Source organism: Oxyura jamaicensis, chromosome 1 (assembly GCF_011077185.1).
Source record: "Oxyura jamaicensis isolate SHBP4307 breed ruddy duck chromosome 1, BPBGC_Ojam_1.0, whole genome shotgun sequence".
Lineage (NCBI taxonomy): Eukaryota > Metazoa > Chordata > Aves > Anseriformes > Anatidae > Oxyura > Oxyura jamaicensis.
The window spans coordinates 35,581,888-35,651,599 of record NC_048893.1 but is presented as its reverse complement, the minus strand read 5'-3'; the positions used below and the strand labels follow the sequence as shown (position 1 = coordinate 35,651,599).

The 69,712-nt window shown below is 42.2% G+C and overlaps 1 protein-coding gene across 1 annotated transcript; it reads left to right on the top strand.

Moving 5' to 3' along the window:
- Window positions 1-18,508: 18,508 nt before the first annotated feature.
- Window positions 18,509-37,307, top strand: WIF1 (WNT inhibitory factor 1). Its single transcript, XM_035311208.1, has 9 exons — window positions 18,509-18,658; window positions 19,127-19,235; window positions 22,355-22,495; window positions 26,655-26,750; window positions 28,057-28,152; window positions 29,530-29,625; window positions 33,478-33,573; window positions 34,139-34,234; window positions 36,473-37,307. The coding sequence occupies exons 1-9, from the start codon at window positions 18,509-18,511 to the stop codon at window positions 36,592-36,594; spliced, it is 1,002 nt and encodes a 333-aa protein (XP_035167099.1). The 3' UTR covers window positions 36,595-37,307.
- The last annotated feature ends 32,405 nt before the right edge of the window (window positions 37,308-69,712 follow it).

Genomic DNA, 69,712 nt, shown 5'->3' with positions numbered 1-69,712 from the left:
GGAAAGGAAAGGAAAGGAAAGGAAAGGAAAGGAAAGGAAAGGAAAGGAAAGGAAAGGAAAGGAAAGGAAAGGAAAGGAAAGGAAAGGAAAGGAAAGGAAAGGAAAGGAAAGGAAAGGAAAGGAAAGGAAAGGAAAGGAAAGGAAAGGAAAGGAAAGGAAAGGAAAGGAGAATGCAAAAATGTGAGTACTCCTCAAAAGAAGAAGGGCATTTGAGACATTGAAGTACTAGACTGCTCCCCATAGAACAGGCATTAACTAGCATCCAGTTGTCTCCTATTTGGCAAAACAAACATTTTCTTCTGTGAGTCTCGTGTCTTGTGCCTCACAGACCTCTTAGTGTTGAATCCCACTTGAGGTTTGCAGACGTTTCTCTAGGGTTCCGAGGTTTTGGGGGCTGGCAATGGTATCTGCCGCAGCCCCTAGCAGTATCTAGACCTCTTTTGGGTCTGTAGCTCTCAGACTTCTCCCAAGTGCCTACAGGATCATGTCTGTGCCCTGACACAGTTCCTAGCCCTGAGATCACCAAGGCACACAGGGAGGGAGCGGCTGGGTGGGCATCTGGCCACCAGCTGAGGCCAACCCCATCCCCGGCACCATGGGGCCAAGTCTCCCCTGCCGCTCACCTTGTGTCCCTGCTTGCACCCGTGGGGATAAATATCCTGTGGGCAGGTCACACCTACCTGGTCCTGGGATAAACAACCATGTAAGGTGTAGGTTGGTAAGCAATCCAACCCAGAGAGTGGCGATGCTTCTCTGTCCTGCGCTGCTGTCTCTGTCTGGGTTCTAGGTCGAAAATGCATGTTGAATGCCACACTTTGAAGACTGGATTATAGCTGCACACTGTGTAAAGTAAAGTGGTAAAATCCCATTGCATTTAGATGTTACGTTTCTAATACTGTGGCCGGTGTATGATAACAGACAGTTAAAGCTGTTTTCACTAGAAAACATTAATCAAAGAAAAGCACTTGTTGCTTTTAATCCCTGGTCCATTAGTCCAAATTAAGTATTAGGAAATATTAGGGAAAACCCAAAATGTAAGTATCTCCAGATGCTGGATCCCTGTTTTTTCAGGTTAAGTCAAGATGAGCCAAGCAGGGGATATGAGAGGCTAGAGGGTTGCAAGTTGGGATCGCTATGTCTTTATGCACTTTATGTTTTTACCTATGAATTTTAATATATGATTACAGATGTTATGTTCTGTTTTTTTTGTTGTTGTTGTTGTTGTTTTTTGTTGTTGTTGTTTTTTAAAAAAAGTTATCTCAGTTAATTGGCAGTTACAAAGAGTATAAAACAAAAAATTAGTGGTAATATATAGCATGCAGTAGCCATCCGTGTAACCACTAAAACTCACTGGTGTTGCTTCATATTCTTATTCTGTATGATTTTTCACAAAAGAGGGAATAATGGCTTTTGGGGTCTTGTCCACTGGGAAAGATTGCCCATATAGACTTCCCAGTGAGAAGAAGAGATGCTACTTTGCTAACTGATGCTCCATATTTCACTCCAGGGAAAAAACTGGAAGGTGCCAAAGGCTGTGGTGATAACATCAGCTCTACAGTGCTTAGAAACTTATTTAAACTCCAAATCCATGAACACTGATTAACTTTCTGTGGGATTTCTGATAGCAAGAAAATTAAGTTCACATGAGTGAGGATTGGTTGGTAGAAACCCATATCCAAAATATATATATATATATATTTTAAAAAAATGTAAATCTGCATAGGAAGATGCTGGGGAAATGCCTTTGTTCTGGGAGTGCTTCTGGTCAGGGAAGCAAAAGAGACAGGAGGTAAGGGGGCATCCCAGCATGTAGTCCTCAGGGGCAATACACGATGCAATGAGATCTGTCCTTGCTGGAAAAGCTGGGCTACCTCTGTGCAAAACGTTACTGATAACCATGAGTAAAGGAAAAAGATACCCACCTCTTAGGGAGAGAGGATATATGCCATCAGTATATTTTCCACCATCATTTCCATATTTTGAAGTGCAGCTTAGGAAAGATGTATAATTACAGCTCCTGGAGGCTAATTCTGATCTCAGCAATGTGACTACCTTACTTGGGATTACCTTACATTGCTGAAATGTAGCCTGATGATGAAGATATAGGAATACCAGCTATGCCAGGAGAATTTTTGTTTCTTTGACCTGAGGAAAGCTAATAAACTACAGATTTAAAGGCAGTATTGTTGCAATAGGGTGCTCCTTTCAAACATTACTGTTTGCTTGATAAACTAAAAGAAAGCAAAGAACGGTGAATTTCAAAACAAATAATTCTTCAAAGGAAACGTTTTTCAAAGAGACTGCCAAACTTTTTGTAAATATCTTATTCATACCCAGTGATTACAGTGATGCTTTCCAGCTTAAGAAGTGCCCAATACTCACAGCTCATTATTTTTCCTAATGAAAGTATGGCTTTCAAAGCAATCGTGTAAACTTGCACTCCTGGGATTTACAGTAGTATCTTCCCTGGATTTCCAGTAGTACCTTTACTGCATTTTCATGTCACCAAACAGAGGAAATATTTTGTTTTCTGACCTCTGTACCAAAATTTCAATGTGGAATGTGAAGATGTTTACATACTGTGAGCATGATTTTTAGACAGGGGGCTTGCCTATCGAGAACACAGCTCCAAACCTTTAATATTTAGATTCTGTTCAGCTGTGGTATTTTGCATCTCAGTGTTGTAGACATGCCACCAGGGATCAAAGTAGTGCTGTAGAGATCCCACTTCACTTAGTAAAGCAGGCATGTGCCAGCCATCTGTTGTATCTGCTGATAGAAAACAGCAGTAAAGTTTCTCAAAGTTTGGCCAAGAAGTAAAGGGGGGATTTATTGCTCAGCAGAGATGAGTTACAAGGCACCTTGTAGTGTAAGCTACATCTGGTTTCCATAGCAATTTACATGGTATATGTGTAAACTACACAATTATTCTTTTTACACAGCAGCGTAAAGCTGTGTTAAATAAACTGTTCTTCAAGATTCCCATTGTTTATCCTTTCTATAAATATTCTAATACATTTTTAACAAAAAAGCTTAAGTAATAAAATATTTTCACTACTTTTACAGTAGTAGTTGTGCTGTACAACACAACTGTTGTAAAGCATTGGAACTAACAGAACACCCCGAAGCTTCAAGACTATATTTTGTGAATATGTACAGATTTGTCTCCCCATATTGCTAACAGTTTTTCTGAAATGTAAAATCCATGGTGTTTGGCTTTCATCTCCTTTATGGAAATGAAAATGTTTTCTGTCAACATCACCTCTCTTTTAGAGACAATCTCTTAAGGATGTTTTTAGTGGTCTGAAGTTAATGCCATTACAACTAATGCCACGGAATTAAAAGAACAAACTAACCATAATGAAAACTAACTGGAAGAATTTCTTCATGTATTTACTTCTATTGGTATCAGGCTTCCCATGGAGTTTTTTGGTATAGCTTGACTTTGGAATGAGCATGAATGTCTTGCTTCTAGCAAAGTGACCTCTGTACATATAAATATACGAAACCACCTTCTTCTTAGTCCATGCACAGATGTGAGGGATATGGTTGATCCAGAGCTTTCAAAGCAGCGTACTAAGTACTTGCATCAAGTTCAATTTAGCTTTAACTATTGTGTACTTTTGCTCACAGCTGCAATGAGTTGCCAAAGTACTCCCGAGTTTTCATTTTAACGTAGTTGAAATCTGCTTTCTCTGTTAAAATAGTAATGGAAACTAGTTCTCTAAGAGGAGCCTTTGGTGTGGAAACTGGATGCAGGTTTGGGTGTAGGGAGACTGGTTTTTTTCACTGTTGTGGTGTGGCCTGGCTGGGAAGAGACGGGTGCAGAGACAAGCTTGTACAACTTTGTGAACTTGTGCTGTGTGAAACAATGCTTTTCCTTTTGCTTTGAATGTGATAATTTCTTTGATTGTCATTGTGAACATACCTTTAGAAACCCAGCTAGGCGTACTGACCAGGTCGTTCCTATATACTTGCTGAGATCTTACTGAATCCTGAAGATGCATTTTCCCTAGATGTCATGTTGAGCTGTGTGTCTACTGTTTGTGCCCTTTTCCTTAGCAGAGATGTCACTTAGCTCTTCAAGTCCCTGTTGGAGCCTTATGCAAAAATTGGCGTTATTCTTGACATGTTCCTCTAACTCTAACAATACGTTTTGTCCCAACAGGTGGGATCTCTGCAGTATAATACTGAGTACCTCCAAACTCTTAGGTTACGCCACCTGGTTCATAAAATTTGGAGAATACCATTCAATGGAGAATATCATTCTCCACCCTGTTCCCCACCCCCAGAAAGCTCTGTTAATGATTTTTCAGTTTGAAACAACCCCTTAAGCTTCATAAAGTAAAGCTCTAGTGTAGGAATTTACCAAAGTTTTCCTCCATGAGCACAAGTGCAAAACATTCATTTAGCTTTTTCACACTTGTCTTTTTCAGTGAGGTTTTATTTGCACTGTCTTCAGCTGTTAGCCCCTTTGACTTGACAGTGGTCTGCTCTGAAGAATTTCAAAACAATTTTATTAGCATTTTGAAAGCTTTCAAGAAAACACATCCCAAAACATTTTTTTTTATTATTTACATTATTGTGGTTTTACATTTAGCTTGCCAAGGCTTGTTTATTTATCTCCCTTTCTCATTCAAATTCCACTTTTTGAAAGATGCTATTTGATTTCTATTAGTCTCTTTTATTCAACCTTTCTGTTCAACCATATTGGAATTTTGTTTAGTTGTTTTTATTTGTTTCTTTTTTAAGGTTCAGGGGACTGAAACTGTTTATTTGTGGCCAAACTCTTCACTACATCAGAATGCAACCCAGACATAGTGGAAAACACAGTCACCCAAAGCGCACAGAAAAGAACAACAGCAAAGACAGTTGCATTGCAATCTTTAGTTTTTTGTAACAAAACAAACAGCGTCCTTTGCAATGAATTATGTGTATAAAGTTCAGTAGATATCTGGGGATGTGGGCATACATTTCAGTAAAAGCAAAAGATAGTTTTATTGGTATTTTCTGTTACGTAAGTGCCTTTTTTGAAAATTGTAAGGTAAATTGAAGAAACACAAAATCAATCACATTTTGGATAAGTTTCTAAATGTGTGGTTAACTTCACATTTTTTCCCTTCTCCTTGGTTTGTGGAAACTGACATTTTGAAATCTCAGTTGTAATTAACTGTGATTGTAATAAAATGTATGTAACAATGTAATGAAAGACTGCCTCTTCCCATATAAAATATTTTTCAGACCCATGCAACAAAAAGCGTCTGGGCTATCTGTGACAATTTGGGCTGAGCCAGTTGTGTCAAGTAACAGAAGCCCAGTTCAGTGAGTACACAGGCATTGAGGTCAGACGCATTTTCCCCTTGGGTAGCACCTTGGCAGCTAGTGTGTGCTAGCTGACAATCCTACAAGGTCTCTGGCTGTGGCACTGGCCCTCCCAGCCTCCAATAGGACCTGGTAGACTGGAGAAGAACCTGATGAAGAGTCACCTCTTTCCCTACACTTATTTCATAGAAGAAAGAGCTAAAATAAGCAAAACCAATCATGTTTTCCAAGTTCTGTGGGGCATGATCCCATCCCTTCAAGTCCCTTTGCTGGGCTCTCTCCAGTGTGTCCATGTCTCTCTTGTACTGAGGAGCCCAGGCCTGGACCCAGCACTACAGATGTGCCTCATCAGGACTGAGTAGAGGAGAAGAACTGTGAGAAGCAGCATTTGTGAGGAGAAGAATTTGTGAATCCTCTTGCTGGTAACAGTCTTCCTAGTGCAGCCCAGGAGGCTGTTGGCCTTCTTTGCCATCCACACAATGTTGCTGGCTCATGGTCATCTTGATGTCCATCAGGACCTCCAGGACCTTTTATAGCAAACTCTTTTGCAGCTGGTTAGCCCCTAGTGTGTACTGCTACATGGGGTTATTCCTCCCCAGGTGCAGGACTTTGCACTTCCCCTTGTTAATTTTTTGAAATTCCTGCCAGCCCATTTCTCCAGCTTGTTGAGGTCCCTCTGAATGGAGCACAACCTTCTGGCGCGTCAGCCACTCCTCTCAGTTTTGTGTCATCTGCAGACTTGCTGAGGGTGCTCTCTTTCACAGCATACCGGTCATTAATGAAGATGTTAAACAGTCTGGGATCCGGTATGAACCCTTGAGGTGCACCACTACTGACTGGTCCCCGGCTGGACTTCACACTGTTGATCACAACCCCCTAAGCCAAGCAATGCAGCAGCCCACCAACAGAAATCCTACTTTTTCACTTCTTCTTGAGGGTATTGTGGGAGGCTGTGTTGAAAGCCTTCCTAAAGTCAAGACAAACAAAACGCACTGATCTCCTCTCATGCACCAAGCCAGGCATTAACACAGACTGGGCCAGGTGCTAACACAAAACTGAGACGGCCTTGTACAGCAAAGCAGCAAATGAAAATCTGCCTCAAAAGTATTAAAAATGAAGTAAAGACAGTGATACTGTTGTATGGAGGAGACTTTATGCATCTATGATATCCAAAATCCACCGTAGTATGTGCTTATTTGAAGTTGATTCACAGGAGACCACTTAGCTACACAGAAATGCTGAGAAGGAGTTATCCTGACAAGTCTGCCTGACTTGGAGAAGAGACACCTGGGGGATAGAAATGCCTTAGTAAAGGCTTACAAAGATTTGAGGTGGATTTGTTTCAACCAAACAAGAAAAACCCTGATTATTTTTTCCATCTTTGTATGAAAGTGTGCTTTGTTTTATAACCGACTGATGGAACCCAGCCTGTTTGGTCATACAAGGAGAAGTGGGCAATTAGCTTCTAGCTGCTCCAGCACTTTCTGCCATCACTGCCAAATACTTCAATCAATAACTTAGAGACCAAACATTGCTTTCAGAACTGCTCCCACAAATCCTCTGAAGTTACCCCTTAGCCTGGATAAAGAGCTAGCTCAACCTAGCCGATGCTAAAGGAAATAAATATGCCTGACATCAAACCTGGCAATCTCCCAGCCTCAGGTTTTGGCCCAGCACCAGGGAAAATAAATTCCCCAAACAGCAGCCCACTAATGAGAAGACCTGTCACCAGGTCTGAACACTCAGGCAGAGAGACCAGTAGCAAGAGCAGCAGAGCCAGCCCTTGAAGCAATGGCTGGCCAGAGGAGGAGAAGGCAGGCTCTTGGACCATTCTGGCTATCAGAACAGAGAACCACTTCACAGCTTTCAGTCCTGCAATTATGAACCTGTTTTCATGAGGAAGGCACGGGGAGATCACCATCTTTTGATGAGCAGGAGAAGATAGGTTCTACCTGCAGTGAGCCTACTTGCTCATTGCAATCCACCTACTTGCTCTCAGCTTGCGAATGTGTGAATATTGATATAGTCAATGGGAATCTGAGACTAAAAACCACATAAGCAAATAATCAAGTCCACTGAACAGCTTCAGTAAGGAGTACAAGTACCACCTTCAGTCTGTTCCTTTTAAACTTCAGTAAACACTGCTCTCATTTTTCCAGGTTTGAGTCTTAGCCAGTCCTCTTTCTTGCAGAGGTTCTGGGAAATAAATTGAACTGTTGAAACAGAGTCCACTTGAGTGACCAGGCTGAACCAAATTTATTTTTCCTTGTGAAGGCACACGTATGTTGAATAGCTGCAAGCAGCTACGTGCCTGCAGGATTCAAGGCAGGGACATTCAGGGAGAACAGACAGGTTGCACACAGAGCACATCAGGATCTGTCAGAGAGAAAGGAGAGGCGAAATACAGCTATCTGGAGCTGTAATCACAAGCAACAGATGATAGGCATAGTCATAGCAAGAGCTGGGAAATAATGTACTAGAAGGGCATGTTGCTCATTACCTTGGTTGATATATATATATATATAATATATATATATGGTGCTGTTTTAATTTTTCCCCCTTCCTTTTCATTTTGCACAGGAACATCTATTCAGATTGAGTAGGCTTGATCAGATTTCTGCGTTGGCAAGGGAGCACAGCTGAAAGCTTAGTACCTCACACATTGCTCCCTCCCAGTCAGAGCTGTGATGTGCTGGTGGTAGGTACAGGGTGCAGAAGCCTGCACAGTCCCTCCCAGACGGGAAGCATCACATCAGGAACCACCAGGGTTTCGCTATTTCATTTGATGTAGCAACAGCATTATTTTGAAGGATGAATTCTGCGTTATCCTGCCCACAGACGGAGTTCACATTTGAATCATGTCAGTGTGAATACGCTGCTTACTTAGTGGACCCTTCAAAATTGTGCTGCCAAACTTCTGCAGTCAGGTAAACTTCATCATTTATGTAGTTGGTGCCATGCTGCCAGTGTTACTGTGGTTTGTTCAGACAGCAATTAACTGAAACCTTACAGTATAACTGCAATGTTTAAATCATTTCTAAGCATTTAACTTGTTTATATAAGAGCTTTATTCATCCAAAAGTGAGGGTTTTTTTTCATCCTGTAAAATATAATTCATTAGTACAAGTTCAATCACTTAAGTTAATGGGGAAATATTTAAAAGGATGAGAAATCCTAAAGTTTGCTGGCAGGGTGCATGGTAACCTGAAGGCATAGAGCTTAAAGCATCTGCAAGTTCTCATGAAATCTGCTTCTCTACCTCTTTCCATCCCTAACATTTCTCAAACAGAAATTTCTGTCTCTGGTTTTATACACCTTCCTTGTCCCTGTGCACAAAGGCTGGGATAACTGCAGAAAGGTCTTTGCCCCCTTCTTGGATTAGAGCAGGGGATGGGGCATAGCCGGGTTCTTCCCCAGGCCAGAGGGCTCGTGAAGAGTGGGAAGCAGAGAGCAAATTTTATGAGTGAGAGAAACAAAGGGACAGCCATTGTCCTTCTGTGAAAATGACATTGTGAGTTTCTTCCCTCTCTGATTCTTTTATAACCGCTCTAATCAAAACAGAAGATCCCCAGACTAATCCTCTCTGGTCTGAGGAGAGAGTTGTGTGAGTCTCCTGCACGGGTTGTGTCTGGTTATTCCTTCCCAGGAGAGGGGACAATGGAGGAAGCAGCCAGTCCAGAGAAGTTCCCTAAGCATGTTGAGACAGGGAAAGGAGGGCTGTAGCTTTTCTCACAGTCTGAGCAGAATTTATTGAACTGATAGTGGATTATGAGAGTGCGCTACTGTTTCACACATTAATATCACAGGTAATCCAGAAGGTCTAGTAAAGGTGTGCTTAAATTAATTCCTATTGTAAAATATAAGTTATATTTCTGGCAAGCACAAGATGAGCTGTTGAGCACTCCCAATACATAGGAAGTATTTGAACACATTACTCTGTAAAAGCAAAAAAAAAAAAAGCCTCAGATTAAAATTTGTACAACCCACCCATTGAACACTCGTTAACTAAACACATCTTTCAGTATAACGTGGAAAATACACCTTTCCACTGAGGTGTGTTGTTCACCTGTTGTCCTTTAGAGTACATTAATAGCCTGTAGTTAAACCATCATATATCTGAAAACAAATTTCTACTACTTTAAAAAGTCTGTATTTGAAAATGAGGGTGGCTATTTGCATATGACCAACATGGTTTGGGTTTGAGGGTTTTCTACCATATGCATTTCCCCGAAAAACATTTCCAACAAGTCTTGTGTTCAGCAAGTTGCAGCACCCCAGTTTCTGCCACCTCCAGTTTGAATGCATCTCAGCTTGTTATATACAGCCGAAAGGTTACAGCAGAAGCTATTAAATTAAGGCAGTTGGCCTCTGTGTGCAAGCATATTTTCCCTAGACCTCTTCATGTCTTGTACTGCACAGTGTGCAACCGTGTGGTTTGCTGTGTGTCTGCATATTAATGCATCCGGTTGACTTAATGGGCCTGATTTTCAAAGGCTACTCAGCATTTATAACAGCCGCTTGCTCTGAGGAAACCCGCAGGACTTCAGCACCAGCTCTTCGGCTTTGTAAGATGCTCGGTATTAGAAGAAGCTGAACAATGTTATGTGTCATTATTGAGAAGTAGTATGGGATCTTATACTTAATGAGGTTTTCATCTCCTGTAAAAACAAGGAGACAGCGTTAAGTCTGTGCAAACAGCATTGTTCACTGGTATTTCCTGAATTTTGACTGTTTAACTGGATACTATGAGAATTCTCTAAACTTTCTTTTATTAACACAAGCAGTTTAGGGAAGGAAAAAAAGAAAAAAAAAAAGAAAAAAAAAAAAGAAAGAAAAAAAAAGAAAAGACAAAAAAAGAAAGGAAAAAAAAAAAAAAAAAAAAATGAAAGAAAAGAGGTTTGTTTCTCAGAGCCTTACAAGTTTGCAAATAGCTTGCATGTTCCATAAACTCAATCCCGCTGCCGAGACAGCTGCACATCCTTCCCTCCTCACTGGGAGAGGGGTGCAGAGAGGAGCTCCATCTTTCCCTGGGTGTCCCGGAGCAGGGCTGGGGAGCTGTTCCTGGGGCATCTTGCTCCAAGCTGTGCTTGCCTGGTCTTCCTCTGGTAGGTCTGAGGAGATCCACATGAGGGAGCCCATATGCTGTGTGCACCACCGAAACTGAGAAGGCTGCAGGAGGAGTGTCAGGCTCTTGATCCAGTCAGTTTTGCTTGAGCAGCTCGGGAGCAAAAGCAGCAGAGCACAGGCCTCACCTTTGCACCGAGACAGGCCGTGCATACCCTGTATGATCACAAAAGCCTCCTGGTGCAGCAGACCTGTCCGCTCTCTTCTGTAACTCTCTGGGCAACATTTTCCAAAGCTGTGATGAGAGCCACTTGAAAGCAGATGTGCAGCCTGGCCTCAGTTAATCTGCACAGCACACCTTAGTGGCATGCCACAGGCAGAAAGGCATGTGAAGTACCTGGCATGTTTCTCACGTTACTGAGAGGTATGCCATGTAAAGAGTACAGCTCCCCGACTGCATTTGAGGAATGTCTTCATAATCCAGTGCTGCTCCAAAGAAACCTGGATCTTAAACCTCAAGCTTAAAAGCATGACAAACATGAGTCAACTTGCATTATTCCCAGTGCTTAACTTCATGAGCAATAGCAAGATCACATTTCTGGGGGTGGAATCACGTGTGTGGATTGTTCAATTTTTCATCTTGTCTGCCTGGTGGCTCTGGCAGTACCATCAGGAATGTGCGTGTCCTATTTGGGGGGCATGGTCTGGTGCACTGGTTTGGTGAAACCACCTTCCATCCAATGGTTCTCAGCTAAGTTTCTTCCCCACTCCAGGATAATGAAATCTGAGGGTGTGATGAAAATCCTTGACACCTGCTAATGACAAGGGAACACTGTGCCTCACTCCCAGGGTGGTTCCACAGCAGCTTCAGCCAGGCCAGCAAGCTGGGCTGGATCGTCACCTGCAAATGTTGCTCTATATCCACCGAGTGTGTAGGAAGTTGAAGATGAATTGGCTTTAAAGAAGATGCTTCATTTCACTGCTGGAAAATTCCACGGACCACTGTACCTTAACTCAAAAGAGTCCATCAGGCTGGTACTATAACCCAGGAATGAAGCTGTACAGACACTGCCTGTGCAAACAGTCTGAAAGACAGAAAAGTTGTGTGCAGAAACTGCTCAGGTCCTCATTTCCTACGTGGAAATATTACAGTAATATATGCCCACAGGCTGAGGTCTTATCTCAATAGACAAAATGGTGCGATTTCAGGTACACAGCAAACACACAAGGTTTTCTTTAACCTTACAAAATATCTCTGGATTTTCACAATAAGAGGCATTTATAATCCACATGGCAGATATTAAAAGAGAGCAGTGTTAGGGAAGTCTAAGAAGCGCTAACAACTTGTCAGAAAAGAGCTGATTTTTTTTTTTTTTCAAAACCTTTTCACCATAATTTTTAAACGCTTGTTTGCTTAGGATTCAATGCACAAGACCATTATCTCTGGAGCAGTAAATAAACAGCCTCACCTTCAAGGTGCCACAAGCTTTCTTTCACTTAGATTCCCACAAGTGGAAGCATCACCCTTTGGGACCACAGAAGGACTCCAGTCTGACAGAAGCTGCTGTGAGACTTCATAATTTTTGAGAGAGCTCATTGCTTACATTTCGGGGGAGATATTTATGATAGAGGACTGCCAGTTAAAGCCAAGAGCAAAACACATGGACTCAATAAAGGTCCAATTACGTGACCTTTGCTGTTTGCCACGCTTTTAACTTGTGTAAGTTATTGATTACACTTTCATGAGATCATAATCAGAAGGTTGTTCTTTGGTAATGGTGTGCTAGAGGAGCTTTATCCTCCACTTCAAAGCTGTCCTGGGAGGCTTAAGAACAAACGGGTGGAAGTTTGAAGCACAGCCAAAATGAATCTGTGCACATTATCCGTGTTTACCACCATGCAGGAGGAGGCTTAGCCTATTCTTCGGCTGTGAACTTTCTCTCATCACATCAGATGAGCCACCATCTCTAAGGTTTACATTTGTGCTTTTAAAAAAGATTTTGTTTAATTAAATTTGCTGCTTGCTTAGGTCTCCATCATAACTCGTATAAAAACTTGTTAGTGCAATCATTTCCCTAACTGCAGAGGTTTTATTGAAATTTTTTTACATTCTCTGAAAAGAATGTGACTAATTTATTAAATACTAATAAATCTATCCAAAGCTGGAAACTGCAAACAGTTTGTAATTAGGTAAAAATGCATGCCCAGGACCATCCAGCCCAGGTTTACATTTATTTTTCAAGCAGCAAGGGGAAGAAAATTACCTCACAGTTTAATCTCAGTGTATATAGAGCTGCATAGATGCATTACAGGTGAAGGTAGCGGAACTGTACAGCATTGTTTTGTTAGGAACTGATGTGATAAGACTTTATTATTTATGTTTTTCCTCTGAGGAGTGGTGGTAACTTCCCCCTTTTTTATTAGCCTTAGGAAATTGGCATTTTGAATATCTCTGATCATGAAATCTCCACAGGAGACAGCACTGATCTTTCGTTGAATGACAAAAGAATGAATTAGCCCTTGTAGTGCCAGAAAAAGAAATAACTTTTCAGCAGAAAGGCTTTTACCAATTCGCTGGATACAACAACAGTGTGTTTCATCAGATATTTCAAGATAATGTAGACTTGTATATCTTTTATTTTTTTAATCTGAACTCTAAATACTAGTTCTTTTGGTGTACCACTTGCTTCTCTCCCCTTCCCCAAAGCAGAGAGATCTAGTTTTCATGTGAAGGACATAGGAGAAAACAATTTGAAGGGCACTTGTGCACCACCTACACATTCCAGCCTGGTTCATGCTGAAAAATATAATTCTTCAATAGAGACTTCCATGATGTAATCAGCTGTGTATATTTATCAAAACCTTAATGATTTTGTCTTCTTTTAGCTTAATTTTTTAGAAAGTAAGTCTGGTGAAGCTGGAATAAACTAAGAGAACCTTTTGTTGTTGAATAAAGCAAGATAGAGAAGGAGTAAGAAACTCCAAATCTTTCCCCAGCAAGTTGCTGTCAATTTGTTGTGACTTTTTTTTAAAGAAATCCTTCATGCTGCATGACTCTATAGCCGTGCTCTTGTACTTACCTGGAGATCGCTGTGGATCTGTTTGTTGGTGTGCTGCCTTCCAAGGTGCCAGCCTTGGTGAGCATCCCCTCTGCGTCCTGAGCCTCTGCCCTCCTTGCCGTTCCTGCACCAAGGGATTGGCTCAGATCTCCCCCAAAGCTGTATTTTCGTTAGCAGACTGGCAATGGGCAGGAGCATGCAATAGGTGTTTCTTTGGTACTGTTTCAGGCAGCCTGCTTTTGCATCACATGAGGATGAGTTTCAAAGTTAACTCTGCTCAGGTATTTTTTTTTATTTTCTTTTCACTGGTGTACCATTAGAACCCTGCTCTTTCTGCCAAATCAGTTTCCAGTCTTGGGTGGGTTTCAAATGACCTCTTGAAATACTAGAGTTCTTCCAGAGCTTAAGGTCTAACGAGAGAAAATATCTGTTCAAAATGACAAAGTGTTTGCCTAGTTTTCCCTGTCATCCAAAGAACAGACAACTACCAGAAATTTAATTGCTAAAGGTAATCTAAATCCATTAATTTGTGTTCTCACCAAGCTTCCTGACAGCAGTTTCTTCATATTACTTAACTTTAAAGAAATTCTTGTCTCATTTCTTGGAGGAAAGGACAATACATGCTGCAAAAATTTTTGTCCTTCTCTGCTGCACAAAGCATTCTTGGAACCTTGTGACATCATCTGCTCCTTTTGATAGCAATCAGGAAATATTTCTTTGATTGCTTTCTAAATCATTCCTTTGAAGGATCTGATCTGCTATCCACAATGACGTGACACAGGAGACATTAAGGACCAGTTAATTATCTTCCATTGACACAATCAGAGAGTTTTTGTACTATTCTTATAAAATACAAAACCATTACAACCACAAGTTGTCATTGTTGAAAGTTACATGGAGGGATTGTTAAAAAGTCATCTTTGTCGTCATGCATAGGTTTTCCTCAGTCCTCCACAGTTTTATAATATGAAGACGGAAGGCTTACGATAGACTCTGCAGAGCCATATGCATTTCAGCACATCAATGTGTAACTAACACTGTAACACACTGCATTTTTCCTTGAGATATTTTGTTCAGTTCTAATTTGAGTCCTTTTTTGGAAACACACACACAAGAAACAACAACTCTATTTTGCCTTTTGTGTGCATCTCTCATTTTGTTAATCCTACTGCTTCAGTTCATTCCCATACCCAAACAGCTTTCCAGTCCTTAACCTGTAAGGGAAAACTGGCAGTTGACTGGGATTAAGGTTGTCCTGTCTTCTGTGTAGATTGGTTTTCATGGAGAACAGTCCTGTGAGGGCTGCACATCACTTTCTCAGCAATGTTAAGTGTGCCTCCCATTCTGGGGCTACCTCGTGAGGCTGCTGGCAGGTATCTTTGAGATCATTCTGAGGTGCAAAACATGGTTTCCACATTCTGGGAGGGGACCAATTAGCAGGTAAGGCCAAGCTGCCTTCTCTGTCAGAAAAACAAAACCTTGTAGGGAGACAGTTTATTATCTACTGTCTAAGGAGGGATCATTATGTTGTTCATTACAGCAGTGTCTAGACTGCACTGCAATAACAAAATGTGCTGCAGACATATGCTCTGGCCAAACTCCTTCAATAGCCTGGTACATGCGGTACAGCTAGAGCCTTCCCCCTTTGTTGAAATTCTTCTCATTTTGCTTCATGTTTCATCTTGGAACATAGAAAACCTACTTCTCTGACCTAATGCAGTTAATAGCTTGGAGAAGCAATGGTCCATGCTGTAAACACCTAACAAGCACATACATTGCCTCACTTTGTGATTTTATTTATGGCATATGCAGCTGTGAGCATCTGCTGTATAATCCATGCTAGAATCTTCTCATGTGTGCATAGCCAGAAATATTCACGGATCTGGGATAAAAAGGAACTTCTTAAGTGAGTTTCTTTCTTTAAATGAAGAAAGTTGGTGTTAGGGTATATAGAACAGAATGCTCAGCAGTGATCTCATCAAAACAATGAGAAGGAAACATGGCTAATTTCTTACATCTCCTTGCAAAGGTAACACATCTCTTTTTGTTTTGTTTTGTTTTGTCTTGTCTTTGTTAGAAAGGCTGCAGATTTCATTAGGCTTTTGAGCTGTGACATACAGCAGTTTAAGCTACTCTGCTTTGCTTTAAGGTACCGCCATCACTTCTAATCCTACATCTTTCATGTAAAAGGAAGAAAACGCAAAGAACTTTCCTGTGAATGCTTTGATTAAATATAAAACAAAACCAAAGTGGGCACAACATGGCATTTAAGTGATGAGAAAACTATAGTGCAGTAGATCTTGCCCAGAATAAGGGAGTTCTGTAGGAATTTTAAGTGTAAAGCCAAACTGCTGACAGATGTTCACTACCATACTTGTTAGAGGGCTTCGTTATATTTATAACCTTTTAAATTCCTCTGATTTATAGAAAGCGTCCACTTAAAGTCCATAAAAGTTAATCCTGACCATGGAATTATTTGCCTAGAATGAAATTTCCTGCCCTTGCTGAGGGCTCTGCCCCCGTGGGGAAGAGTTGCAGGGTGGCTGTGTGCGGCTACCTGATGCCTCGAGGCACCAGCTCCCCAGACTGCTCACACAGGGGCTGCAGAGGACTTTCCCAGAGTTTTTTAGGGTCCCAGACAAAGTGTTCACACACAGGGAAGGAGTATTCTTCCTCGGGTGCATACTGAAGTCAAGCTAAAACCAAAAATTCTCCTACTCATGTATTGTGCAATTGTCAAGGATCAACACTTTATTGCAAAGCCCAGTTCCTCCATCACCTCTGATAACACCACTTCTCTAAGATTTAGCTTCAGTACCGAATTTGGCCCACCAAATACAAGACACTGCACAGGCTGGCTTCAAAAACAGTCACGAGAATGTTTCTGTACAGGAAAATGGATTATAGATTGTGGTTTTTCCCCATTATCTCTCAAACAATATCTGAAGAAATTTTGTTTGCACTAGCAGGTCACTCACAATGACCACTTACAGTATGAATTGTGGTTGTCACTATACAGTACCCAAATGTCCGGATTTTAATTGCACAGGCCTATCTCCTCAATTAACCATCATGACTGAATTTCATGCTAGACTGAAGCATGGTAAATATTTGCTGCTAATGTGTTGTTTGCTTTTCAGTCATGATGATTAATGCAAGTTAATTGGCAATCAAGTCAAATTACACCAGGACAATTCTGGAGACTGGATGGGGAGATTGTGTCAAGACAGATTGCTTCCAAACTGATAGGATTTATGGCAGCCAAACCTCAGATTGGCAGGTTTGAGGAGTAAAACTACCCTCCTTCAATATGCAGCCTCTCCAGACTGATTTTGCACGGTATTTTTAAGCCAAAATTTAACCAACTCAGTTGAATTGGTTCAACACATGAATTGCAAATATGCTCTGTAGCACATGGCTTCATAACTTCAAAATCGTACTAGCTGAGTCTACCCGAGGACTTCTTAGATAATGTCATTTCAAGAAGTTCAATTGTATGGACCTTTCTTCAGAAATGGTGAGAGCAGGTATCTTTCTCCAGTGCGGAGAGTGGTTTTCCTCCTGAGAAACTTGTTGCTTGTGCAGCATCTCTTCCCATCTTTTTAACTCCTGCCTCAGGCATTAATTGCTGCTGTGCCTCTATTCTGGTTAAAAGAATTCCTTCCTTGAAAGGCTGTAAAGATTGTAACTCATGGTGCAATCGATCCCCTTTCCCACAGTGAACTTTCTTTTTATCTTTGTCTTTAAGCAACGTTTTGACTCCAGAAAAATGGAATTCCAGTTCCTTTCCTACACATCAGAGCTTTGGCTTACAGGCTGACCTGCTACAGCAGCCCGGCTAGAGTGGAAATATGGGAGTGGAGCTATTTGGTTTAGTTACCAGTTCTTGTTTACTAGAATAGTAAGAACATAATGTTTTAATATCCCAGCCTATTATGACCTGTTTTAGATATAACCAAACATCAAAGCTAACCAATGAGAAACAGACAGTACAGCATTGACTCAGTCACTGTAGTATTCTCTAGATGTGTGGAGACATATAATTATTTTTCTGAACCAAAGTTTTATTTGAAAACAAAAATGTTCGCAATCTAAGACTTTATGGCTTTTTTTTTTTCATATTTTGGCATGGTATAATGTATTGGAAAAAAAAAAAATCTTTAATTAAAAGCAGCTTTTTGAATAGCACCCCAGACTTCAATTTTCATCTCCTGTTTTACTGCTTCTCTCCATGTCCCCTCTCCCTCCCACACATGCTCCATGTGTTTAACCCACCCGTAACAACTTTCATGACTTCCTCCCCTACTGTTGCTTTGTGAGTTCTCCTCTGAGGTCTCCATGCCTACACAACACCCCCTGAAGACATTGTCTGGGCAGAGTGTAGCTCCTGCATGCTGTTTGGGGTCTCTTTGCAGTCCCCACAGGCCAAGTGGATGTGCTGCCAGGGCTGATTTGGAATTTCATAACAACCTTTCTAAGCAGCTTTGGAGAGCTTTGATGGTGCCACCAAAGGAGCATGGTCTCTCACACACTGTCAGGGCTTCTGCTCAAGTTAGCACAGAATCACAGAAGGTCTGAGGATCACCTGAGATAAGATGATCTTGAGATAGAATAGCCTCTCCCTTTATGTCAGGTGCTCCAATCCCTTAATCATCGTTGTGGCTGTTCACTGGTCTCTCTCCAGTAAGTCTGTGTCTTCATGTGCTATGGAAACTGGTTATTACAAAAGAAAAGCCTTCTGGCTAAGGACATTGACTGCCATCTCATAGATGAACAAACTGCCATTTATTGGCCCAAAGTTCTCGTAACATTTTGGCTTTAATCTCTCTTTACTTCACAGTCCTAGACAAAAGGCAGGTTTCACATCACTGTATGTTATCAATCAGTTGCTGTATGAAAATACTTTTTTGACAGTTCCCATGCTAAGGCTTCAGGTATTTTTCTGAGGGCAGCAGCTAAAACCTTCCTTAATCCCATACATGGTTCAGGGTAAATGAGAAGCCAGGCTTAAGGGAAAAGGTTTGTTTCCACTTGATCTGCGCACCTGCAGCTGTGCTGTGCGAATGCCCATCTCCATTAACAGCCGTGGAAGCCTCAAGTGCCTTGCTGCGATGCAGACACCTCAGGAGCACACAGTGTGCACATCTACACCTCAGATGCATGACACTAGGCAAGAGGAATCCCACTTTGAAGCAAATAAGAAGAAAGACTGGGCAGGTGACTTAACAGAGAGGCCAGGGTCCTGTGGAAGGAAGCACCAGGCAGGCTGCCCAGGCTCACCAGTCAGTTCCACGGGGATGCTGCACAAAAAAACAAACAAACAAACAAAGAACTGCTTTAAGAAGTATCCCAGCGTTCATCCTTTTTTCTGTGGTTAGATGAAAGGTGAGGGTTGTAAAAAAACGTATTCTCTGTATACTCTGTATAACATTAATTTGCCATATGCATGCTATTTTCCTTGCTGTTATCCAGGTACTGGATTTTACTGTATGGTTATTTGCTATTTCTGTAATGAGAAAGCTATGCTTAGGTAAAGAAGCAATTGTAGAAATAATTGAAACAAATCCAGTGAATGACACAAGGAAAATGTAGCATTTTTCTGCTGTAACTTACGTGCTAAATGGTTTGCTTCCATGACTGCAATTAAAATACATAATGATTTCCCATGTCTTCTGTCATAGGCTGAGTACTTCTACGAGTTCCTGTCTCTGCGCTCTTTGGATAAAGGCATAATGGCTGATCCAACTATAAATATCCCTCTGCTCGGAACAGTTCCTCATAAAGCATCAGGTTTGTGCTGTTGGAATTATAAATTTTGTTCCTGTAAAAAATATCCCACAGCCAGTAAAGCCTACATGCCTTATTTTGAACTGACGTTTTGAATTTTATTGCTAAAGAAATGCTTGTCGCAGCGCTTGACACTGAACAGCGTGTGAGTGCCTTGCCTGACTACAGCAGCATGTTTTGCCTGAGCCAAGTCACATGAAGCTTCTGTATGTAGATAAACCAGCAGAAATTTGTGCAAATTTTTTGCATAAAATGAATGTAGGTGAGACTTTATTATTGTTGTGCAACTTTTGGAAAACAAAGATCTTTGATCACGGTAAGGAATAGTTATCCAATTATTCTGTTTCTCAGAGGTTGCAGTCTGTGGGCATTTTGCTTTCAGCTGGTGTCAGCTGCTGCCAATGGGCATTCGGACTCAAAAGCACAAGTTCTGGTTTCGAATCCTAGCATTTGCCACTTTTCCCTTTAACATAAAGGATTGCTCTCTCCATTCACTGTGAGTTGAATGAGTGGTGTTGAAAATGGGTTTGAGTGAAGGGTGATATAATATTCATACCATAATTGCTGCAATTTAATTTATTGCAAGCCCAACAAGTTTGCAAATATAGACATTGACTCTAACCAAGAAGTCAGGAAGATGAAGATCATGTTAAGCATTATTTTCATCGCTGTATAAAGCAGGTGAGAAATGTGGAAGGCTGTGCACTCAGCATCTTCTAATATAAACTAGTTTCTCCTTTAATTTTTAACTATCTAGAAAGGCTAGATCAAAATGACCCGTCTGACTGTGTTTAGTAAAACATCTAATCTACAAATGCAGGGAGGCCAGGGATGAGATCTCCTAGTTCCAGCAGAAGGTCTGGTAACCATCATGGTGGGAGGTCTGATTAAAACCAAGATGAACTTACCCTGTCTGTGGTGCTGGTAGCTCAGTTCCAGGACTAATACGGGTATGTCCACGGTGCTCCCTTATGCAGACAGTGAGCAGTGCACCGCTGTGTTTAAGTCCTGTGTGGCATTATACTGCATCTGGTGTTTAACAGCAATTGATAATCGGTACATGCACAGTATTTCAAGCATGTTCAGTATTTAACAATGAGCCACTGGTGTGAAGGCTTTTTTTTATGCTGCTTGCTATCCAGCCTAAGTTAACTAAGTTGACTTAAATAAATAAATGCTATAAAAAATATTGAAGCAAATTAAATTAGATTTAAATCACTCAGGTTCCTTAGACTCCTTTGAAAATCTTATCCTCAAATCCCGGGATTGCTACCTGGGTTAGGGTTGTTGAACCTAGCCACGTGGTACAATATTGATACATGGTAAAAGGGCTGAAGAAGATGCCTTTCAGTGAGAGTTTAAAGAGCTAAGACTATTCAGCTTAGCCAAAAAAAAGGATGTTTGAGAGAAGCCTTGATTACAGCATGTAGATATCTGTTCAATGAGAAAAGACTGGCTGCTCATTTCACAGTGGGAAACCTACAAAGATCCAGTGGTTCAAACTGGAGTCAGCAAATTCAAAACCAAGTCAGCCTTTATTGTGTTTTTGTGTGCTGAGTTTGGGCACATGGAAAGTTCAAAAATATGGGCACTTGCACTTTGGGGACTGCTGGAGGGTTTCTGACCTGTCCCCTTCAACTTCAGATGCGTGGCTGGCCCTTGCCCTGGGCATTTAAACCTACAGGCTGACATCATTTGCTGTCAAATCTCCAGGCAGACTGGGGGTTTGCTACTGACGCAATGAAATCTAGGAATTGCTGTAGTGCCGTCATTAAATTTCTCCTGTGCCTTCCTCCCCACAGCAATTTGTTCAGCTAAGTCACACACATCCTCATACAAGCACTGAATTATTCCCTGCACTTGAGCTATGAGGAGGTTACTACAGTTTAAGAAGTTCACTGCATTTAAACTGCTTTTTATCCCCTGTAAGAGTTTTTTTTTCTTTCTTTTTCTTTTTCTTACCACATGGTTACATGCCTTTTATAATGGTCTTTTAAAAGATCAGTGTAAAGGCACTTCAGCAATGAAATTGCTTTATAATGAAAACTGCAACAGACTTTTCAGTCCATGGGACTTACCAGAAGCAGAATGGTTTCAGCAATAATTATTCCAAGGTATTATACCAAGGCAGAAAATAACAAAAATTGTCTGATTATTACATGCAACGTTTTTATAACAAGCAATTTAAAACAAACCAAATGTAAGGCTGTTAGCTCTACATCTTGTTCTGAAACCTCAGGCCAGCTTCAGAAGAAATGAATAAACAATTTCTATTAGCTGGATCTAATTTTTAAATGAGCTAGAAACAGCCAATTTTGAAGAAATGACACAATCATTTCATCTGAAGATTATTTGAGATCACTTGTGACCATCACAGTGGAGCATTCCAGAGCTCTGAGGTATCAGGCTTGCTTCCTCATTAAAATACTCCAGACTTACTGGCCTTAATTATTTCCTTGGACTCTTTGTAGTTTAAAAGTGTTTGAATACTTTTCCTGGAAAGGCAGTCTCCAAATATTGCTACACTTAACAAGTTCTGTCATAGTGATGTTCCTCTATTCATTTTAAATACTTGTACCCACAATCTTATTTATTAAGTGCACTGTCTTGCCAGCATATTATGGAGAAAGTTTTGATTAAATAAGCATTTTATTCAAGTATTAATTGCAAGATCCGTAACAGCAAAACATACCTAAAGCAAATTAAAAATAATAATAATAATAAAAAAAGCATGAGATCTTTTTGGAGAAGTTATGTGACAGCCCGTAAATGTGAGGCTCAGAAGTGATCAAGGCAGCTTAGAAAATTACATACAGGCTTCTGGCTCATTTTGATGGCTTTGAAAATAGTATCCTTAGATACCTCCATGAGTAACTGCCCTGTCTGCAGGCAGAAGTATGTTTGCCTTAAGATCACTGTCTGTGCTGCAGACTATTGGGGTTGTGTCAGTAAAGCAACCCAGGCTGGCCTCCTGTGCTGAAGTTGTTCCAGCCCTGCAGGTGTCTGTGCACAAGGTGATTCTAAAGCTTATCTGTAAATACTTATTATCTCTAGTATTTCAATGTATGCTTTTGTAGATATGCATGTAAATATGAATACTGTTGTTATTGTTCTCCTTTAAGTTGTCCAGGTTGGATTTCCTTGTCTTGGCAAGCAAGATGGGGTGGCTGCATTTGAAGTCAATGTGATCATAATGAACTCAGAAGGCAATATCATTCTCCAGACCCCTCAGAACGCCATCTTCTTTAAGACCTGTCAGCAAGGTAATGCTAATGAGGACATGACAAGAACTGTTAGACCAGGTCACCTAACTTTCTTCTTAATTCAGGATAATAATAATTCAGGATAATAATGTGGTCACTCAATGTGTAGCAAAAGCTATAAATTCCAGGCTGTTCTGGCTCTATCCGTAGGTTTTCTGCTCATTTGCATTTGCTGTTCATGTACTATGTGTTTACTAAGCTTTTTCTTACTGTGAACTACATCTCCTTTAGCAGACTGGGTTGGAGGCATTCCTCCTCCTGTTCACAGCTCATCATTTCAAGGATGTCGATAGAAATGGATCATATGAGAAGCAAATGTGAGTAAATGATTTGAAGCATTTGGAGGAGAGTCAGTACTATGGAAAACAAGCTGAGGCTCACATTTTCAGAAATGACACATAATTTTGAGGACTTAGCTTCTGGGATCTGTAGGGGGCCCCTGTTTTCAGTTAACACTCTTTGGTGTCATAGCTCAACATTTCTTTAAATCTGAACTTGTACATCCCAATTGAATCAAAAAAAGCAAAAATCAGAGAATTTTTGCAAAAGTTGGCTTACCTTCCTCTGGAGCTCAAGATGGCAACCTCTTGGTTTGGGCTACAACATTTTTCACCAGCCTCAGCAGCACATTGTGTTGCTGGTCTGATAATTACAAAGTTTATGAGACATTTGAGCCAATAAGAAAATTCCCTCTTCTTTAATTAACGTTTTACTATGTGTGTTGATGATTTGATTTTGTTAGAATTTTTTGCATAGTAAAACATCACTCAGGGAAGGTGATGGAAGCTGGTCCTCAATATTTGCAGTCATCAAACAAGAAACACACACAAGATGCATCGATAGAGGAAGGGCACCGTGAAGCTATTGAAGTGTTTACTTGGAAAGCAGGAAACATGTTTAATCAGCCAATCTATGAACTATAGACAGTATGTAATGAGACTTTCTGCATTCATTTGATACACCATGAACAGCTGTGATTATCACTTTGAACCGAGGCTGTGGAAATTGAAAAAATCCATATCCAAGTTCAGGCAGCTATCCCTTACTGTGTGCAATTGTATCAAATTAACCCGTGGCAGGGCTGACGTACAAAGAGTGATATTTTTATTCTTCTCCTATTAAACCTCCGTTCCCAGTCCTTCACTTTCTTCCCTGAGCTGTTTTCTCTGAGCTAATTGGCTGGAGTGTGGCTTCAAAGAGCAAGCAGCAGGGGCAGGAGCTGTTTATTCTTTGAAAGCTCGCTGCACCTGAATAGCCAGGCTGCTGTCTCCTTTGAAGCCTTGCTGCTGCCAATTAGCCCAGGGAGAGCAGGGGAGGGGGAGAAGAAGTGGGGAGAGGAACAGGAAGAAAAATGGGGGCTGAATGGAAGTAAAATCAACCAGACCTTGTGCACAAAGTTGTTCCCGATGTAAACACAGCACAGAACATTGTCAGCTCAGTCCAAAGATACCGAACTTAATAAGCTTTGGAAATAGTGTTGGGGTAATCTAATAGAGACAGCAGTTGCAGGTCTGCATTGTGGCTTGTCCTGGAAAGGCTCCAAACTCAGTGTCTTAGCAGCATTCATCTGAGCTATGGTTCCCGTGCTTTAGTTATTTTTATTATTATTACTATTCTGATACCAAAAAAATAAATAAATAAATAAATAAAATCAAAATTTAGGAGTATTGCATCATAAAACTCAGGAAAGCTGAGGGCAATCACTGACCCTGAGCCAGCAGAGAGGCACAAAGATGGTTTTACAAACGGCAGAGGTGGGCAGAGGAGGAGACATCTCACACCAGCTCATACTGGGGTAACTCCCATTGCTGCCCTCTGTCCAATGAGGTGGACACCACAGCATTTTGGGACAGATACTGAGAAGGACAAGGATGTTCCTACCGGTTTGTATTAGTGTGAGGGTGAGTTTCCTCCCTCTGAAAGCTGCCATTTGTGGTGAGGAGCTCAGATTCCTCCTGCCTGGGCCCCAAGTCACTGTTTCCAGTCTTTCGTGGCCAACCAGAGGGGCCCCCACCAGAGGAAGTGAGCAGAGCGAGGCAGCAATTTTGTGGGAGAGGAGAGGCTTTGTTGTGGCTAAGAGGTGACCGCACAAAAAATTGTGTTTTCCTATTTTTCTGTTTGAAATGGTATGTATTTAAGCATGCATTCTCTGTAATGAATAGCAGCTCCGCATTTGGTTACAGAGAGAGAAACATTTCCAGAAAAAGAGTCCTAGCGTATACTGTTAGAACAAATAAGATTAAAAAGCCTTTACTATTATTAATACTGCTGCAAACAGATTTACTTTTAAAGTAACACTTCTTCCCCCACCCCCATCCATCTATGGCCTTAGATGGAAGAGTATTTTAAAATTAAGAGTATGTTAAAATTACCCCTTTTATCCTCTCTCCTTTCTGTCTGTGTGACAGCTGCACATAGCATCCAGCCACCTGACTGATACATCAGATGTTCTTACCTTCTGTTTAGTCTCGGGGATCCCCTTCATAATTCCAGTGAAGAGAGCGGTATTACCGGAGTGCGGCAGAAAGCAATACTGCTCATAGCCATAGCTGATCGATGTGTCACCTGACAGATGTTAGAAGGGGGCAGGATAATTCTAATTTATTTAAGTCCAGGGTTATGTTTTCCTTTGTGTTAAATAAGAGTTACATTTTTAAGAATCTTTCTGGGCTGCAAGTGCACATTGCCGGCTCATGTCGAGCTTCTCTTTAACCAACACCCCCAGATCCTTCTCCTCAGGGCTGCTCTCAATCCATTTTCCTCCCAGCCTGTGTCTGTGCTTGGGATTGCCCTGGCCCAGGTGCATGGCCTTGCACTTGGCCTTGTTGAACCTCATGAAGTTGCACAGGCCCTCCTCTCAGGCCTGCCCAGGTCCCTCTGGATGGTTCTCTTCCCTCCAGCATGTTGACCACACCACACAGCTTGGTGGCATTGGCAAACTTGCTGACCCTCAGCACGTTTGCCAAGGGTGCACTTGATCCCACTGTCCATGTCACTGACAAAGATGTTAAACAGTTAACGATGATGTTGGAAGGTGTCACCAGCTACATATGTTTACAGCACTGATAGACCAAAGGATTAAAAAGGCATGATGCCAAAATTACAGCCAACTGCTGTCTAATGGGTGATCTTTGAGCTTGGGTTGAATAGGTTGCAGTTTCTGAGTGAAGATCTACCTTACCTCAGAATTTTTTGAACCTGATCATTCGGAGCGTCATGCAGTATTGCATCCAAAGGAGAAGGTCATGCCTACTCTGCTAGAGCTGCCTCATGGCCCTGGTTCCACTGATCACAAGTGATGTTTCATTTTCTAATGGGAGTCGGCAGCCTCTCCTGCCTTCCTTCTTGTCCGTGGGAGATCTGTGAGGGCATTTTTGAGGAATTGCTTTTCTGCCTGGCAGTTGTGTTTTTGTGGGGTTCCAATGGGTTCATTCTGCCTCTTGTTTGATGGACTCCAGTGTTTTGAGGATGGTGATGATACCCAGATGTATTTCTCTTCCTTGTGTAATCCAGCCAGTGTTGCTAAATGCTTTAACCAGTGTTTGATCAATAGTGGAGATGTGAATAAGAGTTGGATGATGATACAGGATCACTCTGCAGGAATGCTTTCATCTTTCTTTCTGGCCTTCTTTCATCTAGCCGTGAAGCTGACTCTTTCATTTGAAGACAGATTTCATCACTTTGCCACCTTAGGAGCAACAGATGTAGTAATTAATGCAATGCAAGTTGAAGTGCAGTCAACTTCAGGCTGCAGAATTTGAGACCAGCCTGGCCCCGCATGCTAAGGGGGGTCTGACCAATAATGCAGGTCCTGCAGCAGCTGCCTGCTTCTTTCCACGTGGAGAAAATGGGGCTGGGTCGTGCAGAGCACCCACATCGCTCTTTCACTTGCAGAACAGCAGAGAGATAGATGTGCATGATCTGCCAATGAGCACATCATGCATTTGTCTGCACACCTGATCAAACCTGTATTTGTAGATGAACACAAACGGAACAGCTTCTATTGAGGAAAGGTGAATCTCCACTTTGGCCAGCATTTGCCTGCCTGTCAGCAAATATTCTTATTGTTATATCAAAGGTGTATATTGGTACTAGTGAAAGTTGAGTGACAGCTGAAGTGTGAAATATCCAACTAAGATTGTCGTTATATTTTATGAAGCGGAGTGTCCAGGAGGATGCAGAAATGGAGGGTTTTGCAACGAGAGACATGTCTGTGAATGTCCGGATGGATTTTATGGGCCTCACTGCGAGAAAGGTAACTTAAAAAAGAATTCTCAACTCTCTTTACAATAATCTCAACAAAACTGTAGCTACTGCATTGTAGACACCCCTAAAGATATGAATGGCCTATTCTGAAGTTTTCATATATTTTGAGTCCACATATCTAAGTGAATTACTGTTATGATCCATGTTCTAATGGAAACATTAACTGCTCAGGAAAAAAAAAAAATAAAAATAATAATAAAAAAAAATGTTTTCTTGCTAAGGGATTGTTTTTAACAAAAGCTGACACAATTGTTAAGGGGTCCTTAATCACAGAGAATCCATCTGGCAAAAAGATTAAATAAAATTCTTCTGCTAATAAGGACTCGCTGGAAAACAAAGCACAGGACTTTTGTTCTGCATTGATTTATTTGGAGATAAGATCTAATTTGGAGGCAGACCGACAATGAAGATAGGGAGATGAAGGAAAGAGTCTCCTTTTTCCTTCTGTTAGGGACTAATGGCCCCAAGTAACATTTCCAAGAGTGAGGGGCCAGGACATTGGTGTGACTTGGTGAGGAAAGTAGCTCTTCTTTCTGTGTCTTCTTTCCTCCTCCGCCAGTGGGAGACCCTCGCCAGGGTGGCCTGAGATGTAGCAACCCCCCCTGTGGGCATCCTACTTCGATGTCATTCCCCACTCAGCTCGCAGATGCTCTGGCTGCATCCGAAATATTAAATACAAAGGGTCAGGGACTGTTCTCTGGCCTGGAGGCCAACTGGCATGACACAGTTTGTATTTGTGTGTTTAATAAACTCTCCTAGCTTCCAAAGCAAAAACCTCCAAACTCCTGGCTGGGAGGGACCTGTGGCTGCTGCTCGCCCCAGGGCTGTGCCCGGGCAGCCAGGGACAAAGCACCAACAATTTCACAAGATGGATGATCCTGTGCCCCCAGTTGTCCCCACGTCCAGGCACTTTTGAACTCTCTTGTATGGACACAGCCTCGCAGCATGTACCAATTGTGGGCAACCACGAAATGAAACATTGCTCCCTGACATGCCTCCCTGGAAGAGCCTTGTGGGGTGGCCACAACTGCAGAGGAGTCTTGGGAGAGCGCAGGGGCTCTGGAAAAAATTCAGGGGGAGCATGCAGGACAGTCTGGCCAACACGCTAGATGCTCCCCTCTCCTAAATTAGGTAGCAGTGCTTATGCACACGTATGGAGTGGCAGGAGGGAGGGTTCCCAGGATCCTGCCTGGGAACCCCACTAAATTGCTGACACCCCTGAGCATATCCCCTAGAGAAATAGTCCTGTCTGCAGTCACACCAGTGATGATTCTCCTTTTCTTCCTGCTCTTCAGCGCTGTGTGCTCCTCGCTGCATGAATGGTGGGCTCTGCATCACCCCTGGCTTGTGCATCTGCCCCCCTGGCTTCTACGGCATCAACTGCGACAAAGGTAACTGCAGCCAAACCCCTGGGTGCCGCCTCCTGTGGCCACTTGTTCTGCTCCATGCTAATTTCCCTCTAGGAGAGCCTTTTGGGAAGGCAAGCAAGTGGTGAAGTAAGTTTTACAGGACATGGTTTCGTGATCCTTCCCAAGGCTGGGAGCTGCAGGAAGCACGCAGGGGCACACAACGCTTTTGCAGCTACATGGGCAGGCATCCGTACCCGCCAGCTGAGTGAAGGGTAATTTAGGTAATCTCTTTAGCTGACCCACTGAAAGCCATGGAACCTACCACAAAATTCACTAAGGAAAATAAGTGATCTGTATTTGATCTGTGGTTTCCTGGAGTAGAATTAGTTTTACTAATTACTTAGTACATTAATTTGCTGCATCTAGACACAAAAAAAATAATAAGCAGTCTATTCATTTTTTGTCGTTGCTGCATTGTGGCTCAGGGATAAAAAGGAGCAATCAGTTGTCCAGAACAGTAATTTGGAACACTGCAAGTAACCACATAGAGAAAACCAAGTGGTTTGCTGCAGAAATACCACTGACCTGCTCATGGCGGAGAAGACTGCAGAACACCACATTGCTTTTGTTGTTGCACAACTACATGAAGTAGAGAGCAAATGCAAAAGGTCCTAGCGGTCTCTCCAGCAAAATAATGGAAACATTTCTAGGCCTTGAGGAATGCTTGAACAAACTGCTGGAGTCAAAATCCTTCTGACTTGTATGTGGTTACTTATGAGACCTTTATTGCACTTTGAAAATGTTTCAAAAGTGCACTGCAATGAAATGGTCCCAATGTCCTGAAGGAAGTTTAACTGCGAGATTAATTTGAATCCCAGATGTTTGGTGAAAAGTCATATCCAACGCAATGTAATTTAGCAAGTGAGAGGGTCAGCATTTGTACCTATGTCACCACAAAGCAAAAACTTATAAAGGTTTCTTTCTTGTTAAACCTCAAATCTCCCACGGCATTAATTAAGAGCTGTGGTGAAGTGTCTTCTAGGGGAAGTGACTTCCAGTCCTAGATTGTACTCTTTATACCACACGCAGCCAGTTTCAATAGCAATAATGACTTGATCCTTCAGTGAGCTCCACATGTGAGGATTGATGAAGATGTAACACAACCTGTCCTTGGGAATCTCATTGCTGTATTGTTCATTTGTTTGTCTCTTTCTATGGACTTGTGCGTGTGTGTCCATGTAAAGCATTATAGGAAAATCTGCATTTCAGTCTTTCTTTCTAAACCAGGTGAAAAGGTTTTAATGCAACTTTTTGAAACAGACTCAATGTTTATTTAAGGTGAGCAGCAGCAAAGATTAAAGGCAAGTCAGACTAAGTTCATATTAGTGATTTAGTTCATTCCTGGTTTATTTGTTTCAGCAAACTGTACAACAACCTGTTTCAATGGAGGAACGTGTTTCTATCTGGGAAAATGCATTTGTCCTTCAGGATTTGAAGGAGACCAATGTGAAATCAGTGAGTAGCATCTCCATGTGCTTGCTCTCCCTTACATCAACTTATTCTGTTGTCAGTGTCTAAATCATTGAGCATGACCTGCCTCTGCTGGCTGGGACCCCCAGAGATCCAGGTGCCTCCAAGTGAGATTCTTACTGCTAAATTTGACTCGCTGCTAGACTGACTGCCTCACCCCCTACCTTGTTCTGGTTTCACCAGTAACTGGGCTTGGTAACTACCTTCACGACATAGGTATGCAAGCACTATGCTGTGGCAGACTGATGCGCTGCTGCTCCAAGTCCATGCAGAGCAGCTATTTTCAAAAGTTGCAGCAATTCACACTTGTGCACAGCAGATTAGGTTTAAGCCTGTGCCTCTAAAAGGGCTGCTATAAACTGGGAGTGGATGGGTTTGTGGTAAAGGGAGGACTGAACCGTAAGTGCTGAGAGCTTTCACTTAATGTATTAAGTTGCATTCACATGGCAACTTGAAAATCTGTGTCGCAAACATCAAAAGACTTGCTATTTTCAGAAGTTTAGCATCAAAGCAATTGAAAATATTTTAGCTCATGGCTGATCTAAGTGTACTGTGTAAAGCTGGGGGTGGAGATGTAGCCAGGCTGGAACAGACCTGGGAGGTCAGCTGTCAGACATTTGATCTTGCTAAAAGAAGAGTTTTCTCACAGCTCTGTTAAATTGGATTAATCCTATAGTTCCCCACACTTGAATGGAGTACGAGCATTTGGGTTTTGGGAACATACACCCACATTGTTCGTTCTGGGCTTAAAGCTTCTACCAGGACACTGTGTGTGTAGCTTCCTTACCTTTCTGTTGTATATAATGCCACTGACTTTCAAAGAGCCATCACAGGAGCACAGAGAGCAGCATTTGGTCTGGGATGTGTACGAGGTAATTTCTTTGTATGCATCAGTGAAGACAGGCTCTTCTCACAGCAGCAAAGTGCCTAGCAGCAAAGACTTGGAAACATGGGAATAAACTCCAACATGCTGTCAGCCAATACAAGAAAATACATTAATTATTATGCAAAGAAAGGACGCAGATACCCTAGGACCAACATTTTGCAGAATATTTAAGTGTAGATAAAAGGTAGATGTATGTGAATGTTTCACCATATTTCTATGCATTCATTGCATTTTGCAACTCATTTTTACCTAATCACAATTTGAGCTAAACAGAAGCAGTAAACCTGTATTGCTACAAAATTATTAACAAAGATGGGCCTTTGATATAAATTCAGATCAGATGTCACCAAGAACAACAGGGTGGGTTTCTACTGAATGTAACTTTTTTATACCAAGTTCAAATTTGACACTCGGATGGAATGTCATTTCTTTCTTCCTTCCTCAGAAAGTCAACTGTGTTGATACTTCTCAAATAAGGAGTAAGGCTTGGTTCAAAGTTCAAGGAGTAGGTTTTTTAATGCCAGTGTTGTGTAGATTATTTTATGCCGGTGGGGGAGAATTCTTATAACTGATATTGTAGAATGTATAATGAAGGGCGCTCCATTTAATTGGTCTGTCCCAGGGGCTCTAAAGCTCTTCATTGTTTACTGCTGCTTGGAACAGGTACAATTGACTTTGGCTTCCTGCAAAGGCTTACCTGTGCAAATTAAGTTAATTAAAATACAAGCAGTAAACTAGTTCCTGTACAAAAGAAAGGAAAATGTTCAGGTTCAGAGGATGCTCAGAGATAAACTAGGAATCTTTTGATGAGAGCAAGGAAAGCTCTGCACTTGCTTTGGCTTTTATAAAGCCGGACAGCAATTGTTTGTATGTGATGGATGGCTGCTACCACCTCTGGGCACTGCCCCAACACCAGCACAACAGTAGAGGACTGCAAGAAATGCTAGATGAGGCTTAAAAACATCAGAGGGGAAACACAACTCTTTCTGTTTTCTTAGATCCAGGGCCAGCTACATTCAGTCATGGGGGTCTTGAAATAACAAGGGGAGAAAACTTTTCAACAGGCAGAAAGCCACCTTCAGAAAACTAAGAATTTTTTTTTTCTTTTTTTTTTCCTTCTTCCCAGTGTTGTTTAAAGATTTTGAGTGCTTGTCTGATAGCTGAATTACTCTCCAGGACTCTTTGGAAATTTACTGGGCCCAGCCTACCATACTAGCAAGCATTCACAGTCTTCCAGATTTCTTTTCTAGCTATAGCTGTGCATTGTCTCTAATTATTGTTGCAGTTTGAGAACTGAGAGTTTTATTTTGTTTTGGATTCCTCCTCCATTTGTCACCAACTGTTCTGTTGATTTTCACATCTCAGTTAATAGCAGAGACTTTCCTCCATTCTGTGAAAATATTTTATTCTGAATTTAACTGAGCTGTGCTGAGTCAAATGTTTGCCTAATGCATCCCTGTGGAAGTCTGTGCCTTGACCCACATTCTCCAGATTTACTTCAAGAACTAGGATTCCTGGATTTCCTTAGCATTGCATTGCTCCTTTCAGTCATTACTCCAGATCCAATTGCTTACAAAGTAGAAGGCCAACAGGTCTCCAGAAGTTTTTGCAAGGAAACTGTGCTTTTGCAGAAACTCTCCTTAGCACAGTTTGTTCCTCTGACTGGTTATAAACTTGTTTTGAGGCTATTAAAAAATTATGCACATCAGGAACAAATGTTTCTTTTATATTGACAATGCACACATGCATCACAGAAGTCTGGTGGGGTTGAGAGCCCAGCAGGCACTCGTTGGGGTGTTTAGTTCCCAAGGGGGCAGTCATCGTGAGATGAGTGCATTTCCTGAAGTTTTCAGCACAGCACACCAGCAGCGGAAAGAAGGAGTGCTGGTGCTCAGATTATTATGGGCAAGCCTGTCACTATCCTAAGAAAAAGGAAAAGAGGGGAGGGGAGGGAAGTGCTTTGCTGCCCCAGGTTCCAGCTTTTATTTGCTCACAAACTCAGGTAAATATTAGTGCTAAATCTTAGAGATTTAATTAGGTAAATAACACAGAAAAATCCTAAGAAGGGACTGAAAATCTGGTGATCAGGGACTTCACGTTAAGTGTGAGGAAGGTCCTTGGAGGCTTCTTGGCATGAATCAGGCCCAGCAGAACTTGCATGGGGCTCTGCTCCATCAGTATGGATCTCTTCCATCCTGGGTGAGTCAGTGCCAAGCAAACCATCGTACATAGTCAGACCCAGCTTCTTCCTTTGGCAAAATATGAATGTGAGGGAAAGTAATTTCCGGACCAAAAGCCTTGAAAAATGTCTGCCAATCCTAATTACTGTCACCAAAGATGATCTGCTGTTTGCAAACAGGAAAGAAGGGCACCTTTTTGTAATACGCCTTTAGTTTCTAAGCCGTGGTGTGGAACATTCCTCATGGCACCACCCACAGCATCGTGGTCCTCCACAGTCTCTTTTCACAAGCTTCCAGGCCCAGGTGATCTACTGATTTTCTGCAAGTGGCTGCCATACCTGTCAGTTCCTGAGCTTCCTATTGTTTAAATCTCTCTCCTACACTGCCAGAGGTTCTTCTGGATTCCACACTTTGCAAACACCAAGGGGAACCTCCCCACCCATGGAGGGTGAGGAGAGCAGGAGGTGACACTGGCTGGTGGCATGGGTTACAGCAGAGTCCAAGCAGCTCAAGTCTGGGTGAATACTGCTTGGACACACAGGCTTTGCCATGCTCCCTTCTAGTCCTATTTTCAAAGCAGAAGAAAGCATGTAAATGGGGAGCGAAGACTTGCGCTGGAGTCCTCCTGCCAGATCCACAGTGTAAGATCACACTTACACCAGAGCCCGATGAGTTTTTGGGTACAAAGCAGGCCTCTCAGACAGCCATTAGGAGTACACGGGGACTTTTCTGGGCAAGTAAGTCCCTTGTTTTCGTGCTTTCAATTTCTAGGTAAATGCCATCAGCCCTGTCGCAATGGAGGTAAATGTACCGGTAAGAATAAATGCAAGTGCTCCAAAGGCTACCAAGGAGACCTCTGTTCAAAGCGTAAGTACCACAGCACTCAGTCAGTCCTTGTTGCTGGAGCATCGAGCTCACACAGGACCGCTTCCATGATAGCAGCACTAGCTGCTTGTTATCAAAGTATTTCAGATTAATTGACTTCCTGGACATACAGCATACAACAGGCTCTGGGGAATTATGAAACCAGACACGTTTTTACAAAAGCCTCCCTGAGGTCTGGTCTGCATTCTGGGCTCCTATAAAGCAGCAATGTGTCAGTGTAGCAATAACAGATGTTCCTAGAGAAATGCTTAATGAAACGCTGGGATGTTGCGACATTAAAACCCAATGGGAGCACTCCGCTGGCCGCCCGTGAGCATGGTGCTGAGCCAGTGTCCTGTCCCACCCGTGCCAGCGAGGGTGCGCTGGGCCGCCGGGCTCGCTTCCCCCTGACAGTGGCCAGGCTGGTGCTGCTGCTGCCATGGCGGGGTGAGCTGCCCCCGTGCCTTCTCTGCGGGGACCCCCGCCAACACCAAGGCCTGCAGCATGTTGTTGGTTGCACAGGGGAACCATGTTGCCAAGTCCAACGCGTGTGTCCGCTCTGTTACAGCTGTCTGCGAGCCCAGCTGCGGGCTGTACGGGACCTGCACTGAACCCAACAAGTGCCAGTGCAAGGAAGGCTGGCATGGGAGGCACTGCAATAAAAGTAAGTGAGAACCACCCTCCCGAGTCCATGCCGGGGCTGCTTATAGAAGCCACGCAAAAATGGCGGCTTCCAGAGCACCATCATCAGTAATACCTCACTCCTCTTTTCTCTTCATCTTTGATCCCAACAATAAAACAGAGACTTTCAATTCTCCATAATGCTAACTACTTTTAAAAAACACACTCAGAACTGTTTAAAATTGTTTTACAAAGCTGGCCCTTCCTTTTTTTCTGTATCAGGAGGTCTAGAGCCTGGTGTCAGCCAGGCCTCTAGGTGACCTCATGTATCTTCCATCTGTAGTGCAGGGTGTGTTGAAAGTCCCTCAGTACTCTCCAGTAAAATTAGCTGGCTTTAAAGTGTCAAATAGGCATTTTTATGCATAAAGCTCTGTCAGGTCTTAAAGCCCATTAAAACTTATAAAAATCAAGTGTTCTTTAAAAGCTTGGGGGAAAATTTGCAGGCTTACGCAAAATCTGTGCTTACCATCTTTCATATTTTCTTCTTCTCTTACCCATTCATGTTCCACAGAGTCTGAAATAAATTGTCTCAGAGCAAGGTTGAAGTCCTTAAAATGAATTTCTGTTGTGCTTATTTGATATCTAATGGGGCAACTGATCATCAGCTGCAACATTTCACTGGATTTGAAACAGCACTATAAAATTATTTGAAATACGGTTGGATATATCCAGTAACAAATTCTGACTTAATTTTATATTTGATGTGCAATAGGGCTTTGTAAGCAAATCTTCAAGAGACATTCTGTACATTCTCCCATGAGGGATTAACATTTATCTTAAGCACTGTTGGCAAACTATTCACATTTTATGTATTCAGTAGTAATGATGAAAAACATTGAAATATTTTGCAGCTATAAAATGCACCATCTAGCTGTAAGAAATGTAAATCTTACGTGGCAGCATCAACGGAATGATCTTTTTTATATTAAACACTGTTGATGCCTGTGATGTGTATCATGTTAAAAGGTATCAGAATATATGTAGTTGTTTCAGTAAAATTAGCTAACTGAAATGAATTATGCCATGAAAATTACATTTGGGGAGTCTGTTTTTCTGTTGTTAGCTCGTGGACCTGTATTTAATTATTTATGTCATTCTCTGAAGGAGAAATACCATCAATATAAGTTATGGTTAGAAAAAAGGTTGCATGGAAATCAATATAGACTTCATAAGTTCAATATACACTTTTTCTTCCTGTAATACTCTAGTTATAAAGAACTGAGATAGCAAGTGAAAAAAATGATGTACTAGGATTGAACAGCACCAAAGAAGTAATTGTCTGCAAAACAAAAACAAGATACAGAGCTGCACTGTACCATTAGGAAGATTCAGTAGCTGCACATTATTGCTAGCTCCAAGGTTTTGAAACCTTCATTATGTGGAGTTTGGGCACAGACTTGCTGCGTTTAGCACTGTAAAACTCTCTGTATTCAGCAAAGACACTGAAAATAGCCATTGGGGTAAAATTTACCTCCATTTTAAGTGCCTACGTGGGGCTTGAATAACACATTCAAGACTGTGTGGGATGGCAGTTCACATGGGGATTAACATCAAGTTTAGAAGGACCATCTTAAAAAGTTCATGTTTATATCAAATGAATGGCTGCTCAGTGAAGCTATTTTCTTTTTAAAAAAAGTGGTTAAGAAAACTGAACCTGGGACTCAGGTTTTCATAGTCATTTATACAAGCTTTACAGAGTGAGATGGGTAAGTGACACTATGAACAATGACAACAGGATACTTTGAATTCCATATTGTTTGTTTTTACTTTAAACATAAACCAGCTCTACTAAGCCTGTTTCAGACTACCTTCTTCCCCCTAGGTGGTTATTGTTGCTGCTGTTCTTTCTTTTTGTGTCCTGCTATAAAACAAAGCAAGGCTCACATGCCTAATGCAGGTTGAACCCAGAGGGATGCTCGACCCATAGTGCTCGCTGGGGCTCATGGCTGATGTACACACTGCTGTGGGCTGTGCAGGTGTGAACCTGCAGCAGGGTGACAGCCTGAGAGGGCTGATGGTCTCCGTCTTTTGGGGTTAAGCCTGTCCGACAGCATCCTGTGCTTCCCAGAGCCAGGGAGAGAATGGGGAAGGGACCACATGGGTGTGAGGTGCAGCAGAAGCCTTTCTTCAAGCAGGGGGACCATTTCCACTTGCAATATTAGCAGCACATCATGAGGCTGCCTCTGTGGTTTCTTTTCTCTTGAGCTGGGTAATTTTCCAGGGTACGGAGCCAGCGGTCTGAGCGCCCTGAGGCCGGCCGGCACCAAGCACAGGCAGCACACGCCTTCACCCAAAAAGGCAGAGGAGAGGCACGCTCCACCCGAATCCAATTATATCTGGTGAACTCCAACATCTGAAATGGTTCGTGTTACACAAAGTTCATAGCCTTCATTAACCTTTCATGGATGGGATGTTAAAATGCTGTTCACTACAGTTAAGATTACTGGCTGGAATTTTATTAGCTTCATTATAAACCACTGAGCTGATATTTACTGCTCCTTTTAAGTTTTATAAATACTTCTTTAGCATGATTATATAGGCTTCTTCTTTCAGTGCTTTGGATGGTGTTTTGTACTATACTTTGGTAATGTTTAAACTGCATTTGTTTTTATTATATACCTGCAATATAACATTTTCCAAAAATTAAGTAACAATATTCAAGCAGAAAGCCTCCTAGATGCTAACCTGAATCATTTCAGTGACTGCAGATTTAGCTTGCCTAAGTCAAAGGAAAGTTGCCTTTAACATTTTTGCTATTATGTATTTAGACTTTTCCCTAAGAAAAATAAATAAATGTTACCTAATTTAAAAACGGAACTACTCAATTCAGCATTATTTTTGGCCTTACAGTTTTGCAAAATGTTGTGTATTAAAAATACACTGCGGCAGTGCCATGTAAGCAATATAATATATTTAAAACAAAGTAGAACTATAATGTATGAACTTTTTGCATTGGCTTGAAGCAATATAATATATTGTAAACAAAACAGCTCGTATGTAATAAACTTTTTTATACTGACGGTTATGTATAAAATAAAGATGCTGCTGTAGTTTTTTGAGTACTGCTCTGTGGGGCCTGCTCCAGTCTCATCAGTGCTGGTTTGGGATGATGATTTCCCCAGAGGACTTTCATAAACCAGGCTTGGACTGGTTTCCCCGTCCCTGCTTCCCTGCTGCCGGTGTTGCTGCACCAGTCTCAATGGCAGTGCTGTTGGGTGCTGGCATTGGGTGTTGCGCATCCAGAGGATCCAAGTTTTGGCCTGGTTGTGTCCCTGTTTGAGGCTTTCAAGCAGAGTCCCAGCTGTGGAGATTCAATTTTTACTCTCTCTGTAGGCTTCCTTTCAGGCGCTGCCTTGGAAAGGCAGAAAAGGGGGAAATCGCCTGTTCCTGGTGATGTTTGCTATCCCAGGGTGATGCTCCCATGTCATGGTGTGCGCAGACTCCGTAAGGTCTGGGTGCTCCATCCTGTGACAGTCATGGGCCATTTGTAGTGTGATGTGGACAGAGGGCAATGCAGATGGTTCTTGCCATGCTGAAGAACAATGTTTATTCAACAAATAAATATTGACCCTTGCTATACTGCAGTTCTAGGAGCCTTATTGTCTGGGAGAAACATGAATAAAGAAATACACAGAATTTGGGGCACAAAATCAATCTTAATGAATGAAAGGTTTTGAGATACAACGGGAAAAGACCAGTTTATTAGCCTGATCTTGCTGGTCTTATTCAAGCAATGGACACACAGGCCAATGAAAAGGACATGCTTGGGCCAGAGAGGAAGGTCAGCTCTCCGCAGGGCTGTTCTTACACAGCCTTCCTGTGGTGTGGCTGCAGATGTAACCCCATGAGCCTGGTCCCACAGGAGACCACCCCTCGGTGCCCTCTGGGTCCGGTTAGGGGAGAAACATGAGTGGGGAAACTCTGGTTTGCAGCAGAAGGAGCTTCGTTGGCATAGATGTGTGACTGCTATGGCTGGTGGGCTCCAAAGCTGTGACCTCCAGCCCAACCCTGGGCCTGTGCTGCCCCCAGGAGCCTCAGCACCCCTCTGGTCTGCCAGGGGCTGTCTGGGGCACAGGGTGCTTGGGTGGCATTGCTGTGCTGTGGGGGGGGGGGGGGCGGGGGAGAAAACCTCAGTCCCCAGAAGACCCCCCTCTGCAGCCTGTGGACCTCTCCTCACCACATCAGCTCTTCTTTGGAAAGGATCATCGGATGTATTTGCAGGCAAGCGGGCAAAACACCAGGCACTGGTGTGACCGGGGTTCCTCCTGTGGGGCAGGAGAAGAGCCCAGCTGCTGCCCCAGTTCAGTGTTCTCCCAAAAGCTCCCTCTTAAAGTCATAAGAAGGTAAAAAATGGGGAGCGTGAGGCACAGGAGAAGACACTTGGGTGATGGAAACCAGGGAAGAAGGAAATGAGGAAGATTATTTTTTTTGAGAGAGATTTTACTGAAAAGCACCGAAAGAAAGAGATTTATACTAGGATGAGATTAAATGTGTAACCACCATCCACTACACGGGACAAGTGACTCCTCTGGGTCCTGTGATGTTTCCCTGAAGAGAAGTTATCTTGAAATACAAGTCTGGTTCAGCTGTGTCCAACATACTGGTAAACAAACACACGCTTGCAAGGCATGTCTGTTTTTAATCCACTTGATTCTTCCTTGTGCTAGTGTATTTATCCTCATGTTTACAAATTCAACCATTTATTAAAGGACTGAATGATTTGCCCAGAACAGAAAACACATCTACTGGTCTGTGCTTCCAGGGATGATACAGGAGCTGTTTGTTAACTCAGATGTCACATTTTCCAGCTTTTTTCTCTTTGTGAGGCAAAGATTGGCTGAAGAGATCGGTCACACATGGCAGGAAAAAATGCAGAAATTTCTGACTTAAGATTCCTCAGAAATTTTGGCTGAACTTTTCCTGATCCCGTCAATTTCTTAGAAAGCACTTCCTTAAAAATAACAAGTGTATTCTTTGAAATTGAATAATTTATTTTGTTATTTGTTGCAGAGACTGCTGCTGCTTTGTTTTTCTATTTTCACCACTGATTTGGAGAAAGACTATTACTCAAATGTAGAACATGGTCAGAAATGGTACAAAAAGAAAAAAAAAAAAACTGATCCTCAAAGATTCCCAGCGCTGTAACACAATTATTTTTTCTTAAATTACATCAACTTCCCACACAGAAATTTTCTCCCACTTTGTCTGTAGGTCATGGCTTGACCAGCGGTACCCTCTCCAGCTCTAAACGGCACCCGCACAATTTCCTCGGAGGATGTTTTCAGGCGCAGCAATGCAACAGCAGCTAGTTAAAAAACAAAAAAAATGAACAAAAAGCCTCTTACGTAAAATGAGTTCCAGTTGCTGTTGATCCATTGTTGCAGCTCTGACAGGGTGGTTGCATGAAATCACTGCGTGGCTCCCAGTGCCAAGCTCCCACTGGAGCTCTGCTCCTTGCTTGCTCTGTGGTGCCATGAAAACTCTCATACACTCTTAAACAGGCGTTTGTCACAGCAGAAAGTGTTGAGGTAAGAGACGTGTCTTTTTTTAAGAGAGTTTAGAAAGGTGCGTAGCCAAACCAGAAGCCAGGTGCTCTCCTCAGGTTGCTTTCTGAGGCACAGAGAGCAGCAGGGCAGGGGAACAGCAGGGTTTGGAAAAGGCTTGCTTGCAGGCTGCGCAGATTTACCACTTACCTGTGACTTTCCATAGTTCACAACATCCCGATGAAATTAATTCAAATGAAAGGTCACAATTTAAAGTTTTTACATATTTTGAAAGCACTCTATCTTTTTGAATTAAAGCAACATATTCTGTTATTTATACTAATTGCAGAAAGTGTATTTTAATCCCTTTCCAGATAACTCATCAGAAGACAGGAACAGCCTTGTTGCACAAATCTTTCCATGGAAATGTGAATGTTTCACAGGGTTTAACACACATGCCATGTCTGGCCAAGCCACAGCTCATGGGCAGTTTAGATGCTTATGAAAAACATCCTTATAAATCCCTTCTAACACTTGCTTTCCTGGTATGTCTTTGGAGGATCTTATCCCTGAACAGAGAGGCCAGCTCGTACTGTGTTGGAAATACAGCTGAAGTGCTGACCTAGTTTGACACTTTCTCCCCTTCAAAATTATCAGTGTTTCAGATATCATTGGCTAAACTGACTCATCTGGCAATATGGTGAGAGGGTTTTCCAATTTTGTTTTGTTTTTTTCTTTTCTGCGTTTCTTTGAGATCAGTGGGAGCAAGAACTTCCCAGCGCCCCGTGGAGTCCCACAGCACCCCCAGGTGAGGCGGGGGCGCTGATGCTCTGGAAGCAAATGCAGCTGTGTTGCCACCAAAGAGCTGAAACTGGCATCACCATAAAACCTGTGGGCCTCTGTAGCTGTTCCTGAACATCTTCACAGTGCATGATTTATTAATACCAAATATTTGATTTAGGTTTTGTCCCTCTACTACTTTTTTTTTTTTTTTTTTTCCATTGAATTAAATCTCAGTAACTTCAAGTAAATAACAGGAACAAAAGTCAGACTGACCCCAAGTAACAGAAAATCCGCGAGAACTGCATATGCTCGGAAGTCCCCACTCCTGCCTGCTAGGAGAAGCCTCTCAGTACTGCGGTAACACTGTGTTTGACTGCACTTTCCCCCAGCAGTACCACCTTACGCAGCGGCTTTGAGCACCTTGTGGACCACCCACGAGCAGAGAGAGCAGCAACCATGTGGCCAGCAGAATGCCTTGAATGTGGCGTTTCCTTGGGGATTTAGGGGACAATAAGAAAATCGTTTGTTGGCTTGTACTTTGACTGCAGTAGGTTTTGATCGCTCAAACGAGTCTGTTCTGCTTGAGAGAGACCAGCCTTCTCTGAAGCAAATGAGTAATACAAACACCTAAATCAAATGGCCGAGCCGCTGAGTGCAGAAAGTACCTGAAAAGAGACAGGAGGGTAGTTAAACATTTAGATTCCTCTTCACTTTTTAAGTGGATTTGACGTGTCCTCATGTAACAGCTCTGGCTGTGCTGCAGTACTCTCACATCCACTGCAAAGGTTGTTCTGGAAGAGTTTAAGATAAAAGGAAAAGACCTGCTGCATGCCACATCTTGATGGAAAGAGGAATGTAAAATCCCACATTTCTGTTCAACTCTGCTTCCTCTCCTAGAAATAAATAAATAATAAATAAATAAATAAATAAATAAATAAATTTTTGTATGTGTCCCCTCCAGCATCCCAGAAAATAGGGATTACAAGGAAAAAAAGTGGCTAACTGGGAGGTATGCATTGTCCATCTCACTTAGCTCACCAACTAAGGTCCCTAAAAGACAATGAAGAATGTCCCTTTGAAAAAGGGGAAGGAGGGGGTCTTTTCAAAACCTTGCATGCTAATTACATATATTAATTATAACCTTCTCTGTTATTAATGCCGCCTTCCTATCTGCTGTGTAACACCCCACTCAGGCTTATAAACAGACAAAGATACAACAGTGTTACTTCAATTTTGCTGTGAAGCCGGAGTGCCGCTATAAGCTGCTGCCTCATTGCTTTGGATCTGGCAACATAGCTGTACGGCACAAACCTGACTTGGCTCGTTTATGGGATATGTTTGGAGCCTAGAAGTGACTTCTGCTGAATACATGGACGTTTGTTTGACTTGCAAGCCGTTCTGGGACTGCTGTGTTGGCCACTGCCCTTGAGCTCATCCCAGATTCCTGAGCTGTGCCATCCTGCCCACTTTCCCTGGTTTAACAGAGCTCTCCCAGCTGGGCTACCCATCAAAGCAGCAGCAGCGGAGCTCTGACAGTGGCTCCCTTCTTTTCATACCGTACTGAATCATCACTCACATGAAAGGGCAAGAGAGGACCTTGCAGTGATGTTGATGTAATTTTCTGTGACAGACAGGATTAAAGATCCTAACCAGATGTTGTTATTAAAGAGGTGTTGCGCTAGTCCCAGGGAAAAAAAAATCTGCTTCCAGTACCCATATTTCAAAAGAGATCCTGGAAGATTTATGAGAATTGAGAAGAAAGCAGCAAGAGCTATTCAGAATCACGGGGAAGCGTGTCAGACCGACAGGCTCTGAACACAATTCAACAGGACCAGCAGAGCTGGCCACACAGCTCCCTGCTGCTAGAAGAGAGATCTCTCCTCCACCCCACAGCACTCCATACAAGAGAAAAACAGCTTTCTGCCAGGTAAGCGACCCCAACCAGCCCCCCAGCAGATCAGCAGAAGGGGGGAGATCCTTAACAGGTATTTCAGCCACACTCCTTAGCTGCTCCCAAGACCGACTCCCTTTTACAAAAGCATACTGTGGGGCTGAAAGACTGAACCTAAAGAAATTCCATACTGGATCCAGGGTACTCGTGTTTCACTGTGAATTCAGTAACTATTAGGTTTTACCTGGGACAGATTCTGCATCTCCCAAGTATTAAAGCTGTGACTTTGTAGAAGATACACTATGAACTTACCTCCATGGTTATCTGCTCTGAGCTTCTGTCTAACAGCTTGTGCGGGCCATAAACATACTAAATGGCTAATAACCCCAGAAGTAGGGCCAGATCCCAGTCCAGGTGTACTCTTTGGTTTCACATGACTTCCTCATTCTCCTCCCTCGGTCCTGCAGAGCACGTCAGGGCAGTGCTGCCCCGCGTTGCAGGGCTGCTGCCACGTCCCAGAGGTGGATGGAGCAGGTCGGTGGCTGGGGTCACCGCCGGCTGCTGCTCATGCCCCCACATCCTGTGCACAAGAGGCACGGCAGCACCCCAGCTAGTGGCACAGCCAAGAACCCAAAGCCGTGACAAACAACAGAACGTGTAATTTCCGACGAGCTGTGGCTTTTTTATTTCCTCCCTTGCTCCCGAGCTCCTGAGGTATGTTTTTCACAGTCCCATGGTAACTGTTTCTCTCCCATATGCTGTTATGTGAGAATCGGGATTTTAAAAAGCTTTTGTGAAGGAGTTTTGAGAAAAACTTAAAAAAATCACACCATTTGAAGCTCAGGAAGAGAGAAAAGTTCAAAAGAAGGACAAAGAATAGCAGCATGCCTACAGTATGAACCACTGCAAAGACCAAGTAAAAGGCTCAGAGTATTTTAAATGAAGTGTTTTTGCAGATCTGATCACAGCCGCGTGGCTGTGAACCACCGTGTATGTTTTCTGGGTTCCACGTATGGGTCATGGTGGCTGACGTGATTGCTCCTGCATACCTTGGCAAGTTGGGCTTCCCAGGCCTGGCCAACCTCCACCCTGGACAAGTGTTGCCTTCATTTCCTGGCAGATCGTTCAACGGATCTCTTTTATGCAAGTGACAGCTGAAAGACATTAAATTGCACAGTAAATCATTTAACTGGAGCCTAGAATGTGTGAACATTGAACCACAAACTTTGACAGAAAAAAATCAGAATTTATTTTGTGCTTTGAACAGTTTTAACATTAATGGCACGGTTTAACCACATATAAGAAGCTTAATCTGTTCGGTTTTCAACAAGGTTTTCAACTGGATACTGTATACCTCTGTGGTGGTTTCCTACAATTATTTGAGGTTTCTTACTTGGGATTTTTGTTTTTAAAATGAATTTTTCCCTCTTGAAAGGTGACAGAATGCTAGCTGAGGAAGACAGAGTCTATCCACACCACAGTTCAGCAGAGGCAGTAGCAAGCCTCATGCACTTCCCCTTATGCAGGCATGAAAAATGAAGAAAGAGTCTGGGACGAACAGAAAGAAACAATGACTCTCTTCACTCATCCTCAAATTCTCTGGTCCCTGGCAAGGGTCTGCTTTTAGTCTTCTGGGTTTCAAGAAATGTTTCCTGTAGACATTTTTATCAAAAAAAAAAAAAAGATAAAAAAGGAAAAAAAAAAAAAAAAGCCCATGTTCTTATGGGAACTAAAATTTGGTTTTGACAAATCAGCATTTTCAACAAGAGCTGTTTTATTCAAAGTTCCTAAATCACTCAGAAAGTATCCTCATCCAGTATGCAGGTAGTTTGGCCCAGTATAAACACAGAAGGGGACTAAAAAGAAAAGCCACTTGAAGCACTGAAGTCCAAGAGGACCAAGCAAAGGAGAAAGACAAAGGCTGAAGGAAAGCAGACTTGGCAGGCAGAAGGAGAAAGTGGCCAAAAGGAGACTTGCTGGGGGCATCCTTGGTTTCTGGGGACATCAATGTGCTGCAGCCAGCTGAGGGCTTGGAAATAAATGACAGCATTAACCCTGGAGGCATGTGGCTGTCCTCTGGCCAGCCAAGCTGGGCTCCCCAACCTCCTGTGGCACTGAGAAATGGCCAAAGTTGATCAGAGGTATCGCTTTCTGTCCAAGGAAGGTGCTCACAGCCACCAGCCACATATCTCCTCCACTGGCCCCGACAAGCACTGCAGTAGCACCATCCCTAGCACCCTGACATGGCCATGCTGGACTCTCCGGCAATCCCAACCTCTTTGTAGTCCCATGTGTTCCTGCTGTGCAGTGCTTTTAACCTCGTTATTTTCCTCTTGGCACAGTGGTCGAATGCTGGTGGGGAGCTTGGCTTGTTGGTTTGGAGCAGCTTAATAAGGTCCGAGCTAAGAAAGGCACTCCCAGCACTGCCACGTCATGGAAGAGCAGAGGGATTCAGTTGCCTCTTGCCTGCTGGGTGGGCATCTTCAGTCCTGCAAGGCGCTGCCAGCCTGCCCCGCTGCTGTTCGAGGCTCCTGCCACGGTGGAGTTTTGGCCATTTTGGCTCTGTGCAGTTTGGATGCCTCCTGTGTTTGAAGCTGCTGGAACCACATCAAACAGCCACGAGCAAAGAATGCCGTCGAAGGATTTATTCAGCCTGGATATGAGTGTTGCTGATGGGAGAAAAGGGAGCAACAAAGATTTCTCGGCCACCATTGTGATCTACCCATTAAAAAAAAAAGAAAAGAAAAAAAAAAAGTTCCTTTTACTATCAAAACCACTTGGCTGAGCATTTTACTGCAGACCCCAACTAAGTTCCAAATTGCCTGGGTTACATAAATACCTCTACCACCAGTGAGTCTTTGCGAAAGGAAAACGTTTCTAATTGAGTAATAAACCTTACTGAGTGACAATCATGTGAGACAGCACATTGAAAACAAAAAAAGCCAAGTGTCGGGCTTTTGAATTGAAAGCTTACAATTGTAAATACAAATTCCAGAACAATAAGTAGATTAAAATGTTATTGCAATTAAATTAAAATAATTTGTTTCATTTTTTTCACATTTGTTTCACATTGGTATAGTAATACATCTATGTACAAAAGTAATAAATTGTATCTTTTTTATTTTTCTTAGAAAACCTGATTTTTAATAACAATCATTTTTCTTAGTCTCCCCTCCTCCCCTATATTTTATTGCATATTCAGGGAAGAACATCTTGAAACTTGAACTGAATGAAAAAAATCACGTGTGCCATGAATTACCACAAGGGTGGTCAAACACTGGTCCAGGCATTCACGGAAGGAGTGGATTCTCCGAGGATGGAGAGGATCCATACCTCCAGTCCATACTTGGACCCAGACACTGCCTTGCACCCCCTGATGTCTGAGATCTGTAACAGGAGCTCAGACAGCTATGAACTGTCCCTCGGTGTGTGCTCTGGTTCTGCTCGTTGTGGGAAATAGGCTCAAGACAATAAAAAACTAACCACACCAGAGAAGCCCAGCCGGAGTGATTCCTTCAGACGTGGTTTGGTTTTTAAAGATACAACACAGCTCACTTCAATTCTTGGGAAAAAGCATCACATGTAGTGCTCAGATCCAAACTCCTACTCCATATCTGTACCTGAAGACACCTGGAATTTGAGATAATTTAGCCCCTTGGATATGCATGTCCAAAAACCATGCTTCATTGGATACCTTTTCATTTGCAAGACCCACTGCAAATTAAGGCACGATTTCACCATGATTTGCCACATTGTGCAATCGTCATAATCCCACCTGTCATTAATTAGCAACATGCTTTGCACACAGCCATGGTTTGCAGTGACCATAACCCCTTAGGACTGCAGTTTCCTCAGGGTCTTTGGCCACCCTCCCTGCTGGACATATGTGTCAAAGCAGGGAAGTGGATGGAGAGGAGAGCAAGATGAGACAGTAGGGCAAAAAAATGCCTACCATAATATTTATAACACTTTATTATTATTATTATTATGTAAAATAGGGGGACAGGTGAAATCTAGGCTTGTTGGCTTGGCATTTTCTGAGCACAGAAAGAAATGTCCAAGCAGGACTGTCCTTAGAAGAGGAAGAGCAGCAACAAGCTGATGGGAGGACAGACAGGAACCTGAAATACCTCCCCCAAATCCTACTGCCTTTCACTCTGACAGGTGGCCACTTACCTCCCATTTCGCTGCTCAGTACAAAGCAAATACCCACTCCTTGCATCACTTTCCGTCCACCCGGTAAGAGCCACAAACCTGAAGTACCTACATTTCAGTCAGTATTTCAGGCTAGTTTGGAAATGTCAGGTTTTTTGTGTGTGTATAACATGAATACCTCCCACTGCAATTAGTTTCTGCTACTGGGAGAGGAACAGGCTGCACCACCACAGCTTTTCGGCCGAAGTGCTGCTCTAGTTTCAGTTCACCTTACAAATGTGGCATTGTCTCCTAAAATTACATTACTAATTACAGCTAATACACCCAAGCCCAGATGAATGCACCTTTGATCTGGGTAGCACCCCTACGCAATCCCTCTGGCATGCAAATGGCAATTACACAACAGGGCTCAAATGCAGCTTGAAAGCAAAGAAGTAAGGCCAATTTCTGCAGTGCCCCTAGACTAAACAAGGTGCCTATTCCAGTGCCAGAGTATGATTGAATGAGATTTACTCACAAAACATTTCCCACTGAGAATGTGCGACAATCTGCAATTATTACTAGTCCAGTTGATTAAAAAAAAAAAAAAAAAAAAAAAAAAAAAAAAAAAAAGCCATCTTTAGCTGCAATTTTGGCTGCCTGACAGAAATCATCTGCCAACTACAGCAACAGAGCAGGGCCGAGGGAGAAGGTGTGCGGGTACAAAAGCCAGAAGCAGGCAGGTTTGGGGGATGGCAAGAACAACAGGAAGGAAAGAGAAAGAGGAGAGAAAGGGAGAGAGACTGCTGTTGGAAGGGAAAAGAGAAAAAAAAGAGAGAGAGAGAGAAAATGAGAGAGATTAAAGGAATATAACAACATGGGAAGTGAGCACAGAAAGGAGAAAAACAGATGTGAGAAAATGAAAGAAACTGAGAAACAAAACAGAGTAGATGGGTCAAAAAATAAAACTGAGAGACTAGCCAAAGATAGCTCCCTTGAACATATGCCACAGACTAGCTCACTAGGGCATGAGCTGGACCACGTGCTTCCAGCATTTAAAAGTAGCCAGTTTGGGTTTCTTCTGCTGCAATCAAGCACACAAAATCCCAATTTCTCACATTAAACAGCTACAGGCATGAGTGCAAGAGCAGAGAACCCCTTGGCACAGCGAGGAGAGAAAGCTCTTGCCACGTGGCACCTGGTCCTAGATGCTCTGTGTGCAAGCTCTGCCGCGAAAATCTGACTGCAAAAAGAGGCTTCACTTAGGAAAAAGAAATGCAGGGTCACTAATTTAGCAGCACACCGTGACAGCACTGAGGAGCTGCAGAACGGGCACATACATTTGATCTGCAGGTATGTAGCAGTTGTACTCTGGAAAAAAAAGTAAAATCAAATCAAAGGAACAGAAGTTTTTCACTGCACAAAAACAGAGATAAACCTTTCTGCAGGCTTCAGAGTTACAAAAGAGTGTCACAAGCTGACATGAAATGTTCCTTTTTATTGTCAGCAATTTAAAGAAAGTCATCCCAGACCTTTGGTTGATGATTCAGGGTAGAACTGAAGTTAGGAAACCTTACAATTAATTTGGAAAAAAAAAAAAAAAAAAAAAAAAGCAATCTGAAACCATTTACAAATTCTTATTCATTTGAAGAGACACCGAAACTGGACCTAGAAGACAAAATTTTGGTCTTTCACTTTTTTAAGAAAACAAAACAAAAATAAATGAAGTGCAATTATGTCAGGAAGACTGAGGCAAACAAATTAGACACATCCATGCTTTTTGCCTTAATACGGAGAGTTATACAAAGCCAGAGTTTTACTTTTAAGCTCTGATTTACTTTTCCTTCTAATTCAAATCTTATTTCTGTGATTTAATGTCTGCATTAAACACACCAAGATAAAGTCTGTGGCTCTCAATCAAAATCCAGTCTGAACTGATGCAAATAAAAGAGCTATTCAAACACCGAATGGCTCATAAAATTGTCATTTGCAATAACAACAATAATGCAGACAGCATAAAAATCCTGTTGAAATTCAAGCCAAGCAGAAGGCATTTCAGTAGAAACTAAGTGATATTTTTTAGAAGGAGTTAGGGACTAAACTGTTCAAGAGAATAAAATCCCTCTGATGACTCACCCTGAGCTTATCTACTGAAATCCTGCATAAATATTCAAGGTAATTACTACATAATCACTAAGTCATGCTGGCATGTGGGCCTAATTTGTTTTGAGAGAGATGAAAAATGTGAATTGTCTCTTCAAGCAAAAGATCAGGGCAGGAAACCCTAGGGGAAGGAGTTCAGGTTCTTATTTGTGTGCATTATTATTTTCAAGTTAAATCAGCCAAGCCAAATTCACAGAGTAAGTCTGACTCCACAGTAAGCTGGCCTCTTTCAGTTCTTTGGAGTATGAAGTGGGGTTTCTATCCATTTCAGCCGCGACTCACAACATCCTTTTCTTGCGGTTATTAAAAAAAAAAAAAAAAAAAAAGAAACAAAACAGGAAATTATTTAAATACCTTGATACCTGAACAACAGAAGTCCTGAAGTCAAACGTGTCCTTCCATAGCCTGATGCAGATTTCACAAGATCAAAGAAACCATATACCTTTAAGCCATAATCTCATAAGGCACCCTTTACAACCGTGGGTCCAGGCTCAGCAGGGCTACGCTTGTGTTAACTAGTTGTGAGGTATCCATCACAGACAAGAGGCAAGAGTGCACATTAGTCTTTTCCACATGGGTCTCATCTATAGGATTTCTTAAAATAAAATAAAATAAAAAGCTCACTTTTCTTCCTAAATGAAAAAAAAAAAAAGACACCATAGAAGTTAATCTACTAACCTGAGCCCATTATGAAATAATCAAGCAATGTTGTGCTATATATATTGTTCCATGGAAATTTTAATGAGAGCAAACTAGGCTGCGGTCATGCTCTCCTCTGATCTGAAGAGCACTGGGTTCAGTTCTCTGCTCTCGTGGAAACATAGCTAGGTGGCCTCAGGCAAAGAACTTTGTAAATCTCCATCTGTTAAATACAGAAAATAATTGTCTTTCACAGGCTTAGTTTTGTCCTTTTGTCCTTGAGCAAGCAACTGCTTAAAGCCCATGACAACCTGTGCGAGGGTAGTCATGAGCAGACCTACATACCACATAGCTACAAGATCAGAGTCTGACTGAAAAGAGTCAGAGAGTCCTGAGAAGCACCTCTCTTCTGGAGAAAGTCACCCATGACAACAGGACTACAACTTCTGTAACAAACAATGCATCTTGTGGCCTCTTCCTGAGCCAAAAGTAATGTTCCTGCAAAATATGCAATTAACAAGATGCTAAAATTGTCTGCGGCTATGAAAGTGCTCTGAAACAATCATTTTTAGCTCTCAAATTATTTGGGTAGACTTTTCAAGGAACCGGGTAAACATACTGGTCCCACAAGAACCGTTCTCAGCTTCAAATTCATGTGCCACCTTATTCCTACAGCTACAAATCTCCTAAACATTTACGTTCCCTCTCCTTAGCATTGGCAAAGCAGTCACAGTATTGTAGTCAGACCCAGCTTCACAACTGCTCAGAGCTCTCAGATCCAGCTGGAGCCCAGAAAATCTAAAAGAAAGACTTGTAAATGGGAGAGGGGAAGGTGGTCAGCGCTCAGGCTGTGCCTGGGATGCCACAGCACATGGCGGGGGTGCTGGTGGCTGCTCAGTGCTACACAAACAGCTGTGGGAGGAGGGACTGCAGAAGAAGGCATTTTATTTCAGCTGCTGGAAAAGCAGCACTGAAATTTGAGGTTAATGCCTAGATGCATAACAGATTTGGGGTGGGATCTGTGAAGTGAATATGCTTTGTGGCAGCTTCCTAACTGACTAGCATCCATGGAGCTCTACGTGTCCTTCCTGGGTCTGAGACTCAGAGTACCTCAGAGCATAAGGAAGATGAGGGGAGATGCTTTACTACTCCCCAGGTAAGCTTGAAAAAGCACTTGGATTGTTTTTATGGGTTTCACCTGTTAGCATCTGGCTCTGGGGTTTGCAGCCACCCAAGCCGTGGAGCTCAGCACACTGCACCAGGTGCTCGTGCCTCTGTGGGGGAGCTGGTCTCCAGCTCGGTGGCTAATGCAGACACCTGTGGCTACCTTTTCTAAGGGCTCCTGTCCAAGGAATGTTTCACATAAAATACAGGACTCCTATTAGGACAGGAAAGCAAACCCTGGGACTTTCTCCTTCCCTGTCACCGCCCCCCAACACCGTTTTAGTTTCTTTTCCTACATCGTTTCTTGAATTCCTAGTGTCATGATCCAGCTTTGCATATGCATCTCTAACCTCTCAGGTGAATGCTCCAACTGCCACATTTTATAGTAATGAGTAAGGACAGATGCATTTTTTTTGGAAACTATGGGTGTAAATGCAGGAGGGGGGAGCATTTGTTATTGATCTTCAGAAGCAAAGGGAGATACACATCTCTGGCCTGCTTGGCATCACCCTGCTAGCATAGGCGGCTTCCTGTTAAATATTCCAAATACCTGAAAATGATCCTCGTTCCACATCTTTAGATCAAATTTAGTTTTGTTTGTGAACTTAGTCGTGCACCCAGAACTGCCTGGTGCCAGGCTGGAAGTCCCAGCAGGTTCTCAGGGAGAGATCCAGCACAAAGCCCTGCTGAGCCACACATAAACTCCTTTTAAAACCCAGCTATTGTTCCAGCACATAATTCATATTTTACCGCCCCCTTTTTTATTTTTTGTCTGTCTGGGGATTCCTGAGAATAGAGCTTCTAGAAAAGAAAGAGCAGAAGCTCCAAATATTCTCCAAGTCCCTGGGAATTTCCCCCGTGCTTTAGCTCCTTCTCCAGGGTGAGAAGTCCCTGTCTGCTCCCATGCGCATATGATAAACATATGGATGGTTAGGGAAAAGGGCTTAGCTTTCCTTCCTCCTCAATCACTCTTTCAGTGATCTATTCACAGAACATAAAGAAGTTTATTTTTATCTCCCATTTAAGACTCAAACCCAACGGGACATGATATAACACGCAAACTTTGCTGAAATTCGCTGGAAAGTTTCTCTCTGGAAAAAGAAAGCCTTGCACATAGTGTTTTTTCTTCCATCTCTCCCCCACACCTCCCAGTCCCTACCAGTTATTCACCCCCAGAATGAGAAAATACTGAGGCTGTTACATGGTCGTGCTTGATCCAGCTCCCGTCAGCTATTTCCTGCCTTCCAAAGGGCCACCTGGCCCAGCTGTGGCCAATTTAACAACTAATAACCAACCAAAAGAGTTGTTCATGACTACTATGCTCTACAACAGACCCAGCAGTGCCCAGGGTCTACTATCGCCCACTCTGATAAAACAAGACTTTTAGATTAAGGTCATTCCAAAATGAACGGGGAATTCCTTAGGCACAGAAGCTGTAGGGCAGACTTCGCCCTCCTCTACCTGCAAGGGTTTGGGATGAGAAAGGGGCTTGGTGCTGGCTGCCTGTGACCTCAGCTGAGGAGGATGTCTCTGCACCGGATAAGGGCAGGAAAAAGTCAGAAGTCTCCAGGTAGCCTTGCCTGGGGAGACAGACAGACGGACAGAGGAGGTGTCTGTCTGGCATGGTGTCCTATGGCATTGTGGACATACACTAGGCAAGGCTTGTTGTTTTTTTTTTTTTCTCTGTTAAATGAGCTATATTCAAAGTACTCCCATTCTCAGTGGAAAACATAGCAATAGTCACTACCCGTTATCAATTTCTTTAAAAAATGTTCTCCATAAGAGGAAACAATTCCATAAAAATCTTTCAAACTTCAAAGCCAATGGAGCCAAGTCCTCTTCTGGTCTTGTGATTAAGCCATGGGAGAAACAGGGACTCATATAAAAGGGAGAGTGTCCGAAAGGGTAGCAAAGCAATGCCATGCAAATAGCCATACAACAGGAATTTTGCATGTTGCTGTTTGCAAAAGTTTCAAACCTGCTTCAGAAATGGGCAGGAGACATTTCAAGAAACCCATAACTGCAGATCCTTGCTTCATGTTCAAATCAACCCTAATTTATTTATTTATTTTTAAAATAAAACTTTCTTTCCCCTCTTCCTCCTCAGAAAACAAAAGGAGAAAGGAATAAATTATCTGTAGAAGTTGCTCTTGCTGTTAGCATGTAGCGTACAAGACATTTTCTTTGCCTAATTTTATAACGAGGTTGACAAATCCAACAATGCCAGCAGTGTTTCCTTTGTAACAATAACATTTTGAACTTGTGGCAACCCTACCTTTTTATCAGTGACTCTGAGGGATTTTTTTCCACCTTTGCAAACCTAACGTTATTTTTATAGCTGCAGCTTCTGGCTCTACACAGTAGCTCCGCATTACTGTCTGGCATGGAGGCACTGGGAAGGAGATGCACCCACTTGGTTTGTTTATTTTTCAAGCTTCCTCATTATTGTTTTTGTGGGTTCAAGTACTGCGGGCCTGTCAGGAGATTAAGAGGCCTTTCCTGGCTGCTGAAGCCATTCTCCAACATCTGCCCTGTCCAGAGGGAAGCAAAGCTATGTTAAAGGAAAGGAAAATAATAATAATAATAAAAAAAAAGACACCACAATTGTCAGCTATTTGCTGGTGTGTTTAGGCTATGAGACCAGAGTGGTCAAGCTGCAGAAAAGTTTTCTCAGTTCTGATCAAGAGAAACAAAAAAGCTTCTGGCACATAGGTTTTCATCTTACCGTAAATCAAAGTGGTCTCTCATGAACAAAGCCCTTTTCATGTTTTACAAACTATAAAACACAGTGCGTGTTTACTTGTAAATGACAAAAGCAATGACATGCAGATTTTGCAGTATGTTGGAAAACACTGGTCAGAAGTTAGTTTATATTTAAAAGCAGTTATTGTAAACTTGATTGTATAACACGCTGATCTTTAACAGCAAACAGCTGCTTATTCTTCTCAGACATTTATTTTCCCACTTTTCTTCTAAGAAAATGTTTTGAATACTGGGTAACAAAAGGATTTCCACACCATGTAGAACGTTCATGCACATAAAGTCAACATGTGAACGTTTTCCTGGGACATAGCCTGAAAGTTCACGTGGTTTTACTACCAGCATTGTACCCAGAGCTGAGAGATACATCTGCCACACAGCGCGGCTAAACAGAGCTTCGTTTTCATGTCTGTGTTTCAAAAGGCTGTTCTTTAAACCGTTCCATCTTGTCTCTAGCCTCTAGGATATCGTCTACCATGAAGAAATGGTAAGAAACATTTGCTGCCAGACCTGGTTCTCTGACACTGAAAATCGACAGCACATACTGACTGCAGGCCACAGTTGCCAGCCAGGGCATGACAGGAAGGATGTTGTCACTGTGCTGTCTCTCTGAAAACCAAAGGTATAAATGTACAAATCATCAAATGCTGTCTTTGCCTTCTATAGGTTGCAGGTTCACAGCCTTAATTACTCAGACAATCTCCACAGGAACTTAGAAATAGAGCAAAGCCCAAGCAGGGCTTTTCGTTCCCATACTTAGGTCAAGAGAACCTGGAGTTGGCTGGCTGGTGTGACTGTGGACCAGCAGACTGGGCTCTTCAGAAGAGAAACCCTCTTCAGCAGATGTAGCAGTGAGAGCTGGGAACGTTTGAAAAGCAACATGTTCAGTCCTCAAGGGACAAGGAGCGGGAGGTGCCTCGCACTGCTCAGCGACAATGTGAATGGATGAGAAGATGCCACAGCCAGGGGAGGCCCTTCCAGCTGCCAGCCACAGGAATGGCTGCAGGCAGGGCTCTCAGCCTGCCTCGTGCCAAGCTGGTTTGGGCACTGCACCGAGTGAAAATAAGAAAATAGAGGCAGCCCTACTGACTTACCCCGAGGGTAGGACAAGGAACAAGTGTGACTCTGCCATCAATAAGTGGTAGGTCTGCTCTCGCTTGATGTTAGGCAGGGAGTTAAATTTATACTGGCTGCCACATGTTCCCTCTCTCGTCAGCAGAGCTGTTTGCTGGAGTGACTGCTCTGTTTGTTTGTTTAGGATGGGAAGAATCATGCTGTGGAAGTGCCTGTTTCTCTCCTTTAATTAGAGATGGCGTCTGGAAGGCTCTCTCAGTTACAAACATCTACGCTGGTCAGATGAGACTCTTCTGAAGCAAACAGTCAGAAAGGGCAAGCTCAGGGTGTTTGGGTGACTTGGCTGGGGACCTAACCATATCTTTCCAGCAGGTATGAATCATGTGGCTGGGGAACGCTGACGTATTTCTGGAAAACAACATGATTGGGGTTTTACTTAAAAACAAGTAACAAACAGTCATTAAGCGATGCATATTCTCTGGCTGATACGCATTATCAATGGTGTCTATCATGTCATTGACTCTGACAGTCCCATCCTCTGCAGGAGACCCAGATGATGTAAGTACTGGAGGAGATGCAAAATAGGGGCCAAGGACGGATGGAAGGGCAGGCATGGGAGCTGCTGGTGTGCACAATAGCTGAGGAAGCAGAATATTCTTGGCTAAGTGCCTGGAGCAGGGGGCTGTCACTTGTTTCCAGCAACTGCCTAAAGCACATTTGTCTGCAGTTTAGTCAACTTCAGAATTATAAGACAAGATGCTTGATGGTGTTTTCCTGGAGCACCACAATGTGGAAGGGCACTTGGAAGGGAAGGAAACAGAAGATCCAGGACAATGGGATGAAAGAGGAGGCAAAAGCAGGGCATATCCAGAGATGTCACCAGGTGAATTAAATTTCTCTTAGCTCTAATGTTGGGTCACAGAAGAATCTTCTATAACATAGGGACACAGTAGATGCAAAACTCATCTGTACAGGTTTTTAGACCTATTTTCAATGAGTAATCTTGTACTCTTTTCCAATGGTTTTTAAGATGACACTAAAACTTGAGGTCTTCCTATTCCCAGTAGGAAAACTCCAAATCTCATCTTCTCTGTTGCAAGATTTTTTTTATTTTATTTTATTTTTAGACCAAGTGATAGCCAAATGTTATCACGTCTATACACAATTCCCACTGAGGTCAATTGAAGTCTGAAGTAGGAACATAATATAAGGGCTGTGTACATCTGCTAGTCTAGACACCACTAAGCAAATGAGGTGGTTATCCTCAAATGTACCTGTCTCAGGTTCAGCTGCGGTAGAGTTAATTTTCTCTGAGCCTGCTGTTAATATTTGCATTACTGTACTTGTGCCAGTATCTTGTGCAGTCTTGATATATGGTTATCTGATTCCACCATGGGTTTAAGACTAAAATATCTATTTTATCTGCAGTGCCTGAGACTGACACTGCATGAAATGATGTACATACTCATACTTAAAGAACTGATGTCTGAAGTCCATGGCAGTGCACCATGAACATGGCAAAAGTGTGAAACAGCTTTCTCGTAGCTTATATACTCCACAGCAACTACACTACGGGGAAAATTTTACACCTGGATCTCAACTTCACACAGCTGAGTTACAGACGGGGTGCCTACCTACACTGAAGTTAAGAAGTGCTCTACAATCATCAGTTTAAATGGAGCAAGAAAATCCCTTTTCAGATGAAAGTACACACTAACCCAACCAAAGAAAGTCTTTGTCTCTGCAGACTGACCTGCTTCATGCCCTCCGTAACAAGGAGCCAGTGCATCTGTCTTGTTTATCTGTTGGATTCTGAGGTCTTCTTGCATCCAGGGCAGGATCCTGACTGCTCTGCCTCCTTCTGCAATGTGTATGGTTCAGCTAAAACGCTGATGTAACAAGACCACTGTCATTAGCACAAGTGCTGTTATTTGTTACTACTTGTTATGGAAAAAAGTCTGACAGCTAAGCATAGTTCGAAAGTTTGAAGGATGACTTTGTCTAAGTTTATGAATAGAGAGAACTGTAAATATGTTAACAAGGAACAGGATAAAATTTGTGATCGCAAAAGTTAATTCTAAAAAAGTTTCTTGGTCTTACTTGACTTTCTAGGTGACCACCAGATCGAAGAGTAAACATTGTACCATTCAGAAAACACATGCCGGGGATGGAGAAAGTTTTTCATTTGTTTGTTCTGTCTGTTAAAATTATACTGTGGTTTCTGAATCATAAATCATGGAGCAGAGCTGGAGCTCTATTAGCTGTACTACACTAACTCCATCCTGTACATAACTTCCCTTTAATCCGTTTGTACCCTATGGTGGCGTTAATACATCCACCTGCGTGTTCTCCAGTTGGTAAACACAGAGCAGGTGAAATCAGAAGGAAATTTAAATGAGATCAAAAGATATGTTCAAAAGAAGGGCTTAAGCCATCTGGAATCCCTCTGAGCTGCCAGTCACACAAAGGAGACCCGCTGGCATCTCAAGAGGAATTTCTTGCTTCCCTTTCTTCGTGAGCTGGAGGAAGTTCAAATGAACACTCAGGCCGCAGTTGGCACTCGTTTTGTGAGGGGGTTCATTGTTCTGGGAGGTGAGGTCAGACGCAGATTTCAAGGACGCCCAGATTCAAACCCTAAAAGGTTGCTGCTTTTGTTTAGGGAGCTCTTCAACACAGAAAAAGTGGATTACTCTTTTTTTTTTCTTTTTTTTCTTTCTTTTTTTTTTTTCCATTGTTTCTTAACATACTTTAACTTGTCCTACATCTTTCTTTAACTGAAGCAGAACAAATCTAGGAAGGCCACAGGAAAATTTGTTTGGCTTTTTGTTTGGAAAGTCTCTTTATTTAAAAGAAGCAAAAGAAACAAAATAAGCCCCAAGCCTTTGATTTCAAAGGGGCTGGGCTGTCTACATGGTAAGTCAAGAAGCTATGGACTGCCCTGCTATGATTGGAATAATGTGTGCAGTTCCATGACAGAATGAACAGGATTAGAAATCTAAAGTAAACAAATACACATTTTAGTCCTAAAGTCAAAACTGCAATTACAGGGAACCAAGTGCTTCAGACAAACATCCAACAGCATTTACACATCGAAAAGGAACACTGTGCTCCTCTCCTCCTTTCCCCAGGCTTTTACAACAGGCTTGGCAAAAGGGTGCTCAATGCAGCAGTGGATTTAACACATTCAGAAATGGATTCAGCTCCCACCTTTAGGCGAACTTTTTATCTCAAACTTTATCTTGGACACTGCATTTGAAAAGACACAACCCAAGTGAACAGAGACATTTCTTTACAGAAGCTACCAGACATTTTTTGTCTCGAGGAAGGAGCCAGATAGTTTCAGAAGTCTTGGGTGGATGGGGGAGCTGGCTTTTCTGGTGGACTGCCAAAGGAGGGCAAGTGGGTTGCCAGGAGTGTTTGCAGCAAGACACGCACTGCTTCACCTTCTAGGGAAGAAATACGTACCTCTTAGAGGAAACCCAACCTTGCATATCCGTGGCAGGAGAGGCATAGCTGGATCTGTATCTGTTCATCCAGTGCCTACAAGACCTACCACAGTGCTTGGTAATGGTACCTGGCTAACACTGACTCCAATGCTGTGCTCTGAAAGGCAATGCAGAGCACAGAGGCATCATGGCAGCGTGGACATGTAGAACAGGCTCCTAAAATACAGGTCTCTAGCATGTTCCTAAGGACGGTGTAGATGTAGTCTTTAGTCTTTATTTATTTTGGCCTCAGCATATAAAGGCTGATATTTGCATGGGATATTAGAAAATATTTCATTATAGCAGTGTCTCTGAAGTGGAGACCACATTTTAGAAGAGCTCATAAAGCAAAGCAAAGTACAAAAATCCTTTCATGTCTCCAGGAAAGACTTAAGTACACACATATCTATCATAACTGAAGCCCACAATAACCTGTGTGTGCTGAGCAGTGCTTCATAGCCTAGGAAGTAATAACTTCAGTTGCAGAAACCCAGGAAGACCCTATCAACCACACACGTTCCTAGAAAACAGATACCTTACTCTTTAAAATACATGTTATAAACTCAGATAGACTTTCACTAGAACACACAGACATATCCTTCAGCAGCAGATTGATTAAAAAAAAAAACACAACAAACAAACAACAAAAAAAAAACACACCACACACCTCACTGCATTAAAGCAACCCTTATTCTGTAGAATTTTTTATGGCTTTGAAATAGAGAAACTATATGCACTAGTGGTGTTCTGCTGGCAGTTCAGAAATTGTTGTGCTAAAGACAAAGAACTAGGTAGAAAAGCAAGTCCTTCAGCAAGTTCTCTAGTTCCCACTACTAAAACCACAGATACGTACAAGTAATTGTAAAAAGAATTGACTATATCCTCTGATATTTTGCAAAAGATATAACAGTAAAAAAGTCAGAATTAAAGGGAGAATGAACAATGTTTGGGTCCATAAATAAGAAGCCAGTGAAGCTGTTTAGTGCTTGTAAAAGGAGCACTCAGTTGTACCTGCGTGGAAACAGTAACAGATAAAATGAGTTTGAACTAACCCAAGGCATACAGCTGTAGGTGGAACCCAATCACTGGTATCAGTCTTGCTTCAATTCTTCAGTGCCTTCTTGCTCCCCGAGACATAATAGTCCTTTCTTTTCTAGAACGTCAATATTGTAAACTTCAGTGTTCATTGGTAAGGTTATATCTTTTTTGTTCTCTATGTTTTTCCATGAAAGGAGGTCCATTCTAGCTCAGATTTCACTACAACATGAAAGACTTACTCTTCATCCAGTCTGAAGTGGGCAGGAATGGAAGAAAAGAATGAGGTCAGGGAAGTGGAGGAGAGACAAGCCTGAGAAGCAATAGGTATTCTTAAGATCCCTGAGTAAAAGGTGCTTTTAAGGTTCTTTAGAGGGCATGTGTTCTAGGGAAAATGCCCTACAGAAAAGCCAGAAGAGTGGGATGGCAGCTCAAGGGGAACAGAGGGTTATTTTGTGTTTGTTTGGACACTGATATCTTGGTAAGGGCAGGTTTCACCCCAAATATGCAACTACTCCTCACCTTTTTCTGAAATACTGAAAACTTGGTTTCTGAAAACCCCCAAGAGAAAATTAACTCGGCCACTCTGTCAAAGATCACTCAGACTGGCTCTTCCCACCCTGGCCCCACAGTCAAACAGCTCAGAAAAAGCTGCAGCTTTGCCATTTTCTCCCCACTATTCAGATGTTGCACTTCCCAGTTCTCACTAGGTTTAGCGCTTGTTGCACAGAGCTATGATCTTAGTTTATTTACTAATCTAGAAAAAAAAAGGGGGAGGGGGGTAGTGCTGGCTTAGTAAATTATTTCAGCTCATGTATGTGTCTCTCAGGATCCAGAGTGAGTGTTAAAGAGGGCTAAACAGACAGACAAGAAAAGAAAGAGACAAAACCACAGAATCACAGAGTGGTTGAGTTTGGAAGGCACCTCCAGAGGTCATCTGGTCCAACCCCTGCCCAAGCAGGGCCACCCAGAGCAAGCTGCCCAGTACCACATCCAGGCAGCTTTTGAAGATCTCCAATGAGGGAGACTCCACAGCCTCTCTGGGCAGCCTGTGCCAGAGCTTTGTCAGAGCGCAGAAATGCTGCCTGGTGTTCAAAGGGAACCTCCTCTGCTCCACTTTGTGCCCTTTGCCTCTTGTCCTGTCCCTGGGCACCACTGAAAAGAGCCTGTCTCTGACATCCATGTGTCTGGATACTTATACAGATTGATGAGATACCCCCTAAGCCTTCTCTTCCCTAGGCAAATGTGGTGGGTTGACCCCAGCCAGCAGCCAAGCACCAGCACAGCTACATGCTCATTCCCCCGTCCCAAAGTATGTGGAGAAAACAGAAGGAAGGTTGAGAAGACTCATAAATCAAGATAAAGACAGAATAATAAGTGAAGCAAAAGCTGTGCACACAAGCAAAGCTAAATAAGGAACTTGTCCACTACTTCCCATCAGCAGGCCAGTATTTAGTCTCCTTCTGTTAAGCACATGACAGTTACCTGCTGGTAACACTCCTCCAAGGCAGTTCAGGACACCATTAGCATTCTTTGTGGCAAGGGCACATCGCTGGTTCATGTTCAATTAGGTGTCCACCAGGACACACAGCACTTTTCTACAAAGCTGCCTGTCAGCCCTCAGCATGCACCGGTGCCTGGGATCTGCAAAACTGCACCCCAGGGTGGCCTAACGAGAGACACAGAGCTGCAGTTATTTATCTAATAGGAGTGAAAGGGTTCATAATTTTCAAATAAAATAAAGAAACAAACAAAAATCTGAGATACCTTGCTGGATACTTTCTGCTTATGGGGAGATGGTGACAATGATTATCAAGGAAAGCTTATTCACAATTTATGTAAAGGATTTAGAAAACAGACTTACAGCTCTTGGCTTGACACCACATCCACAGAGGTTTCTACCTACCAGTATCACTGAAGTTCCTCTTTCAATAACTTCAGAGGAATTCTGCCAATTAGAGATCCTGAGAGTCAATCTCTTTGTGTCTAGAATGCTGGGCTTTGTTCAAACAAATCCAGAGACCTACAAAAGTATATCGTGCTTTGCTGGCTATTGAAAAACATCATATCTGATTTTCACATTGTGTGGATGGTTAGAAAATGTTTTATATTGTTTTCACAGCAAAAGAACTCAAGTTGTGGTGAAGTTAGAGGTTTGAATGACAATTGACTCCTACAGGTCCCATCTGCAATATTCAGGAAGGAGGAAATATGTGTTTCATGGATTTTATGCTGCAAATACGAGGTTTTCCTTCATTTATGAGAATTATAGACAACATCTGAGTTCAAATACTATATCCAACATGGGAAGGATTTATATTTAGCCCTTCTGCTGACACAGAGGCCATTCACAGAAGAAGGAGGTAGTGGAAATTTAGGAGCCAACGATCATGATTTGATTACCTTTGTTCTGTATAACTAGAATAGAGTCCAAACCAGTAAACTATATACATCCTTGAGGCCTGAAAAGGGCTAACTTTCTACCAAGCTGAAAACAATTGACTGAAGTCAGTTGGGAGATGACTCTAAAAAGAAAAATGTTAATTGGGAGATATTTAAGAGTATTTCACTAGATGCTAAGAAAGCCACAATACCACAACTGGGAAAGAAGGCTGTACTGGTTACAAAATAACCTGACTTAGAAGGAAAGCAGAAGCTAAAAACATTTTTTAAGAGAATAAATGAATGAAAGGATGAATTGATAACAACAAATACAGTTTAGGAAATAGGAACTGTAAAAAGATAATCAGAGAAAGAAAACGACCACCCAAGTAGGATTTTAAGGTTGGCTTATCTGAGAATAAAAATGTATTTTCCTTAGTAGACCAAAACAGAGAAGAAGCCTAACAATGGTGTTCCTTTATTACTGAAGAGAAATTATGCCATTGCTGCTTTAGAGGACAATGTTTTATCTCTATTTAGGAGGAGAACCTGTGGAGAGGAACTGTTTCCAAACCCCTTTAAAAATACATTTAACCTTGAAGACTTAAATACTTCCATATCTAAATTTTAATCCTCTCACATCTTTTCTTTTTTTTTTCTCTTTTCTACATTTAACCAGTCATGTTCAGATCTTTCCCACTTTCCATCTCAGTCTCATAGGCAGCTTAACTGGAAATATCTCCTGAACTCTCTAAAGATGGTGTAGATGCCCAGTTAGAGCGGTGCCCAGGACTGGCACAGCATCTAGCTGGCTCACAGCTGGGCTACACAGAGAACTTGATGGTTTTAGGGTGAAAAACCAGACTCTCGGGAGCAGCTGTTGGTGATACAGATCACCCACCTCTCTGTTGTTTGTGCCTGTGCTGTGATGGTGGCTGTACCTTCACCTCTGTCAGAGATAGCTCAAATCCCCTCACCTGTAGAACAAGACAAGTTCATATGACAGGAAAGCAAAACACAAAGCATCTCCTTGTATTACGCAGCTTTCATATAGTTTACTTGCCTTCAGAGTATTCATCTGAGTCAGCACCCTTTCAAAGAAAAGCTAAGCCCTTGGCAAGTGTTCATTGACAGGATTTCTTGCCCAGCTTCAAGAGAGGCCCAGAGAAATACTATGGCTCCTCAGATCCATTTTTCCTTTCCCTGACCATGTGGGATGTAGACCACCTCTTTGAAGAAGGTAATATAATTACTATACCCCCCAAAAAAATCAGACCATGTATCTGAGAGGATTGTCCAAATGCTTCTTGAACTCTGGCAGGCTCAGTGTCATGCCCTGGGCAGCCTGTCCCAGCGCCCACCCTCTGGGTGCAGAACCTTTCCCTAACCCCCAGCCTGACCCTCCCCTGTCCCAGCTCCATGCCGTTCCCTGGGGTCCTGTCGCTGTCCCCAGAGAGCAGAGCTCAGCGCCTGCCCCTCTGCTCCCCTCGGGAGGGAGCTGCAGGCCGCCATGAGGCCTCCCCTCAGCCTGCTCTGCTCTGGGCTGAGCAGACCCAGGGACCTCAGCTGCTCCTCACACATCTTGCCCTCTATACCTTTCATCATCTTCGTAGCCCTCCTTTGGGTACTCTGATAGTTTTATGTCCTTTTTATACTGTGGCACCCAAAACTGCACACAGTGCTTGAGGTGAGGCCGCACCAGCACAGAGTAGAGTGGGAAAACAGATCCCAAGGCTGCAAAGTCGCATTGCATTGCTTTACTGACAAATGGTTAAGATATTGTAACAGTGCCAAGGGACCATGACCCACCATAAATTAATTAGAAACTGGATTAAATAGATAGATATAAATGAAGGTGGGAGAATCACATTCCAGTACTGCAAGGTTCCGTAGTCAGCCCTGCTCCAGTTATCATTTTTTTTCAGCAATGATTAAAAGAAAGAAAACATGAGACTGGGAGCTTTAGAAACCACAAAGACAGCAGGAGGCATTATCTGAGTCTCGAGGGTAGTTTCCAGATCTTTTCTCATCTGCCAGTTAGTGTTACTGACATTGTTTCTTCCAGTAAATCCTGTGGGAATCCAGGTTTCCAAATCACCTAACCTCCCAATTCCTCATTTACGTGGCACAGCACAACTCACAGGGCAGATTAAGAAACGAATGCCTGTTTGGCTGAGGGGACAAGATCTCCTCAGGACATGTCTACAGGGCTGGGCCTCCTACAGGGCCCAGCCACAGGGCTTCTCATAATCCCTTGAATGTTTTCTTAACCAGTTTCTTCACATTGTAAGATTATATTCTACAACTGGTGTACAGGCTCCTCTGAATTGGGCTTCTCTCAGCCTTATTGTTGAAAGAGTTTCTATTTGCCTAAATTAATTACATACTTGCTTGGCCAAGCCTAAAAGCTTGGAACTTCAGAGGTGAGTTGTGAAAACTAAAGGCTATCTGTAGATAGTTTAAGGCAAGGAAAGCTAAGATTTTATGTACATGACTTGCAAAACTACATCTATTATTGGAAGGCACTTCTCTGAGCCACTGTTATGGATTTCCATTTAGATAAGCACAGAAAATAAGGCCTACCATACTATTAGCAAAGATATTTAGCCGTTGAAACTGCTGTTGTCTGAAGAGATTGTCCATCCCTGGAAATCAGGCTTCATAAGAAAACAATGCTGGGTGGATTTCACCACATGGATTTCAACCATATCATTAACAGAATGGCAAAATCTGAGGAACTGTAAGCACTGTCCCAGAAATATATGACATATAAATGCTGCTAACACTAGAAGGGATCCAGTAAAAACCCTTCTCTGAAAAGGGGCTTCTTGGACTGATAGTCACTGATTCTTTTTTTGGTTGGGGGAAAGATTTTTAATGGCATCCTACACTTCTGGTTCATTCATAACTCACATTTGCTCCAATAGAAGTTCTCTCTCCTCAAAGAATGCAAAATTTAACTTTTTTTTGAAAACCTTAGAGATGAAGCATAACAGAAGTTGGTCAATAAGCCACATAGCTAAGCCTGACTTTTCCCTTTTCAGTTACAGATGGACTTAGTAAAATGGAAATGCAATGACTACTTAATAACCACAATGCTCGTTAACGTTTAACAAAAAGAATACTTCATTTATGCCATTGGCAGCACTTACATAGTTTCAAGGAGTTTGAAAGCATGAAGAAAAATTCTTTTCATAATTTCAGACGGTGATTCCTACTCAGATACTCTCCTTTTCCATCATGTCTTGAAATCAGCAGGGAATATTTGCCTCACAGGAGACATAGTTAGAATCTCAAGTCAAAATCTGCATCTTCTACTCAATTTTACTCTTGAGTCCTCAGATATCTTGGCCTTCTTATGACCACAATAGTGTCATGACAAGGAATGACCTTTCTTTGTTTTTCCAACAAAGGACTTTTAATTTAATTGTATAGAAAAAGTGGAAACATTACAATAAAGGACTATGGGACAGAGAAACAGTCTAAACTGAGGGAAATTAGTTAAAGCTAGAAAAGTAATAAACTTGAAACATTCTGGTTTTAGAAAATTGCACACAGCAGAACAGTTTTTGTATAACTTACATTTCAAAGGCCAGGGATTAGAACAACAGATTTGTGTTGAGACATGCTCAGGAGAAATAATTCATACAAGATAGAGGACTATCCAGATACTGTGAAAAAGCAAATTATAACTGACATGCCAGAAGCGTGACTGAATGCAGAACTCTCGGGGATAGGGTACATCTTACTGAAAACTAAATTACGTGCTTTTTAAAAGTAAATAAACATATATAAAATTGATAGTTCCAGCTTTAGTATCCAAGCAAAAAAATGCACAATTAATCAGACACTGGATGGAACAAAATACCACAGTTATTACAAAATGGTAAAGGTCTCTAAAAGACAGTGCCACTTATGGACACTAGAGGTTACTAGCTTGTACCCAGGAGGAATGTTTTTTGTTTTGAATTGGTTGTTTTTGAAGCAAAGAAACATTTTTTTATGGTTGTATGTGAGTCTGGAAATGACAGTGGCTGGGTTCTGCTTCTTGTTGGCTTTGGCTCACTGTGCCATACGGAACAAGTCAGCTAACTTCTCTGTGCCTGTGTCTCTCAAATGATAAAACTCCAGTAACTTCTATCTTTGCAATCTTCAGACTGTACTGTAACTTCTTTTGTTATTATTTACTATCAGTATCAGGCCTGACATAACGAAATGCCATTTTTGTTGACCCTTCTAGTGTACTATGACATCACCAATAGTAAGGATAGAAATCATGGTATACAGAGATCTATACTCTCACCAGCTATGCAATTTATTCCTTAATGAAATACAACAATACACAGCAAAACAAAACAAATGAACAATAATATTGTTTATTTCTTTACATTTAGAGAAGATGATGTAATATTAATAACCACGAGTAATTTACTCAGTAATGACTGACAATTATTAAAAAAAAAATCTGAAACAACCTTTCTAGCAGATAGCTCTCCAGGAATATCTGTCTCTACAAGAGGACTAAAATACAACAGTCCATCAAACATTCTGGTAAAGACTAGTTATAGCAGTTTGCTAATGAGAAGACTGACTAAGCAATAGTGTTATTAGGGTGAGTGACCTTCCTTCATCTATGAGGAGCTATTTTGTTCATTGCTTCTATCATGTCTATTGTTCTTGTTATGCATTATTTAATTAAGTATTTAATTATAAGTTTCTATCCACAGCTACCATTAATCATAATATCAAGGGATGACACATGGTGAAGAAGCTGAGATGGAAATGGAAGTGTACAGCCAGAAACAGGGAACCAGGAGAAAAGGCTGTGAGTAGAAATCATGAAATGGAGAGTCACAAAGAAAGCTGAATTCTTTAAAAGCAGTGAACAACTGTAGGGGTTTGACCAAGAACAAGATCTTCACCCTTGCCTAGTAGCAACAGGAGAAGCAGGAAGAGAAAAGGAGCAAAAAAATACTGGATTTTTTAATGATTCTGGGTCAGAGGGAAGATATTTAATGATAGAAGAGAAATTCATTGTAACAGCTGTATTGAATTAACCCTAGCCTGGTCTCTCTAGCCCAGAGATGTCTAGGGAAGAGTTCAAGAATGGGATAAATGCAGTGATATTTTCCCAGTATGTTCTCCAGGTGATCAGCAGATCTTGAGACAAAGGTGACATCTTCCAGCTCAGTTAGCTACAGAAAGTGAGCCTACCTGCAGAATCTGCTGTAGAAACTTTAACAGGACTGTACTCCTGAAGAATAAAACTTTTCAAAAGATATGTGTTTTGCAAGGGATAGAAATAGTAAGTTTTTATCTGAATTTGAATGCTTGAATGAGATATGCATGATGGAAACTAGAATGTGAATCAAAAAACAAACCCAACCCAGAGGATTTGCTTGGGGAGCCTGATTTGACCTTAAAAAAAAAAAAAAAAAAAAAAAAAAAAAAAAAAAAAAGCGCCATTTGCAATTACTGTCCTAGGAGGTAAAGATACACTTGAAAGCTTTGGAGAAGAAACTACAGACTGCTGTAGTACACTGTACTAGCAAACTGCAGATTCATAGAAGCAGTTGACTCAAAATAGTCAAGTGCAAATCCCACATGGATAAGAAATGTCCCAAGGGAATGTAGTTAATAAAAACACGCTACCTTAATGCTGTCCTACAGTTTTTCTGCTCATAGCTTTGGCACAGTTTTGTGTGAACTTCAAAAAGCAAAAGGTCTTTTTAGGAAATGGGAAATTATCTACAAATGCCTCCAAAAAACGCTTCACCTTTAGTCCTTTGTGACCAGGACACTGCAAATACACAGTAAAAGTTACTTAAAGAAAATCAAAGAACTTTCAAAGTTCTTAGGAAGAGAACTGTGGAAAGCAGAGATGCATTGTTTTCTCTTCTAGCCATGGTCTGACCACCTGAAGATATCTGTGATGTGATGCTATACAAAGGCTCTTTTGGAGGCAGATCAAAGCAGCATAAGATAAGCCTTGCTGTTCACCGTGTGATCTGCCAGCTTTTCTTGGACCACAGGGTGGGAAATTCAGGTCTAGCTCCTTACAGTGGCTCCTTGCAGTTCATTTCCCAGGACATATGTCTGAAACAAGTTGAGAGCCCAAGTCTGCTTCCTGGAGTAGGTGTCATCATCTGTTGTTTTGGGGTACTTAGGAGCAAGTTAGCCATTCTAGAAAGGACAGAGAGAGAAGCTCTGCACGCACAGCATCTCCAAGCCATGTAACAGGGAGCTACAATTGTTCTGGGCAATGGTAATGGAGGATAAGCATCCCTAGTTGCACATATGTCCCTGTCAAAGAGCCTTAGGCATAAAAAGAAGACATTCACATGTAACAAAGACACTCTGTTTTAGTCTGCACTGAGTCTAGGTGTCTGACTCAACAGGCAAGTAAGAGAGAGGAAAGTGTGGAAAAACTGAGTAATTTGTTTTTGTTGTTGCCTTTTATTTTATTCTTCAGATACATGGTCATTCCTTTCCATTTTTCTTACTTGCATGTTGCAGGACACCTCCTTCCCTGGTGTAATCTTCCTTCACCTCCTCTACTGACATCCCAGCTGTGCCTTGCAATAGCCTTTCTCCTCTCCTGTTTCAGGGGTGTTTCTGGCAGCTTGTTAATTAAGTAGAGTCCCTGTGCTGATAAATTTCCTTTTGGTGCCATTGTGAAATACTGAATAGCATCAGAAACTTCCTCTAAACTGAGCAAACAGTTGGATCCAAGTCAAAAAGCTTTCTATTGAGCCCAAGATGCCTATGAGCAGGAAAGAAAAGAGATTGTTTTCTGATGAAGTCACAGCAAACAGTTGACTTATAGCTTGCTGCAGAAAGGAAGGGTAAAATTAAATGCAAAATGAGCGCTTATGTACCTATTCTTCCTCAAACTAAAAGCCACTCCATCCCTTCAGGGCTTCTCTGTCCTTTAATGACTTCCTTATTAATCTGTGTATTGTATTCTTGCCAGTCACATCTCATTCTGGACATCTCTGAGCATCCCAGCTTGGGAGACTGGTTCAATTCTGTCTTTGTTAGAAACAACAACAACCAACAAAAAAAGTAAAAGTATTTTCTAAGAAGGACCAAAATCTGCTTCAGGTTTCAGCTGAATCAGAGTAGCTATTCTGCGGGCGACTCAAGTTTTTGTTGCACTTAGCCCTCAGACTCCAGTTAGCAAACGCCAGAAGCCAGCCTGTTGTGTGGGTTGCTTACTGCTCAAATGAATCTGCTGTTTACAGAAAGGCACTTGTGTATTGCGTGCCAAATGGAGGGAAGGACAAATTCCTCCTCCCTTCTTTAGGAATGAATTTTTGGGAGCAGAAAACCCCAACACTTCTCCAGAAATTAAAATGCCAAAATATTGGGATGTTCCAAGTCAACCCATCTTTGTGTGTGTGTGTGTGTGTGTGTGTGTTTGGTGTGTGTGTGTGTTTTAAGTAACATGTAACATATGATTTGAGTTAGACCGCATAATGCAAACATTGTTAAAATAGAAACTAAAAATCATAAAGTTTAATAAAAAATGTGAGTGTGAGGTCTTGTTGACACTGCTTGAAAATTTCTTTAACTTCATTTCACTTTCACTAAATCTAGCAAAATCCACCCAGAATGTTTCAACCACCTTCCTTATGAAATATTATTCCACTTTTCCTGTCAGCTCTATACTCCACTTTTGGGGATCAAATTGATCTTGTTTCATTCAACACTGTTCTTTTATACATACATCGTCTGATATTGATTAATGGGACAGAAGGCAGTGCTCAAAATTATCCTGCCAACTCCCTGCCCCGCCCGCCCCCGTGGCGCGCGGGGGTTTGGAGGGGTATTAGAGCTCTTTGCTACCTTTCAGAGACTTTTCTCTGTGCAGTTCTTCAGCTTTTCTGCTTGGAGATTTGTAACTGGTAGATAAAGGCATTTCGCTTATCATCTTGATTATGTTTTTCCACTTAGCTCTCAACAGCAGCAAACAGTACTCCAAATTCTTCTAAACTTTCTGCTGTTTGGTGCTCTGGTCACAGACTAAAACCTGATGTGGTAAATCAGGGTGGCCCAAAATCAGCGGCCACTGGAGCTGGATGCCACTTCTGGGACATCCACTCCCCACAGGCATTGATGGTGATGGTTTCTGGCTGTCTTGATGGCGATGGGATGCTCTTTCCCCATAAATCCCCTTCCTTCCTCCCTCATCCTGCACAGCCTCCTGTGGCCACTGCTGTGCTGTCTAGGTCTCTGGTCTAAGCCACTAAAGGATTTTGTGAGGATAAAGCTGGGGAGGCAGATTTCCTGTACTTTAGCCCTGAAGTCATGTTCTCTGGTAAGAACTTGCAGAAAATGCAGGAAAAGGAGATTCTTGCCTGCTAGGGCAGTGTTCCCAGCCTCAAGAGCAGCTCACTGTCTCCTCCAAAGAAAACTGCCACAGCATAGAGGGAGGCATCCCACAGACCAGTTGTCACAACTGAAGA

What these genes read in the sequence shown, in the direction of transcription:
- WIF1 (XM_035311208.1), top strand. Translation starts at nt 18,509, where the DNA reads ATGCCCATCTCCATTAACAGCCGTGGAAGCCTCAAGTGCCTTGCTGCG. An exon ending in AGTTCCTCATAAAGCATCAG is followed by an intron (nt 19,236 to 22,354) that starts GTTTGTGCTGTT and finishes TTCTCCTTTAAG; the next exon opens with TTGTCCAGGTTGGATTTCCT. An exon ending in TGGGAGGCACTGCAATAAAA is followed by an intron (nt 34,235 to 36,472) that starts GTAAGTGAGAAC and finishes GTAATTTTCCAG; the next exon opens with GGTACGGAGCCAGCGGTCTG.